Source organism: Notolepis coatsorum (assembly GCF_963971535.1).
Source record: "Notolepis coatsorum genome assembly, chromosome: 1".
Taxonomy (NCBI): Eukaryota; Metazoa; Chordata; class Actinopteri; order Aulopiformes; family Paralepididae; genus Notolepis; species Notolepis coatsorum.
This window is the reverse complement of record NC_140165.1, coordinates 21,875,492-21,947,580: the sequence shown is the minus strand read 5'-3', so window position 1 is coordinate 21,947,580 and position 72,089 is coordinate 21,875,492. Positions and strand designations below refer to the sequence as shown.

Genomic DNA, 72,089 nt, shown 5'->3' with positions numbered 1-72,089 from the left:
CGACTTCCCCTGGGGAACCGGCTTTCTTAACGGCTCCCACACCATTTCGGGGCAAAGTATGGCTGCCATCGGGCTATCAAGACGAGGCACCCCGTCCTTTAGCCCCTGGACCAAACCCACCACCCGCGTGACTGGCACGTAGACGGGGGTAAGGCCAACGATGCAGGATATTACCTGTCCCTGTGCCACGTAAGCCTCCATTGCTGGGAAGAATGGGCAGACAACACCCGTCTCTCGCACAGGACGACGTTGCTAGAGATGACCTATCATGTCATCAGGAACAGGTGCCGGCAGTGGCTGCGCCTCGGGGCTGCGGCTCGGGGAACAAGGCAAGCAACTCCCCTTGCATACCTTCCTTCACGTCACTCGCGTCCCTCGCGTACGGGAGGCTGCACCGGCCGCCAATGTCCGACGCGGCAGATAGCTGGGCATCTCGTCTCGGGGGTGGAGGTGCTAACCCAGTCCCAGAGTACAAGGAACCCCAAGGAGACGTAGCAACCCCTGCCACTGACATAGGAGATGGCGCGACCCAGGTCAGTCACCGTCGGTTTTGCGCCGCAAAGATTGTGCTTACTTTTAGTTATTATGTTTATTTTTTAGGGCTGACCTTCGAAGCTTTTTTTGGCAATCGAAGCTTCGGGGCCGAATATATACTAATTATTATTATTTTTTTTTTATCTTATGTTGTGGGACTTGTACAGCACTTTGGTAAACGTTGTTGTTTTTAAATGTGATCTATAAATAAAGTGGATTGGATTAATTAATTAAGTAGCCCCTTTCGTGACTGTGACGCAGCCAACAAGGTTTCACTCGGCTGCGCTGCCTGGGTGCAGTGGGGCTGCTCTTACAGCCAACAACATGACATTACATAATTATGTTGCAACCTTCGTCTATCAAGCAAACAATTATATTATATTTAATTCATAATTTATAATTATATCAGACAATGCACCTACAAAAGCAGATGATTACAATTAAATTAGCCAACTTGGTAACACATTAGTCATAGCAGCATAGGCATACAGATGAATCTTTTCAGAATCAGGTCCCTTCTGCCACTCCTATGTCACTCCAATGTCACTTTAGAACTAGCACTAGGTGTTAATTTTCTGCAGTAAACAAAGCCAGGGTACTTAACTTAAGTGCTTCCCCAGGGAGGGGGTCGGGGGCTACTGCCCTCAGACCACCAAGAAAATTTGTATATGGGCAGTCTGACTTGGGCTACTGTACCATATATTAGTGTTGCAATGCATGATAAATAAACAGTGAAAAAAGCTAAGAAATTGGATGGGGCTGGGACATTTGGGACGAATAAAAATGTAAGATGAAAATCTCCCCAGCCTGTGGCAGGCAGTGGAGGTGTGAAATCCAGAACAATAGGAGTCACAAAGTGGAGTGGTGGAGTAGTGGTAGAGTAGCAGTAAATGCTGGACTTCTAAGGGCTTCTACGCTAACCTTTTTCCCAAGGAGCACATGTGCTCCTAAATGAAAAGATTTAGGAGCACACAAAGAAATTTAGGAGCACCCAAAAATATTTAGGAGCACAGTGAAAATATTTCAAGTAACAATAAATGTATATTTGTACTGTGCGTGCATGTGTGTAAATTAGCTCTTGCTACAACCCTGCATGTTTACATTTTGTATTTTGTACTTGATGTACATGTGCTGTCCCTATCAAATAAACTATCAAATCAAACTACTGCTACAAAAGGTTCAGCTTTAGCTTTTGCCCCTTTTATGCATACAATGCCTATGTTTTGGCTGTGTTTCTCTTCTAGAAAAATAATCCTTTCAGGGTTGCCTATTGAAATACTGTACACCTCCAGTACAGAAACATTGTTTCTGAGTTTGCGTGTCAGGTAGACCATTGATTGACAGTCGAGTCTGCCAATTACATCACACCGCTTGCACTCCAGCCGTCCGGCACTGCAGCTGGACCCTAGCCCATCTCTGCTGTTGATAACGCTAGCCAAGTTATTATACACACAGATACACAGTGGGCCAGTGACTTTGGTGTAGGGGTGTAACAATGCATCGATCCTAAGGGGGAAATTCAACTGCATCGATTTGAAAATGTTAGAATAGATTATCGCAATATGTACACGTTATGTTATTGTCATGTCCGTTACAGCCAACACACCGACATACGCTACTGTATCAACGTTATGATTAACAAAGCAAGGCATTCGTTTTGTTGCATTAACGTTATATTACTATTGCTATCGATAAATCTAGGTGTTCTAAAATCTATTGCTATTGGTAAGAGAGATACTATATAATAAGTTAGTGTCTCGGAAAACGAGAGCCCTGATCGCAATGGCGGAGTTTCAGGAAGTAAACAAGCAAAATGAGAGCTTCCGATTGGTCATTTGCTTTATTTCCCATGAAACCAGTCACTTCACTCTACTGTGATTGGACCGTTGGCTTGAGTGCAATGTGGGACTTGTAGTTTTTTAACGATTCTCGGCGGAGAAATAAAAAGTACGACTGAAGGCTGTAATCTGCAGTCGCACACCGTGCGCCTAATTGACCTTTGAGGTTCGCACACAAATATTTTTAGGGGCATATGCGAGCAATATGGTCGCACTGTAGAGCCCTGCTTCTACTGTAGCCTTATTAATGTTTTGTGTGGCGTCGCCGTCGTGTACAACGATACTTACGTTTTTTAGGTGATTTGACAAAGTTGTTGTAGAGTTGTGATATGCCATTTTCTTCTGGCATATCTGGCACTCGGCTTTTTGTCTTTGCATATTTTAAAGTGTAACCACACGTCTGATGACTTCTTCGTCGACATGTCTGCTGCACATGTCCTTGTTGTTTTCAACACAGATAATCTCCACGTGCTTGTTGTAGAGAGGTGGAGTCGAGGTGCCGCTTACTTTCGTTTCATTGGAATGGAGGCGGGAAGGCGCCGCTTACTTTTTCGTTTCATTGGAATGGAGGCGCAAGATTTTGGAGATTTACTTTGATTTTTTTTTTATGTTCGAAGCTCGTGCCATCGAACGAAGCTTCGAAGTATTTAAGACAGCCCTATTATTTTTACTACTTTTTTTATGGAAACTACACTGGCGGGGACGTCATACGACCGCCAGTCACTTATAGACCTAAACTCCGGACTTAAAGAGGAGTTTAGAGACACTTTATGCCAAGATTGGCCATCAGAGATCAGGCGGGACAGAGACAAAGACAAAGGGGACAAAGGCGACGGCGGCAGGACAAAGAAGAAACACAGGGGTAGGAGAAGCGGAATCAGAATAAGGCTAAAAAGATCTGGTTACTGTCCGGTGATCCCATCCATTTTTCTGGCAAATGCACGTTCGCTGGAGAACAAGATGGATGATTTACGGGCGAGGGTTCGATTCCAGCGAGAGGTGAGGGACTGTAACATCATGTGCTTCACGGAGACATGGCTGAAACCAGCGACTCCGGATCACAGCGTCTCTCCTTCGGACTCCTTCACCGTCTTCCGAGCGGACCGTACAGAAGCCTCCGGGAAGAGCGTTGGCGGGGTTGTCTGTCTCCTTACGAACAATGGCTGAGTAAGCCCAAAGGAGACTAAGATACTCTCCAGTTCATGCGTCCCGGACCTGGAACATCTGGCCATTCAATGTCGCCCGTTTCATCTCCCCCGAGAATTCACCGCCATCATCATGACTGCGGTGTACATCCCTCCCCAAGCGAACACCGCCAGGGCTACAGGGGCAGCTCAACATCCACCAGATCAAGCACCCGGACGCAGCCATGATCGTAACCGGTGATTTCAACCAGGCGAATCTGAAGAAAGTGATGCCATCCTTTTTTCACCAGGGGAGGAAACACGCTGGATCATTTCTACACCCTGTTCAGAGCCGGCTATAAAGCGGTACCGGCTCCGCCATTAGCGGGGGCTACAAGCACGTCCGATCATGACTCCATTTTTCTATTTCCGGGCTACAGGCAGAGATCACGTGACGCCGTCGTGTCACGTGAGGTAAAGAGATGGTCCGACCAATCAGAGGCCACGCTTCAGGACACTCTATTGGACGTAGACTGGGGAATGTTCCAGGGAAGCGCCAGTGACGTCAGCGAGTTCACAGATACTGTTGTTAGCTTCATAGAAACCTTAGCTAATAGTATCGTCCCCACAAAAAAGGCGAGGGTGTTCCCGAACCAGAAACCGTGGGTTGACAGTACTATCAGAGCAGCTCTGAAAACTCGCACCACTGCTTACAACCTGGGCAGAGAGACAGGAAATATGGAGGAGTACAAGGCAACAGTCTATACTCTGCGCAAGGGGCATATGGCGGGGACTGCGGACGATAACTGACTACAAAGTCAGCGCCCCCTCAATGGGGAGCAACGATGCCTCTCTTGCGGACAAACTCAACTCCTTCTACGCACGGTTTGGTGCAAACAGTGGCGACGCTGATCTCGGACAACGACGAGAAAGCCTACCGGGAGGAGGTTGAGGTACTGGAACGCTGGTGCCAGGACAACAACATGCTCCTGACCATTGGTAAAACCAAGGAGCTGATCGTGAGACAGTTAAGGAAGTTCAGAGTATCGGGGAAGATACTCCAGTCCTTCTACTCCGGAGCTGTAGAGAGCATCTTGACTGGAAACATCACTGCCTGGTATGGAAACAGCATGGCACAGGACAAGAAGGCCCTACAGAGAGTGGTACGCTCAGCCGAGCGTACTACGGGTATTGCACTACCACCCCTGCAGGTCCTATATAACAAGAGGTGCAAATCCAGAGCCTGCAGAATAATGAAAGACCCTCACCACCCCAACAACAGCCTGTTCAAGCTGCTGCGGTCAGGCAAACGCCTGCAAACACCAGCAACTAGGACAGAGAGACTTCGGCTCAGCTTCTTCCCCCAGGCCATCAGAGCCTTGAACACTGAACTCTCCACACACAAGCACACATGAGCACACACACAACACACACACTGTACACACTCACACACTAGCAGCCACTTTAACATGAGCACACACACACTCATGCTGCACACGCTCACACTTATGGTCAATTTACAAAAGGAAAGGTCACTTTAAGAATAGTATAGTATAACTTGAGATTGTATAATATAGCATTGTATAGCAGTGTACATAAAGACCCAGTGCCTCATCCGTAGCTAACAGTGTATTGCACTATCACAGGACCTAGCATGTCCTACCATGCTCTGTAAAAACTCATGTACATATACCGATATGCCCTACTTTGATTACTTGTATTATTGCACAATGTCGTTCTATTGGATTCTTATTATATTATTATTATTGTATATGCACAATCGTTGCGGGCAAGTGAAGACCCCCCGCATTTCACTGTATACTTGTATGCCGTGACAAATAAAACTCTTGACTTGACTTGACACTCCCCGAGGGGGAGAGTGACACGTCTCCGCTGGGCCTTCGAACAAGAGAGCTCCCGCCCCCTCCATGTAATCCTCAGTTACCATCGGAAATGGAGAAGAGGCGAGAGAACTCTCGCTCGGCTCCAGCACAACACTAAAACCAGGCCGTTCACCCCCGCTGCTCGCCGTCTTACGACGAGAGCGAGCCGAGGTGAAGAGTCTGCGACGCTAATCCTCGGCCACCAGATCGGCCGACTGTCCCCTGGCGGGGGAACCAGGGCCGGAACCTGGCCACCTCACAGGAGATGGGGGCTCAACGGCCCCTCGGCGAGGCACCGGGCGCCGCCCAGGCGCACCTGGCTGCCATGACCGTGGAGCCAGAGACGCCCCACGACGCACGGAGGACGCCGCGATAGTGAAGCGCTGGTGGAGGGTAACGTTGTATATATATATCCAAAGGTGAGTGACCTTTGACTCTCAGGAAATAGACAGTGGTTACCTTGGTTATTAGCCAAAAGTTCTGCTTTAAATATTTAGAAAGTTATTTCAGTTAGTTATTTGCACTATTGAGCACTTTACAGTGAACAGGAGATTGTTTTTCATTTAAATGTCTGAAAGAGCTCAGGAAAAATGATATTTTCCTTGCCTTTTTTGAGTTGATATAAATGTTTCTGATTGTGTTAAATGGGCATATGATATAGTCTCATATCGATCGCAGGCACCTGAATCGTATCGTATCATACCGTTGGTGTAGAGTTGTGGGGGTAACTCAAAGATGGCTGTTCGTTTACATATATCACTCCATGCACGTGCTTTCCATGAGGTGTCTTGACTAGAGCCATATGAAATCCGCGTTCACGGAATCGCGGACGGAATCGCGGAATTAAGCAATAAAAATGGAATCAACTGCAAAACGTGGAATATTGCAGAATTTGGCCTAATCTGGACTGAAATTCCGTTTTTGGGTGGAACGTTGTGGTGCACACGCGACCGGGGAGGCGGGGACGCTACAGCGTGTTACACACAACACAGCGGTCCTCAAGCGTCTGGCTGCTTCAGTTAGAGCTGCCGCGATTACCGCATTACCGCGGTATCGCTGTTACATCACGGCCACCGCAGAGTAGGCTGAATACCGCGTCACCGCTGTTTTTTATAATAATAATAATAAATTACCCTCCTCTCGTTGGGCTTGCGGCTCTGCAGATATACCCTACTCGTCTATCGAGGTTCCAAGCGACCCTATTGGGTACCAGAAAAGTCACGTGAAACATTGCAGACCACTGATTGGTCAGAAGAGAGACGCGTCACACGTTTTTACGTCCTGAATGTCAGCTCATCACAACATGGCTAATAACGTTAGCTTTAACTCTCCGCCGGAGTGGACTAACATCGCGCCTCAGGAGTACTAAACGAGACATAATGATTTTACTGTCTGCAACGAATGTTATAATAAAAGCCCTTCGTTCTATACACTTGTCTGATTGAAAACTTTATTAACAGACCGCAGAATGGGACAACTCAGCACGCTCTAAGCAAAGAAAGGAACTGAGATATGAATAGAGTATTGCTTGCTATGGTCCGGTAAATACGCTGATGTTATTGAACGTATAACTATATAATGTCAATGCCACAAAACGAATGCCTTTATTATAAAGTAGTAACTTTATAGTAATAATAATAAGAAAGGGTCGGGGGGGTTAGGGGTAACCACCCCTGCCCGCGACACCGAGTGAACTGCGCATCCGTGTTTCACTTTCAATAACTAATGCGTGCTTGCCGAATCCCAAACAATATTCATGCTGCAAAGTCATCCTCTAAAGATAGACATTTAGACTAGAGGCAGGCTATATGCTATAAAGAGTAGACTACTACAAAAAAAAAAAAATGCATTCAAACTTTTTTTTTAAATTTTTTGTGTGCGTGCGGTAAAAACCGCGGCGGTAGGAAATATTTTGCAAATTTGTGCGGTAAGGAAATAATCAATACCGCGGCAGCTCTAGCTTCAGTGTTAACATCGTCAAGCTAAGAAATTCTGCAATAAGCCCTCAATTCAGAGCAGAGCAGTATCCTAATGACTTTTATGCCTCCGGTGATAAGGTGTTTTGCTAATTCTGTCAACGTTCCCTGGACTGGACCCGCAAAAACACTTGCGACACTATTAGGACATAACGTTAGCTGTAACGTTAGGACATGATAGCTTCTTGCTAAATCTAGTGCACCCATCTATTTGTTTAATGCAAACGATTGTCATTATACACTGCCCTTTATAATCTAAATAAACTTAAATAGCTATGAAACGTTACAGTACATAGGACTATAGATGGAAATGATAGCTTCTTGCTAAATCTGGTGCACTCATCCATTTGTTTAATGCAAACGATTGTCATTATACACTGCCTTTATAATCTAAATAAACTTAAATAGCTATGAAACGTTACAGTTAGGGGTGCACCGATATATCGGTCGGGTATCGGTATCGGCCGATAAGTGCCTTGTTGACTGCTATCGGCCTATCGGCCGATAAGCTCAAATGTGCCGATAGCAGTCGCCGATAAATACCCATCAATTTGTGTGGCGTCAAAAGGCAAAAAATAAAAAGTTCACTCGCGACCTACCTGCACAACGCCCGCCGTCCCCCACACACACACACAAGCTACTGCATCAAAGTAACTACTTATGATTAACAAGGCATTCGTTTTGTGGCATTAACGTTATATAGTTAGTGTTACACAGACAATAACATCAGCATATTATTATTACCCATAGCAGCAAGGCATTACTCCGAGTCCGTTCATTAGCTACCGGGAGATGCAAGACTAACGTTACTGGTGAAAATGTGATTTGCGTTAGAATACTCCTTTGCCAACTTGCTGTACTTTGCTTGCAGGTCTGCAGCCATTATTGCTGCATTATGAATAGCCCCAACTTTAGCCAAGGTAACGTTATGGCTAAACCTTTAACAATAGTTAACACTAGCTTTCGGTTAGCTGTTCACAGGGTTTGTACACCTTTTCCAAGGCAAAATGCAAGCACTTTTCAAGCATTTTCAAGGTGCATTTTCAAGATTTTCCAGCATCTTATGCGGCTGTGGTAAATTAAATATTTACTCAAAATGATTATTTCACTTCTTCCATCACATTAAATCAGATGTTATTGTGCTAAACAACCAAAATTATGTAGACTTGGCATCATATATAACTGATATATAGCTGAGCCGATGTGTTATGCAGTATGTCGTGTATGTCATAAATGTCATGATGAATTGAACATGGGGGACCCTGATGTAAACAAGACGAAAGTATTGCTCTGGTCTGCATCCCCTTAATAATTGTGTGTATTGAGCCGTACTGTATTGTACCTAGGGCTGGGCGATATAACGATAACGATAAATATCGCGATATATTTTAATAATCGATATCGAATATCGAAATAAAAAAAAATCGAAAAATCGTTTTTTTTTTTTTTTTTTTTTTTTTTTTAACCTGCAACAGGGCAGTTTTAAAACCAGAAACAGTGGACAGACTTGTCTTTCTTGCCTGCAACTTAAAGTAATGGCTTTGCTTGTCCAAATGACAATACTGACCAAATTCAGATTTCTTTTTCTCTTGTCCATTTATTTTGTTTGCTTTCTAATTTAAAATACATTTTGAAACCGTCTGTACACAGTAGGCTATGTGTGCTAGCAGAACTAGACTCCAGTCACGAGTCACAGTGCACATGTGCGGTGGTTTGTCCACCAAAAAAGCGCCAAAAGATCGAAAATAAACTAGCAGAGCCAGAACTGTTCAACTCCTCTGGAGCCACAGCCAGCAGAGAAGCCGGTTTACTTTAGCTTTTAAACCAGCTGCAGCCTGAGAACTGGAGTGTGAGGGGGTGTAACACTAAATATGGCGGCAATGACAAAGAATTGCTGCAAAATAAACATACAGTACATCTGTTGTTAAAAAATAAAAAAAATAATTTTTTTTTTTTTTTTTTTATACTTATAACAATTCGATAATTATCGATATCGAGAAATAAAATAAAATTATCATATCGTTATCGCGATATGATTTTTTTCCATATCGCCCAGCCCTAATTGTACCCATTCTGCAATCTGTTAATAAAGTTTTCAGGGAAGAGAAATGAGGAGCTATCCCAAATGTGGTGAGGTATGCCACTTTATTCTCCCCACAAGTAAATTGCTTTGCTATCTCACTGTCAGGAAACATGGCCCCCATGTCATTACATGAATGGTAGGAATAGTGGCTGGTTACAGCTTTTGTTGCCCAGCATATTTCAGCTTGAAGTGTTGGATTAGAGGTAACAAATGATTTAATGGTGCCTGTGGTGTTGCTGGTTGACTGGTTCTTGGATGAGCCTGGGGATGGTAGAGGGGCAACTCCACTGCAAGCTCCTCCACTGGCTGCTCTGGCTCTCACTACACTGCTGGTTGTTGATGTGGATGTAGCTGTGCTGCTTGATGCATTGCTTGTCTGCTGGAAATAATCCACTAATGCAGGACCTGGATTTAGACGTGCTTTCATCAGAATTTGATGCTTCTTCCCTAAATAAAAAGGAGCAGCATGTTATAAATAAAACAAAGTGTTTTATTAATTTAATCTCACTGGTTGCACTTAACTTTAAGAGTATTTATTGTTTAATGTTGACATCTAATCTAAATGGATCATTATGATATTATAAATGTATATTTCATTTTCATTTATAGGCTACTGCCTATGAATTTTAGACTGAGCCTAATGATGGCCTGGAATGAACCAACTACCTTAACATTATTATCCATGTAATTAACTGTAAAGGTCACGTTAGCTGTTAGATTGCATATTCCATAAATAAACATGCTAAAATTGGCCTGGCTCGTCACGTTTGATTGAAAACGTTATTAACAGATTGCAGAATGGGTACAATACACTATGGCTCAATACACACAATTGTTAAGGGGATGCAGACCAGAGAAATACTTTCGTCTTGTTTACATCAGGGTCCGCCATTTTCAATTCATCATAACATTTATGACATACACGACATACAGGTAGACAGTACGTTACTGCGTTCCAGACTACAACTGCTCCACACCAGTTCCACACCAGTCTCCGTAAATGTTCCGTTATAAAAATAAAATACCATTTCAATACACAACAAGTTTTCGTGTTTTGAAATACATGAAAGGAAATTAGCTAACGTTGATTTGCCTAACGTTACATGCTACAACACTGCGGTGAAAAACAGAGTCCGGTAAACACAAGTTTGTAATTCCATTAGTGTATTTTGCCTGTTACTTGACTATTTCGATTATTGAAGTGGTATTTTTATAACAAACATTTACGGAGACAGGTGTGGACTGTGGAGCACTTGTAGTCTCGAACTTAGTTACCTGGCGAGCCAGGCCGAGACACGTTAATAACACCCATGGCTCAGTGGCTCACCTTTCAACGTGGCTCGAACGTGCAGATTCCCCCAATCCCCATGGTAAAAATCTTCAAGTCCTTTCTGCATATTTTGCACACGGCTACTCGAGGATGTTCTCCTCTGAATTATATTTGATATCTCCGAGCCAGAGCTCATTAAAACGGCAGCCTCCCGGCATTTTGGCCACACACACACGCGCGCTGTTCTCATGGCACAGGTAAAAACACTACGGGGTGGGGCCGAGCCACATTTCATTTTGCATGAAAGGCGAACGCAAAATAGGCTCGCGAGTCGCTCCGACTTATTTTATTTCTTTGTCTAAAAACCAAACTATTCAGTCAGATAGCGATTTATTATTAAAGTATAAAATGCAATTACAATTTCAATAACTTTCCAGCACTTTATACACAATTCAAGCACATTTAAAACCTTGAAAACAGCACATTGAAATACAAGCATTTTCAAGGATTTCCAGCACCCGTACGAACCCTGTGTTCAATGCTATTAATAACACAACTCCCCGTCAACACCCTCTCTCGGGAAGATGGCATTTAAGAAAGTATCTGCTGTTAAAATGACACAAACATTCGTTTTGTGGCATTAACGTTATATAGTTAGTGTTACACGTTCAATAACAAGCATATTATTTACATATTATTTAGTCCGTTCATAGCTCGGTTCCATTCCGTTGCTCATTCCGTACCCAACTACACATTCTGCAATCTGTTAATAAAGTTTTCAACCAGACAAATGTATAGAAAGGCTTTGTTTTATTATAACATTTGTTGCAGTAAAATCATTATGTCTCATTTGGTCATGCTGTGGAGCGCCGGTCGGCGGGCCGGGCAGCTAACGTAGCTACGTTAAGTGTGTTCTGCTCTCGCAAACAGAACAATGGCGGCATGCCCGAAAGTAGAAAATGAATAAACGCTTGCCGATTGGTGGTAAGGACAGCAGGAGGTGGGTGCTAGCGGTGTGGCGTAATTGGCCGAATCGACTGTCAATCAAAATGGTTCCATTGCATTGGTTGAACGCTCTGGTTGAGAGAATAGTATCCCGCTGCAGGCCGCAAGAATGGTTCCATTGCATTGGTTGAAAGCTCTGGTTGAGAAAATAGTATCCCTCTGCAGGCCGTCAGACGATACTGGGAGAGAGATAGTGATACCATAAACATATTTCTTGATGTTTCCTTTTTTTAAGTAAGTAAAGAGGCCTACAAATACAAACATACACATACAAATATACAGTAGTTTCATTAAAAATTTAAAAAAAAATTTAAACATTTTTTTTAAAAAAATTACAAATACTTATATACAAATATACAAATATCGGTATCGGTATCGGCCGATAGTGTTAGTTGAACAATCGGTATCGGTATCGGCGGCCAATTTTCATATCGGTGCATCCCTAGTTACAGTACATAGGACTATAGATGGAAATGATAGCTTCTTGCTAAATCTGGTGCACTCATCCATTTGTTTAATGCAAACGATTGTCATTATACACTGCCCTTTATAATCTAAATTAGGCCTGCCACGATAACACATTTTGCTGGGCGATTAATTGCCCCCGAAAATATCGCGATAAGCGATATTATTGCGACCGGTTTAGAGAATTTTTTTGAGAAATTTATTTCCCAAAACTTTTATTTTGAAGCCCACCGCTCCGTCTTTTCCGGTTTAAGACTTTTATTTTGAAGCCCACCGACCGGACCGGAAGTATTGTTGTGATTATCCTAGCCGACAACTTGTCTCGTCCGGTTGTGTTTTTTAGTTTTAACGTTAGCTACTAACGTTAGATGCAGCTACTACAGGCAATCAACGATGAGGAGGAAGCGTCAAAGCAGTATATAATAGAATAGCTGTGGTGCGTAGGCACTGCAGCACGACTCGAAAACGACCCGTTATAATAAATTAATTCATGTTTAACTTGTCCCCGTCTCCAGTGCTTTGACTAGCCCCACCCGTTCATTGTAAACAATGATGCATGTAATTGTATTAACGTTATTCTGTGTTATTCTAACGTTACACTACAAATAACGCTACTTGGTTAAAAGGAGCAACACTATTGAGAAATGTAGTTAAGCTATATGTGGCGTTGCTACTGCCCCACGGAGCTCCCGTGCTGTGCTCTGTAGTAACGCCAGCGGCCAACCCACACGGAGAGAGACTGCAAGGGGCACTGGTTCCGCCTGAATGAAAACTTTATTTAACAGATTGCAGAATGGGTACAATACAGTACGGCTCAATACATACAATTGTTAAGGGGATGCAGACCTGAGAAAGACGTTTGTCTTGTTTCCATCAGGGTCCCCCATTTTCAATTCATATAGACAATCATTAAAACAAACGCGCAAATAGCAATTAATCACGCCCGTCAAAATCATTGCATTCATTTTAATTATCGCGGCAATTAATCGATTTATTGCTTATCGCGGCAGGCCTAATCTAAATAAACTTAAATAGCTATGAAACGTTACAGTACATAGGACTATAGATGGAAATGATAGCTTCTTGCTAATTCTAGTGCACCCATTCATTTGTTTAATGCAAACGATTGTCATTATACACTGTCCTTTATAAACGAAATAAACTAAAGGTGCCTAAATGATGCATTACTATATTTCATCACAATATAATAGATAGGCTAACATTGTCATTGTGATAATGTCAGTAGTAGCTAGCTGTATCTATTGTTTACACTTGAAATGTGTATTTTTATTTTGTCACAATATTAATTGAAAAATATTGTGTAAAATTGAACTGTATTTCTGAGTTACTTGCAGCACTTAAAACATTAAATGGACTGTTATATCTTATTCAATTGTGGACATTTATTCATTCCCACTTATTAGACACTATTTCTGATGGTAAAATGAGCATAAAAAGCAAAATACAGAATTCTGAAATATTAAAACGGAAAAAACGGAATTTGGGAAAAAATAAAATGGAATTTGGAAAATAATAAAACGGATTTCATATGGCTCTAGTCTTGACTTCCTAGTAGGGCTGGGCGATATGACGATATTATATAAATATCGGGTACAGTTCATTAACGATACACTTTTTAAACGTATCGTGGATATCGTGATGTTTTGCCCAAGAGGCTTGTGTCGTCAATCTGGTCCACACGTTGACACTTTTGAACAGCGCCGCCCCACACACACACTACTGCATCAAAAGTGACTACTTATGATAACAAAGGCATTCGTTTTGTGGCATTAACGTTATAATAATAATAATGCAGGACCTGTTCAGAGGTCTCTATATAGTTACACTTTCAATAACATCAGCGTATTTACATAGTGCCGACCGAGGTCGACCTAGATATAGCAAGCTCGTTCATATCTCAGCCCGTGCTGACTCAGTTGTGCCCATTCTGCGGTCTGTTAATAACGTTTTCAATCAGACAGATGTATGGAAAGGCTTTTATTATAACATCCGTTGAAGTAAAATCATTATGCCTCCAGTCGTTTAGTCCTTCTGCGGAGCTAAAAGCTAAACGTCGGCCGCGGCGAGCTGCCATTGTTATTGTCATTGAGCTCTCCAATGGCGGAAGTAAAAAATAAATACGCGCTTTCCGATTGGTGCTAAGAACAGCAGGGCGGGTGCAAGCGATGTGACGTAATTGGCAGACGCGACTGTCAATCAAAATGATTCTGTTTGCCGACTGAATGAATGAGAACGTTATTAAAAGATTGCAGCATGGGTACAAATAATACAGTACAGCTCAATACAACAACAGTCAACAGCGGACTGGAGGATGCAGACCAGAGAAAGACTTTCGTCTTGTTTACATCAGGGTCCCCCATTTTCAATTCATCATATTTCATATCTAAATCATATAATATCTCATTGCTAAATATATGCAATATATAATCTAATAATCCAATAATCTAAATCTAATATATAATATAAAAATGCTAAATGCATGGGTATTTTATTTTGTCTTTAATGTTAGCTTGCAAACTCAAATACTGTCTTGGTAAGCCTCATAATGAATTTTGGGGAAAAAAAGAAAAACATCGTGATGCGTATCGTGTATCGCCGAAAGGTCAGAAAATATCGTGATATCATATTTAGGCCATATCGCCCAGCCCTACTTCCTAGTGTGACAAAAAGCGACAAAAGCGATCTGTAATCTCAGTGTGGGCGTACAGGCCGTGGAAGGAATAGACGTGAAATGGCGCCATCTTGTGGAAAATAAATAAACATGCTCTGCTCATTTAAAGGGCCATTTATGCATCGGAGAAACATGTAAAAAAAATCAAATCAAACTGGCAAAGGCTGTGCTGTGTATTAAAAAAGTGTTACGTTTGGGCACTAGTGGTAAATATACTGCTCTAAATGTTGTACAGGGCGAATTAAAGACTAACATTGGATTATAGAAATATGCCCCAAATGAAACAGACTGGCTTAATTTCATGGCATATGCATCAACACAGCCAAAGTTATCCACAAATAACATGTACAAAAATGTACACAAATATGCTGCTAACTGGAGGGTTAAACCATTAACACACACAATTAAGTGTATGCTGGAACAGTTATGCTTGTCCCATTTTATTTTAATTACTGTTTGTTTTTACAGTTTTTTTATGAAAGAACATTTATAGAATTGTTAAGTGAATTTACTGCAAAGTTGATAATAACCAGGATTTTTCTTCTTCTTTAATTTTTTCTCTAGAGAATGCAATGAAAGATCCACAAATTGACCGTGCTGTGGGTCTTTGCAAAAAGCTTGTGGGCTCCTTCAGCCATAGTTGGAGGCGGAAGAGGGAGCTTGCTAATGCCCAAAAGGAGCTCAAACTACCTGAAAACAAGCTTAAAACTGAGTGCCCAACAAGATGGGGATCCCAACACGCTATGGTCCACAGGGTGCTTGAACAGCAAACTGCTATTGGACGTGTTCTCTCCTCTGACCGGAAGGCTAGACACCTGATTCCAACATGGCAGGACATCGCAGTCCTCGAAGCGATCAACAAGACGCTAACCCCACTGGCAGACTTCACTGATGCCCTCTCAGGAGAGCACTATATTAGCGTCTCCTCTGTGAAGCCGGTCCTCCACCTCTTTGAAACATTGATGGCAGTGCAGGAAGATGACACAGATCTTACTAAATCGATCAAGTCAAAGATCCTGCAGTACCTTGAAGAAAAGTACAGTGATCCAACCACACAGGAGCTGCGCGACATAGCCACAACTCTGGATCCAAGATTCAAACTGGACTACGTCAGCGAGGACAACAAAACCAGTGTCAAGGCCAGACTGAAGGATGAGATGACTAGTGTTACTACAGTAATTATGTAAATGTGATTTAGCTAATCCACCATAGTTTTTAACTGCTGAGATATTACTTTAGTGATCAAGTGTAGAATATTAAGATGAGCTTTTTAAATAATCTTTTCTCTTTTCAAGCAGCGTCCCCCCACAGTGCCCCCCCCCCCCCCCCCCCCCCCCTGGAGGAAAGGCAGCTTTTTTAAAGTAGCAAAGGGCAATGAGGCAGCGGCACCATCTGATGCTTCTCAGCTAGAGCAAGATGTTGACATGGAGCTACTAGACATATCTGCTCACAAGAAACACTGACAGCGAAGAGGACCCCTTAGTCTGGTGGAAGGAACACAAGGGACAATATCCAAGATTGTCTATGCAGGCCAGGAAATACCTTTGTATTACTGCAACCAGTTCCCCCTCAGAAAGGGTTTTCAGTACAGGGGGGACATTGTAACTTGCCTGCCTTCCTCCCTGAAGCCTCAACATGTCGATAGTCTAGTGTTCTTGGCCAAGAACCTTTAAGTACAGTAGTTGGTCGTCCAAAAAGAACTGGGTGCTAGGTTTTGGTATTTGTATTATTATTTATTCTAAAGCTGTAACTGAACATTCTATTTCATGTTAAAAGCATAATTGAACATTCTAAAGCCCTAAGCGCTAGAATGGACATTCTAAAGCCCTAAGTGAACATCCTATTTCACTCTGAACATTCTAAAGCCATAACCGAACATTCATTACTGCTGAAGAAATCACACCAAAGTTTATTCATAAACTTTACATTCTAGTAAAGTTCAGCAGCATTTAAGTGAATCACTTTGTGTTCTAAAATAAGAGGAAAATACTTATTTTGTATGTCAAGCATTTTGTTATAAGTTAAGATATAGGTTATGTTAAGTCAAGCACTTTGATATTATGTTGTCTGTTTATAAAGTGCAATAAATGTTTTTATTGGAAAAAAAAAACGTGAGAGAATCGTGATCTCAATTCTTAGGGAGGAAAATCGTGATTCACATTTGAGCAAGAATCGTGCAGCCCTAATTGCATGACAGAACTACAGTAACTAAGCTATTTAGATATAAGTATGCTAATATGTTGATCTGATAAATATATTACAAACAAATGACCAATAGGCTACTCTAAACAATACTTGTCAATACTTGTATTGTCAATTGTCATTCACGTATCAAAAAAGGACAAGAAAAAGAAAACACTATTCTCTATTCTCCTTTACGACCAATTCATTGACAACATCGTCAACCAACGAACATGATTCTTGTACCGGATCTCCTCTCTGGTAAACAAAAATACCCTGAAGACTCTAGCAGAACACTCATTCAAGGGTACGACTATGCTTGCACCTCATGGTACCACAGCACCTCAAAGGCACTAAAAACAAGATAAAACACATCACAAAAAAAACTGGTCAGACTACTCCTAAAACCCACCTCACCCCTGCCCATTTTGACAACCTAGGATGGCTTAGAGTAGACGACAGAGTACAGCAACTTGCAATGGGCCTGGTTTTCAAGATACACTACACCACTAAAGTACCCATGTACATGTCGAAATACTTCCCACAGGTCAGTGAATACCACGACGACAACACCAGAGGGAGATCCACAAATCATGTCCAACCCAGATTCGGCTCAAACAAGGGACTAAATCCTTTTCGCAATTATGCCACATCAATGTGGAACACCCTACCCACAGCCGTAAAAAAAATGTGAATCCCTACCCACCTTCAAAACCGCTCTCAAATAGCACCTACGGGAGGCTGCAATTCGAAACTGGCCCCCGTAATTGTCTGACAGTGAACCCCCCTCCCACACCCCCTAATGTACAGTTCCCTCCCCCTCGTATGTATATATTTACTGTTAGGATCTGTTTAACAGTACTGTATATTTGCATTATATCTTGTATGTCACAAATGTAGTAGGGGAGAACGGGGGACGTTGTCACACGCAGGGAGCGAAATTAACTTTTTGACTCACCGGCCAGTGGCGGGTAGATGGGAAGAGTCTACCCGCCAAGCATATTTCTTACCTGCCAAATTTTTTTTGATTAAAAAAATATATATATATATTTTATATAAAAAAAATATTTAAATAAAATATATATTATATAATCATACTTGTAGTTGTATTATCTGCGAGACATCGCCACCACGCAATAAGTCAAAATGCTTGCTATCTGCAAACAGCTCCACTGTCTGTGTGTATACTTGAGTAGCCTCCAGCTCCAGCAAGGATTCTCCGGCCCTGCAGCTAGACCCTATATTCAGCTAGACCCTACATTCAGCATGCAAGGATTCTCCGGCGATGCAGCTGGACCTATTTATAACGTTACCGTTCTTTTGTCAAATCACATTCAACATGCCCTCAGCTAGAATACGCATTCAATCAATGTTAAAAGACATTGATATCAGGAGCTATCTGTAGCTACTGCTAGCCCGGTAGATAACGTTAAGACAATTTAGTTTACTGGGACAGATGGATCAACGTGAGCTAGCTAAGCTAGCTAACGAGGGACCGGAGGTATTATGCACTCGAGTAGACTATTGCTGGAGCATTTGTTGATATCAGCAGCTATCAGTAGCTAGCCAGCTAGATACCGTTAGACAATGCCTCGTCATGTATTAAACTAAAAGTGAATAGTTGACTGGGTCATTGTTTAAACAGTAACGTTAGCTCTTGGAGGTCCGATATAGACTAGAGCAGATGGAAGTAAACAAGCCAAATGATAGCTTCCGATTGGTCATTTGCTTTTTTTCTCATGAAACCAGTTACGTCACTCTACTGTGATTGGACCGTTGACTTGAGTGCGATGTGGGACTTGTAGTTTTTTAACGATCTCGCGGCGGAGAAAAAAAAGACGAGCGGCTATAATCTGTACTCGCACAAGAGTATCGTTATGAAGTTATGAACTACACGTCTACACGCCACACGGCGGGCAGCCCTCTAAGTGTCATGCGCCAAAGGTAAAAACAGCCCGCCCCTGGCGGGCGGCGGGCTTTAGTTTCGGTCCCTGTTGTCACATTCATTATATTTCACCACCAGAGGGTCCGGTCTCCCATACTTTGGTATTTAAATGTTCAGAATTGGGGGCAGAATTCACCTACATTGTCATCTTTGGAGTGAAACAGCTGGATTTGAGGTGAGAGGACCTTTTGTGTTTTTCATGTCCATTTGTAAATATTCCGCTCCTCAGTATTTTTCTTCTAGGCTTTTACACAATTGGTTTATAATGAAACATTTATTTTATTACCATTCAAAAGTGTGAAGGGATAGCTATAGTTTAGATTGTTGATAGCTAGCTATTAAAACTAGTTGTTAGATGGCTGTTAGCCTTGATGCTATCAAGACATTCCAGTTGGGGTTGGTCGTCACATTGTATTTGGGGTTGGTTGTCACATGTTGTGTAGGCTATTATTGTTAGGCCGATTTATTGTGTTCTTATTTTGTTATAGGATGGCCTAAAGATGTGTTTCCTGTTTATGTTCATGTTAAGATGCATTAAGTTATGTATTTGTCAACTTGTCAATGCAATTAAACTTTCAAATTTAGTTCTGCCTTCTTGTCTTCTTTTTAAGATGTTTCCATTAAAACACATGAGACAACCAACCCCATAGTGTGTGACAACCATCCCCATGATGGGTTGATTGTCACAATGTGTCAGAGTGTATTGGTGATTAACTCTTTGTTACAATACGTTGGAAAATGAGAGGGATACACATTTCAAGCCAACATCTTAAGCTTCAATTTAATGTAGGAATGACTATTGAAAGATATTTTGATGATGAGCAATTCACACTAGAGTAAAAAGTGTGACAACTATCCCCGTTCTCTCCTACTGTATATCTGTATGTCATGTACAGTATGTCATAAATGTCATGATTAGTTTAGATTAGATGATTAGATTAGATTTGTATCTGTATGTTATGTCATCATAAATGTCATTATGAATTGAAAATGGGGGACCCTGATGTAAACAAGACGAAAGTCTTTCTCTGATCTGCATCCCCTTAACAATTGTGTGTATTGAGCCGTACTGTATTGTACCCAGGGATGCGTTCTTCATGGGACGAGGCTGAGCCAAAGTTTTGTGAGCAGAAGCGCGTGCACGCACGGATGTGCACGGCACGCGCGTGCACACAGGAATGCGCTTCACTCGCCAACTCGCTATAAGTACCCCACCTGGGCACTTTGCATATCAATAGCCCCGGTCGTCAGGTGTGTTAAAGACGTTCTCAGATACATTCACACAGAACTTGTGAATGAAATGTGTTACATTCCATTCGTAGAGGCAATTAGGCATCGTCTTTAGTCTGTACCACAGAGCCTTATAATCTATGACTGTGGTCTGTGTTTAAGCGAGGGAACATGTATGCGCAGGCGCGGGAGCGTGCGCACGCGCCGGGGAGCACGCATGCACGTGGCGTCATTCGCGTGCGTGCAGCCAATGTTGATAAGAGGAACGCAACTCTGATTGTACCCATTCCATTCTGCAATCTGTTAATAAAATGTTCAATCATCACTCAATCAAGTTGCTTGTTTCCACCTTCTGACAAACACAAGGATGACGCGAGAGACTTGGCTCATCGTGAAAAAGAGCGCGGCTATGCTAGCTAGGTGACGAATTATAACATTAGCCTATTTTCTCCAAGACTAAAATAATAAAGAATGGTGATCTTGGATCCGAACAGAATGTACACAGGGTGAATGGAATATTTAACGGAACATGTATAAAGCACAAATTACAACGTTTATAAACGTTTATCACTTTATCAGGCAGAGATTAACCAGACGCAGCTCACCTCAGTCATAATCCGGAAGTACTGCCCCGAGCCGCGCGCAACCGTGCGTAATGACGTTGTCACGGTGGGTTTGATTGATTGATTGATTGATTGATTGATTGATTGATTGATTGCACATTTTAATTACCAGATTGCAGAATGGGTACAATTACAGTAAGGGGATGCAGACCAGAGAAAGACTTTCGTCTTGTTTACATCAGGGTCCCCCATTTTCAATTAATAATGACATTTATGTTGATGGCATACACAACATACAGATATAATAATCTAATCTAATCATCTAATCGAATCATCTAATCATGACATTTATGACATACATGACATGCAGATATACAGTACTGTTACATGTGTGACATACAAGATATGCAAATATACAGTACTGTTAAACAGATCCTAACAGTAAATATATACATATGAGAGGGAGGGAACTGTACATTAGGAGGGGGTGGGTGGGTGGGAGGGGGGTTCAGACATTTACGGGGGCCAGTTTCAAATTGCAGCCTCCCGCTGTGCTCTTTGAGAGCGGTTTTGAAGGTGGCAGTGATTGAATTTTTTTTACGGCTGTGGGTAGGGCGTTCCATATTTTATAATTTTTATCTATTTTATAATTTTTATCTATTTTATAATTTTTATTTTATTTTATTTTATTTTTATTTTACTATTTTTAAACTGAATCATTTTAAACTATTTTTACTATTTGTGTTACTGAAAACTGTAAGCGGAGAGCCTATTGGGATGCTAGATCCTAATGTGAAACACTGTGATTCTACCTGTCTATCTTTTTATGCTCGCTTATGCCTGTATTTTTTACTGTTGTGAAGCACTTTGAACTGCAACCTCTGTATGAAAAGTGCTATACAAATAAAGTTATTATTATGTGGCATAATTGCGGAATGTGTTTAGTCCCTTGTTTGAGCCGGTTGGGTGCGTTCAGACACACCAAACCCCAGAACAACACTCACAGGTAGGAGATTCAAACAAAACAATGAAACCGGGGTGTTTTGGTGAAATTCACAAGTAGACCATGCATATTATTAACCTGTTACACTGGAGACATGATCCAATAGACTTTTATACTATGGGAAGTCAGACTCTTTTCAGGCTCGGCTCTAACAAAAAAAAGACAGTTACTAACATTTTAATCAAACCTTTAATGAACAATTCAACACAGAACCACAGCATATTTTCATTTAGCAAGTTCTGCACTCAGCTTTGCAGTCTCCAATATTGTTGAAATGCAGCCAGATGCTGCTTCTTTTTCTATGTTCGGTCATTTTGAATTTTTGAATTTTTTTGATCTTTTTCCCCCTCCTTTTTCCGTTTTTCTCCCATCCCAATGTTAGTCGTTATGCCAATTCCCAATCCCCTTCCTGGTCGTTGCGCACCTACCCCCTACAGTCGGTCTGGGAGAGTGGAGGCTATCACATGCTTCCTCCGACACATGTGTAGCCAATCAACCGTCAGTGCGGACTCTCACTGGGAGAGTGTAACGTGTGGAAGGATCACACTACCTCCCCCAGGTCTTTCCCTCGCTGTGCAGGCGCCCCGACGGAACTGTAGGAGTCGCTGTTTACAACGACCAGGACCCACCCTTGCTGGGTTTTCCCACCCTCTAACACTGCCAATTGTGTTAGTATGGACGGTCGGCCAACCCAGAAGCACCACAGCTGGATTCGAGCCCTGTTCGCTCATTTCTTTACTTTTTCCAGACTCTCTTATTTAAATCTGGCTCTATCTCTCTCTGTTGCTCTGTGATTTGATTTGATTTTGATTTGACATTTAAAAAAATACAAGATTCCAGAAAACATCAAGGATGCTACACAAAAAAGTCAAGACGTATTTCCATTGTGGTCCTTGGTCTCAGACAGACAAGCAATACAAAAGAAAACATGACCACAAATAACAATTTGACAAACTACATAGACAGACTGTGTGTGTGTGTGTGTGTGTGTGTGTGTGTGTGTGTGTGTGTGTGTGTGTGTTCGTGCATGCGTGCGTGTGTCCTCTTGGGTCCTATACAAGCACTGTACTGTTAAGCCCAGCATGTTTGGCCTCTGTGATAATGATTCAGAGGTGTTCTGTAACATCTCAGCCAACACCCCTGACGTTGTGGTGGTTAAGTCAAGAGTTTTATTTGTCACGGCATACAAGTATACAGTGAAATGCGGGGGGTCTTGCCCGCAACGATTGTGCATAATACAATAATAATAATATAATAAGAATCCAATAAAACGACATTGTGCAATAATACAAGTAATCAAAGTAGGGCATATCGGTATATGTACATGAGTTTTTACAGAGCATGGTAGGACATGCTAGGTCCTGTGATAGTGCAATACACTGTTAGCTACGGATGAGGCACTGGGTCTTTATGTACACTGCTATACAATGCTATATTATACAATCTCAAGTTATACTATACTATTCTTAAAGGGGAACTATCTTATAAATGGCCTTTTTCAGTGTTTAGCATTGTTTCCTAGCTATGTGGACTTATATTAATATGATCTATGTCTCTAATTCTCATATTGGCGCATTCTTCCAATTCTCCTCTCACAATATTCACCCTCACTGAACTGAGTCATCTGAAAATGTGCTGATTTGTGATGTCAGAGAGACACCGCTGCATGATAATGTTCAGGCGGCGCAGTGGTTTAGGTGCCCAGGCTCAAAACGGCTTAAGATCTTGAGGTAGAAAAATGCTGTTTTTGAGGACTTCATTAGAAATACAAAACAATGAATTAAAAAAAATAAAAAATTACAGAGGTGTTCCATAAACTCACAGGAATTGTGTAAAAGTTCCCAAATAGTGAAAGAAATAGTAAAATAGTTCCCCTTTAAAGTGACCTTTACTTTTGTAAAGTGACCATAAGTGTTAGCGTGTGCAGCATGAGTGTGTGTGTGCTCATGTTAAAGTGGCTGCTAGTGTGTGAGCGTGAACAGTGTGTGTGTTGTGTGTGTGCTCATGTGTGCTTGTGTGTGGAGTTCTCTCGCCTCTTCTCAATTTCCAATAGAACGACATTGTGCAATAATACAAGTAATCAAAGTAGGGCATATCGGTATATGTACATGAGTTTTTACAGAGCATGGTAGGACATGCTAGGTCCTGTGATAGTGCAATACACTGTTAGCTACGGATGAGGCACTGGGTCTTTATGTACACTGCTATACAATGCTATATTATACAATCTCAAGTTATACTATACTATTCTTAAAGTGACCTTTACTTTTGTAAAGTGACCATAAGTGTGAGCGTGTGCAGCATGAGTGTGTGTGTGCTCATGTTAAAGTGGCTGCTAGTGTGTGAGCGTGTGCAGCATGAGTGTGTGTGTGTGCTCATGTTAAAGTGGCTGCTAGTTCAGTTCAGTGTTCAAGGCTCTGATGGCCTGGGGGAAGAAGCTGAGCCGAAGTCTCTCTGTCCTAGTTGCTGGTGTTCGCAGGCGTTTGCCTGACCGCAGCAGCATGAACAGGCTGTTGTTGGGGTGGTGAGGGTCTTTCATTATTCTGCAGGCTCTGGATTTGCACCTCTTGCACTCCTCAGAGTGCAGTGATGCTCTGCTACATCATTGTAAAGCCAGTGACCCCTCATGAGTATGGTGTACGAATTACCTTCACTTCTTACCAGATAAAAAACATTATGTTGGGGGAGGTATATGTGCTTCATTTTTTTTTTTTTTTTATTATCTTTTTCCCCCTCCATTTTCCTCCGATTTTCTCCCATCCCAATGTTAGTCGTATGCCAATTCCCAATCCCTTCCTGGTCGCTGCGCACTTACCCCCCACAGTCAGATCATCTGGGAGAGTGGAGGCTACCACGTGCTTCCTCCGACACACGTCCAGCCAATCACCGCTTCTTTTCACCTGGCAGCGCGGATTCTCATTGAGAGGGCGTAGCGTGTGGGAGGATCACACTATCCCCCTCAGGTCCTATCCGCGCTTACATTTACATTTACATTTAGTCATTTAGCTGACGCTTTTATCCAAAGCGACTTACAAGTTCTGTACGACAAGCCATCAGGAAGGGCACAACTCTATCAGCTGAGTAACAATGTTCGTCAAAGTGTTGAGTGCTACAGTGTAGGTTAGTTTATTAGGACAAGTGCATGACAGTATGGTTAGTTAGGGTTAGATAATTTTTTATTTTTTTTAATTCAGATAATGGTTGAAGAAGTGCGTCTTTAGTCGACGGCGAAAGATTGGACGTGTTTCGGCTGTCCTAACTGGGGTGGGTAGTTCATTCCACCATTGTGGGGCAAGGACTGAGAATAGGCGACTTCTCTTTGATGACCCTCCCGGAGCTTGGATAGGAGTAGGTCTGAGGCGGCCAGAAGAAGCAGAGAGTAGGGGTCTTGAGGGTGTGTAGTTAGAGACCATTGACCGGAGGTAGGCGGGAGCAGTTCCCTTTGCCGCACGGTATGCTAGGTCGAGGGCCTTGAAGCGGATTCGTGCAGCAATGGGGAGCCAGTGCAGGTCCCTAAGAAGTGGGGTGACATGGGCCGACTTCGGTAGGTTTGAGATCAGGCGGGCCGCTGCGTTCTGAATGAGTTGAAGAGGCTTAGTGGCAGTGGCCGGGAGGCCAGCGAGCAGTGCGTTGCAGTAGTCGAGGCGGGAGATGACTGTTGATTGGACTGTTGATTGGACGCTTAGCAGGCGCCCCGACCGAACTGTAGGAGTCGCTGTTTACAACGACCCAGACCCACCCCGCCAGCTTCTCCCACCCTCTAATACAGCCAATTGTATTAGTGTGAACGGCCAGCCAAGCTGGTGACAACCCCGGAGCTGTGAGCCGGATTCGAACAGGCGAATCCAGCTCACAGCTCCGGGGCTGGTGACGAACGCATTCTCCGCTACGCCACCTAACCGCCTGGTATATGTGCTTCTTTGATCTCATTCATCTTTTATAATATCCTCTTAATGGTTTATTTGGTATATATGGTTGATCAGTAAACACAATAGGTTTGATAAGTGTTTATTTTGTGTTTCTTATTGTTTTGATAAGATAGAATAGATTGATTTATCTAGGAAGAGATACAAAGATGCGATTCGAATCCAGGTACTTTCTGTGTGGAGTTTGCATGTTCTCCTTGTGAGGGGATTGTGAGGTCCTATTCTATCGATAAAGGGAAGTGGAACATGGAACAGCCTTCCGGTCCCCTTAAGGGAATGTACCACCCTGTCCACCTTTAGGGGCGAACTCAGGAAATGGCTGTTAGACAGCCAAATATGCACTCATTAGGGATGTTAGTGATGTTGTACTGACTGAATGTCATGTTAGTGTGGTCATGTCAGTGATGTAAGTTTTTATGAATGAACGTTGTATGGTCCGTTTTGTGTTTGTTTTATGTTAGGACTACGGGTGGAAATTAGCCCTGTGCTATTCCCGGCATATTTACGTCCTTATCATGCTGTGATGTTATGCATAGTTGCATACACTCATGTAAATGATGTTCATTAATTTGCATTGTCCTTAATAAACAAATCTTAATCTTTTTGTGGGTTTCCTCCAGGTGCTCCAATTTCCTCCCACCATCAGATATACACTCCTGTCAGTGCCCCTGAGCAAGGCACTGGCAAAGATCTGGAGTGGAAGTGAACCCTGGGCATGGGGCCAACAACTGCACCCCATAAAACCATCCTGTTACTGAAACGTTGACACCAGATGTAAAGGGCCTATGAAACAAAAAAGGATTAAATCCTCCAGAGAAAGGAATTGCTTAGAAGTAAAAAGGTGGGTGCCAACACGTTTTCCCCCTCTTGTATCCGCTATCCTCTACAAATCTGATCTGATTCGGACCGCAACGGACTGTGGGGTTTTACAGTTTAGACAGATCTGGTACAGTAGCTCTGACTGTGGGGTTTTTCAGTTCAAACATACACAGCCTCCGTCAGAGGAGAGGATAAAGGCTATGTCAGGGCAGCTGACCATATCTCCTCCATCACACACAGGTGAGCACACACACATAACACACAGCTTCAAGTTGAAGAAGTTTAATTTGTCACATGTACTGAATAATACACTTGCACTTTACACTATTGATATGTAGGGGAGAACGGGGATGGTTGTCACACGGGTAGGTTGTCAACATTCATATTTCGCTACCAAAAGGCGCCATCTCCCATATTTTGGTATGGAAATGTCCAGAATTGGGATCAGAGCTCACCTACATAGTCTTCTTTGGAGAAAGACAGCTGAACAGCTCAACTAGGTGAGATGACTTTTTGTGTTTTTCATGTGGAATTGTAAATGTTCAGCTCCTCAGTATTTTTCTTCTAGGCTTTTACACAATTGGTTTATAATGAAACAATTGTTACCCTTAAAAAGTGTGAAGGGAAAGCTATAGTTTAGATTGTTGTTGGCTAACTAACACATTTTTAGATGGTTGTTAGCCTTGATACTAGCAAGACATTCCAGTTGGGGTTGGTCGTCACATTTTCTTTGGGGTTGGTGCTTTAATGAGCACAACATGGACCGTTTCTTCACCAACTTGGAGGTGATGGATGAGCTGAGGACAGACCGAGCAGAGCCCAATGCACCCCAGCCCACCTACCAAGCCTAGTACATCCCAGCCTAGACTACCTACCAAGCCTAGTACATCCCAGCCTAGACCATCTGCCAAGCCTAGTACATCCCAGCCTAGACCACCTGCCAAGCCTAGTACATCCCATCCCAGCCTACATTCCAGTGTACTCCACCCCAGCTGGAAAAGGCAACCAGCAAGAAGAAGAAACAGAAAATAAAGAGACAGGCGGAGTCTTCATCAGATGAAGATGATTGTTTTTGTTTGGTTTGTATGGAAACATTCTCCAACAGCCGTTCAAGGGAGGTATGGGAGAAGTATTGGATGTGCAACCAGTTGGCACACAAGCTCTGCTTAGTTGGAGTGCCCAGACCTTACATTTGCCATCACTGTAACTCAGATAGTGAATGAGTGTAGCCTAGTTGTGTAGGCTACTGTCCTGATGAAGGCTGAATAGCCGAAACGTTGACGACAATAAAAGCAGAGAAAAAGTGAGTGCGGGAATTGTAAATTTTTTCATCTGATGGCTATTATTGTTAGGCCTGTTTATTTTGTTCTTATTTTGTTATATAGGATGGCCTAAAGAGGTATTTCCTGTTTATGTTCATGTTAAGATGCATTAAGTTATGTATTTGTCAACTTGTCAATGCAATTCAACTTTCAAATTTAGTTCTTCCTTCTTGCCTTCTTTTTAAGATGTTTCCCATTAAAACACATAGTGACAACCAACCCCATAGTGTGTGACAGCCATCCCTGTGATGGAGTTGGTTGTCACAATGTGTCAGAGTGTCTTTGAAAGGTAATTTCCTCTTTGTTACAATGTTGGAAAATGAGAGGGATACACATTTCTGTTAAGAGTGCGCTTACTCGGCATGGTGAACCCAGGTAGCAGAGTGAATACGAAGAGATGACGTGGTGACGATAACAGTGTTTACTCACAGAACAGGATACACGACTGACAAACACAGGTAACATTAACAATGAACCAGCAAGTCTCTGCTGGTCCAGTCACTTGATATACAAACACTAATTAGAGACAAAAGGTAATTACAAACAGGACACAGGTGTGGTAGACAAAACTAACAGAACACAGAGCACAGAACATAGAGCACAAGGGGAAAACAATAACAAAAGAACAAACTGAGACCAACAGACTAAAACACCTTTACAAAACACAGACAGGGGAACACAAATCTAACACAATGGAAACAACAATGACAACATAGACAATGAACATAACAAATATAAATGGCAGATGATAATGTTAATTAGGTGTGTGAGCTGATGCCAGATCTGCCACATCTGGCTCAGCCCACCGGTTGCCAATGTTGTGTTGTGAAGGGTATTGATGGGGGGTTGTGAATGTCTGAGTCCTGGACCAACCGAACCGGGCGGAGGGTTGCCGGCTGGTCCCACAGGACCGGGGGAAGTGTTACACATTTCAAGCCAACATCTTAAGCTTCAATTTAATGTAGGAATGACTATTGAAAGATGTGTTGATGATGAGCAATTCACATTAGAGTAAAAAGTGTGACAACCATCCCCGTTCTCCCTTACCAGCTACACAAGGCCCCAAAGAGAACAGTAAAAACTATATTTAAACATTCTGAAACATTAAAAAATATTTTTCAATCTGAAAAGGTGAGAGGGAAACTTGAAACAAGTCACCTACCTGACATACCATACCACTAATGCTTACTTTGAACTTAGTGTTATCGAACAACTTATTTTGATGGCATTCGTCCAGAGGCCAAAATTCACCAGGTAGAATGGTCCATGGAGGCCTGCGTGGGGACCACCAGGTTGTTGTTTAGGGCATAGAGGATGGCAGGGACTGCATAAGGGGCCACAAGGGCCCGGAACAGGGGCCATGCAGGGTGGAGAGGCCTCCAGTCAGGAGGAGGGGGGCATGGGAGCCATAGATGAGGACCATAAGACCCAGGAGGACTGCCCACTGGACCTGGGTCAGTTTCCACCTTCACTCTATCGTCCTTGACATGCCTGGAGAGATAACAGATGTTGTATGATGAAGAGATAATGAGAATACCAACCTGGATTAAGATCAGCTTGGTGTAGTCTTGCAGTTAAAAGGATATTACTCACATCTTAAAGATTATGTTGGAATATTCTTTTTTATTTTTTTTTATGGCTGATTCTGTCATCAAATGCCTCCCGCTCACTAATATGAAAAGTTTATTATTATAAAAATTATATTAAAGTTAGACAATGCAATGGTCTGGTAATTCTACACTGTGCCACTATACATAGTTAGGTCTAATAGTGATATGACCAGGCCAACACATACTGTGACAAAGAAAATGAAAACTAACAACATCTAAAACAGAAAATGTTTCAGATATAGATTCACGTATTAGTATTGAAATATCTGAACAGAGGCTCGTTTCATTCTCCTGTAAGCTATTAACTTGAGACACATTGACCCCACAAAATTAGTTTTCACTATGCTATATGATCATCGAGTTATGTTTCTAATTTTGGACTAAAATAGAGGAATGTTGCTCGAGCTTATAAAACGCAGTTGTGTGCACTAAGCACCGGCATTGTGCAGAAAAAAGGCTGCCTGCCGAAACCGGACTGCACCCCACGTGACAGTTCACGTGAACGCGCACAAATATTGTTTTGGTCGGCTATGGGGGAAATGTTGGTCTGTCAGTCACTGAGTAGTTATAACGTATTATTGTTATTGTACTACTGTTTCATATTTATGTACAGTTTCTACTTATATACAGGTATTTATATACAGGTAAGGTAAACAAAGTGGATGAGTTCGGAGAGCTATAAGGGGAGATGTTGGCGTTGACAATATTGACGGAAACGATATACAGTAGCCTACATCGACATCGTTGCAAATGGGGGCATGCCCTCAATGATCTTCGAGTATAAAGAAAGCACCAGTGACGCAGAAGCAGGGATGGACTATGGGACAAAAAAATCAGCCCTGGCATTTTTGGCCCAGACCGGCCCAGTCGGACACCACCCACCAGTACACCATCCTTGCGGTTCCCTTAAATATGCCTACCTACTGTACTATTCCCCCAAACCACTACAAAGCTGGGTAGTAAGTAGGGATGGGTACCGAATACGGTACTTTTAAGGGTATGGACTGAATCACGTCGATACTACCGAGTACCGATTCACATGAGATCCACATTTTGGTAATGCAATTTTTATTTATTTTTATAAGTCAGATGACGTCAACGTTTCGTTTACAGCTAAACGAAACCTATGAAGTGTGCTGCACATTCACATCAACGTTCACACGCACAATACATGCTTACCTAGGATTTAACTTGATTCAACAACAACAAAGCAGTCGGGGCAATGGCAAGCCGAAAACGGTTGCACGTGTGGTTAAACTTTACAAAGCTAGATGCTGACAGCGCTCGCTTTTTGGCCCAGACCGGCCCAGTTGGACAAATAACTAATTAAAATGGTTGGACCTGCGAGATTTGTACTTTGTAATTTGTACTTCTTCTTTCCTTGCATTTTAAATGTAAGGAGTAAAAAGTATGTTTTTTTTCTCTGAAATGTAATTGAGTAAAAGTACAAGTATACAAACCTAATAATACTAGAGTAAAGTACAAATTCCCCAAAACAGTACTTAAGTATTGTAACAAAGTACAATTACTCAAGTACTTTACACCTCTGTATATATATATATATATATATTAACAAATTGTTCTAAATAAATAATAATGATAATAAATAATTTGAAGTTTGGACACATCTTCTACAACTGAGGTAGGTAGTTACAATTTGAAGAGACTAAAGTACCGAAAAAGGTACCGCTGGGTACCGGTATCGGTTCAAATGTGAACAGTACCCAACCCTAGTAGTAAGTGCCATGGACAAGTGGACCAGTGTACTCACTCGCTCTTGGCTCAATCTTTGGGTGGTGATGTAAAAAACACCTGCATCATAGCAGGCTCAGGATGGGCAATTAAGCATTACATCACGCGCAGGAGTGGTTTGTGACCAATAAACCATGCCTAGGGGTGGTCGTTAGGCCCGAGGCGCAGCCGAGGGTCGTTAGACCCCCCTAGGCATGGTTTATTGGTCACAAATCACGACTGCAAGTGATGTAAAGCTTTTATACAACTGCCAGATTCATCCAACCTTATTTCTATACAATAAACACACATTAATCGAAGATTTATTGAAAAAACCATCCGCCAGAAAAAGTAGTTCCCACAACTACAAAAAAGACAAGTTGCCTCCATGTGGAAGCAGCTTGAAGTGCATCCAACCAAACTAACACATCCAACTGTGTATTATTGGAATGATTGAGAGAAGTTGCCTCATGTGGAAGCAGCTTGAAGTGCATCCAACCAACTAACACATCCAACTGTGTATTATTGGAATGATTGATTGAAAATTTTATTACCAGATGCAAAATGGGTACAATACAGTACGGCTCAATACACACAATTGTTAAGGGAATGCAGACCTACTTTCCATAGAACTTCATTCTTAGATGCTTCTATATAAAGTAGGTAAAACAAATTAAAAAGTCTTCTTTGCCCTATAGGAAAAAAACGTTTTCTTCGCCCTATTCTTTTATTTATTTTTTTAAACCTACTGTAGAGGGCCTAAACTTAACCAGTTGAAAACCAAGCGTACAGTAATAAAATTAGCAATCAATCAATCAATCAACTCAATAGGCCATGCTCACTTAGAACAGCGCAGCACCCAGCTCTCTGACTATCCCCCGCGTTGCAGGCAGAGTGTGTGTGTGTGTGTGCGTGTGTGTGCGTGCGTGTGTGTGTGTGTGTGTGTGTGTGTGTGTGTGTGTGTATGTGTGTGGGGGGGGGGGGGGGGTGTGGCGGTGGGTGGAGACTAGAGCGAGCGCTGACAGTCGAAAGGAAAAAGAAATTGAAAAAAAAATCGCAAATTAATCCATCAATCAATCCGCGATTTTTCTTTTGTTACAGAATGATTCAAGACCCATCAATTACATCATCCAACATTGTTTAAACGACTAAGACATTCGCTGTGACAGAATCGCTTGATATTTAGTCGTTTAGTCGCCATTAACATATCCATTTGTAAAGATTATTGGCCACCTTCTTGTGATCCGGCGGAGTGATGTGATGTGGGTCGGTTGTGGGCGGGTCCTGGGCCAGCAGCGTGGATTGTTGCCAATAAAGACGTGTTAATGGCCAATCAGAATCGAGAAATTTGCATGCCGTTGTATAAAGTAGTGTACAGCCTGTTCCTCCCTGTCTCTCTCCTCCACAACCTGGCTTGACTAGACATAAGGAGAGAGAGATGATTAGAATTAACTGGTACATTCAGGTCCAGAATGGTTGGAATTCCCTGACAAAGATGTGCAAAAAGCTGTAGAATTTAAACAATACCATACTGGTAATGAGCAAATAGTTGTTTATTCAATTAATGCATGGAGCTGTTCCATCTTATTTCATTTGATACTAACTACTCAGTTCATACAGATTTCAAGTATCCAAATATCAATGATGAATATTGCATAAGGTTTACACAGTTAATAGATCACCTTTTTGTTTTATATTCATGTTCGGAGAGGATAGTTATTTGTATGTGATTTATATGGCAATTAAATCAATGGTGTGCTTGTTTGTTTGGGGAGTTTGACCTACAGTACAGTTAATGTGCCTACCACGTGAAGGTGCATGCTCAATGGACAGCACAAAAACTATTTGTGTAGGACAGGTGGAGACTAGATAGTAATAAGTTATAACAGTAAGTAATCCATACCATATATATCCTAATAGTTACCTTACCACCATACTTGGCTGAAAATAAACGTTGCTGCCTGTTGTGAATGTGTTTTTCCCTGTAGGCTAATACATAAGTAGGCATACATTTTTGCAGTTGAGCAAAAAAGAGCAGTTGAGTAGGCTATGTGCTGTGCTTTTATGTTTTAAATTTTTTATGTCTTCCATCGAGGACCACCTTGGAAATAAGTGTTTTAATGAATGCTTTTAGGTGATATCCTCAGGAATACAAATTGGTCATGATAATTGTTTTTTTTGTGTTTGTAATTTCCAAATAAGAATCTAATAAAAAAAAAAATTAACCGCAGTTTTTGCAGTTGAACTATGCCTTTTCGTGCATCTTTATCAAGGGAACCCTTATCCTAATGTTTTTTAAACAATATTATGATGATACGATATGGACCTAGGTCAAGTCACTCACAGCAACATGGGCTTAGCTTAGGCCAACGCGATGCTGACAAAATAACGTTAGCTAGTTAACGATAGGTTATGTATATAACCTAGTTATATGAGTACTGGCTGAGCGTCCCGCTCTTAAGCCTATCGAGATATACCTCATCTCATGTACCTATTGTACTCCATCACGAATAAAAACCAGTACACCCACACCTGCCGGGTCCCGCCTCTATGGAGGCGTAGCCTATAAGACAGTAGGCATGGTCACCAATACACTCTTCCTCGCCAAAATCTCGTTCCCAGTAAAAAATCCCTCAAGGGGACTCAGGGCCGCTTAAGAGCGGGACACTCAGCCAGTACTCATATAACTAGGTTATATACATAACCTATCGTTATATATCGCACTTGGCTTATCGCGTCCCGCTCTTAAGCCTATCGAGATATGGGGTTAGAGCGGACGCGAGGCCCGACCAATGTACCCCCTGAGGACCCGTAAGCCCACATCAAGGGGTTCGGGGAGTCCTGTCACCCCATCCTTCCTAACGAAGGGGGGGCGCAGTCAACTCCACCGGAGTGCGAGCAAGGAGGAACTAGAACCCCTTGAACACACAGCACAGGCGGAACCACGTGTGACCTAACACACTGTGGCCCATACCCACACACTCCTGCTACCCTACCAACGGACGGGAAGCAGGAAAGGCCACAGACCCCAGAACCGCCTGGGAGACAGAACCCCCGGTCATGTCCATGAGGTAAAACCTTACAAAGGGGCCCGGGGAGGATCATGAAGCTGCAGCACAGATGTCCTCCACGAGGCCCCACCCAGCAGAGCGGCAGAGGCAGCCACCCCACGAGTGGAGTGCGCCCTGACGCCCCCAGGGGGATCCAGCCCGGCCAACGTGTAGCAGAGGGCAATGCCCTCGCACAACCAATGGGACAGGCGTTGTTCGATAGTGCCTTACCGGCCTGAGAACCACAGTGACAGACAAAAAGCTGATCGGTGACCCCGAGGTCCTGAGTACGGCTGAGGTCATTCCCAAAGCACGGACCGGACATGACAGGTGAAGGCCCGCATCTAACTCACTAGCGTGAGGAGGCGGATGAAACGCCTGAACCACAATATCCCTGGAGCGGAAGAACTCCGGATATTTACAGGCACGAAGGCAGGATTAGGCCGCAGAGTGGCACCGCAATCGGAACGAAAGACAGGCACTCTGGTCGTACCGAGAGAGCACAAAGCACACCCACGCGTTCAGCGGAGGTGACGGCCAGCAGGAACGCAGTCTTGAACGACAGCTGTTCCAACGGCGCTTGCTCAAGAGGCTCAAACGGGGCCAAGGACAACCGATCGAGGACCAATTGAAGATCCCAACTCGGAGCCAAAGAGCGGTGCACCGGCTTAACGCGTCGAGCGCCAAGCAGGAAACGCTTCACAAGAGGGTGGCTGAACAAGACATCCCCCTCAAATCCCTCATGATAGGAGGATATAGCTGCTGCATATACCCTCACCGTCGAAGCCGACAGTCTATCAAGGAGAGACTGGAGGTAACTAAGGACAGCATCCAGAGGGCAGGAGACCTTTTAGGGTCCCGGCCCCCCGCCTTACACCACACTTGGAACATACGCCATCTGCCCGCGTAAAGCGCGACAGTGGAGGGAGCATGCGCATTCCGGATGGTATCAACCACAGAAGGGTCCATCCTCTCCAGACTACCAGTAGCCGGATCAGGACCGGGAACCACACAGCTGCACCCCGGTCCGGCGCCATCAGGATCAAGAACCTGCGCTCCTCAACGTACCCGTCCCAACAACTGACCTAACAGATGTATGGGGAAGAATCCCAGGCGGCACGGCATCGGTCCCAGACCTGCCTGGCTATGTCCGGACGTAATCCCCACCCGTCAGGATGAGGACCGCCCCGCGACAGTACACCTGTACCCACATTCACCCTGCTGGGGATGTGGGGAGCCCTCAGGCCGCGCAGATGGAGGACGCCCATAGCCAGCTGCCCGCCGCCTGGTGCAGACGGGGGGAGCGTACTCCTCCCTGTCTGTCGATATACGACACTGACGTCGTATTGTCCGTCCTGATCAACACCGTTTGAGGACCAGAAGGACCGCTTTCAATACCAACACATTGAACATAGTGCAGACCGGGCAGCATGGTTTGCAAGCTGCCCCCTACTGCGTTGGCCCGACGCGTCACCAGCGAGGGAGGCATCGGTGAAAAACGTGACGTGAGACAGCGCCGTAACCGGCCTAGGACGGAACCTCCCGAGCGTGTTGACAACACGCTCTGAGAGGGATGCCCATAGCCCTCCAACTGTTGACTGGGAAGAGGAGTACTCTACTTCCAGTCTACAGCAAACCCCAGGCTGGTAGGGACCTGCCTGGTACGAGACCTGACGATCCACCTTGACCGCGAAAAACCAGAACGTCGTCAGGGCAGAATACACTCCGTAACCCCTGACGACGCAGAGGCCCCAGTGCGGCCTCCACGCACTTGGTGAAGATGCGGGGAGCCAGAGAAAACCGAACGGCAGCCTCTGGTACTCATACGCTAACCCTGCAAAGGAAGCGTAGGTAAGCCCTAGGATGGAAGATCGGAGATGCGCATACGCATCCTACAGGTCTATGGAGGAGAACCAGACCCCCACCTGACAGTGTTCAACAGGTAGGAGACGATCCAAAAAATGCTGAACCTTCCCATGGGACAGGTCCAGCCGGGGTCTGACACCCCCCCCCTCCCGATTTCTCAGGCACCAGAGAACACCGGGAGGAGAACGCCACGACGATGGCTTGCTTCGTCCACAGAGATTGGATCTCGTTGACCAGAGCTGTCACTGCTGGAGACCCTGACAATAGGGTCTGTACCAAACACGAAAACGGGTGGGGTTGTGTAAACACAAGTCCCCGCCTCAGCGTTCTCTCCATCCACCTCGACATATGGTACTGCCATAGTCATATGTGATGACACTCCCAACGCACCCGCCGCCATGTGGCGCAGGTCCGCCAGGAACTGTAGATAGTTGGCCCGGTCCCACCCGCTGTGCGTAGCCAACCCTGGACCCGTGCGAGCAGAGCGTTCCGTGTCGGGACATCTGACCCTGACACTACCCACGAGGCAATCGCACCCAAGGGGGGACCCCGACAGAAAGGGCCGGTTTGATACGGGGGGCTTTCTAGGTGAAAAAAGCCTCCCCACTGAACACCCCTCCAGAACGTGCTGAGGAGTTGTTCTGCAGCCGGACATGCAAGGTGTGAGGACCCCATGGGTTCATACACACCGTAGCCCTGCAGTGATATTACTACCACCCAAATCACGCGTGCCTGCGAGACCACTGCCAATCTTTCAGGAGTGGGAGGCACCAACATGATACCTGGCCTGGCGAAGGCAAGGCCGGGGAAGCCCGCACTGTGTGCCTCAAAAGGTTTCGAGCCCCCCTGCTGACAACACTTATAGTTGACAGACGTAACACCAGGCTCAACCAACACAGCTTATGGTGTGGGAGCCGCTTGACAGCACAACATTCTCACGGACAGACCCAGGCTCAGCCATCAACTGGGTGTCAGCCGCTGTCCCCATGAGAAGCGAAAAGTGGGGCCGCTCGGAAACAATCAGAGCCCACTTTTTCCGCTGGTGTTGGGGGAGGGAGTGATCGGAGAGCGGGCTGCTCGCGGCAGGACAGTGACGGCTTGTTGTTCAAGCCGAGCCCATCCAACATGGCCGATCCCTCGGCCGCCAAGGCTGTCGGCCTTGTGGACACCTGTCGATTCAACGCCCAGGATACCTCTGGCAGGGGGAAAACATGGCCGCCTGTCGAGGGCCTCGTCATCGCCACTGACGAGGCCGTGCTATCTCTTCTTCTGGCTGCGCGGTGTGAGGCGGTGTGGGGCCTAGGACAATACCGCCCGCGCTCCAGCAGAAGACCAAAATCCCCTGCGGAGAGGGGAACCCTGAGCGGTTATAGCTTGCGGCTAGGTCAAAGCTAATAACGTCAACAACCTCGCGCGATGTGTCGACGTCGGCTGGCCCTCAAGGCCCCGCCACCAGACACCATTTTTTTGATAGAAAAAACAGCAATTCGAACACAGTTCTAATCGCTGCCAATTCCATACCGTGGCGGTACAGGCTTTAGCAGCCCACCAGCCACTCGCCAGGCCGACCCACCCATGGCGTCGGCCGGGCGGGGCACTGTTTCAATATGTCAAAAGCAAAGGACTGATGTTAACACGGAGTACCATTGGTGGTTGCAAACAGCAACCTCCACTGTGGTGTGCACCATGAAGGGGTTAAATGAATAAAAGAACTAAACCACAAAATACTGTAGAATGAGCAAGCCCATATACACAACGTTAAGGGGAGGCAGACCAGAGCGAACCAGTCCCGCATTCATTCAAAATATTCACAACAGCACACCAGCCCTAGCTTAGCCCATTTACCAAAAAAGGTAAACAAAGCCCCCCCTGCACTACTCCCCCAGTAGACACCGATTGACCGTCAGCATGAAATGGTTGAGAGGAGAGAAAGCTGTAGCAAAGACAGACCTTCTCATAGCAGAGCGACAGAACAAAACAGTAGCCCACTACACTACTATAGCATATAGCGTTCAACGCTACTATGGACAGAAAACAGTCAGCTGAGCCACAACACAGGCTGCCGTTAAGTCCCATCCTGCAGTAGTATAGCTCTACTGCTACCCGCCGAGCTTCAAGCATCGGCTCCCAGGTGGGGACACCGTTCAACAACCCCGCCGGGACACAGGGGTAACGCTACCTGGCTAGGCTACCTAGCCACGGCCTACCCTGTTGTCAACCTATTTACCCGTAAAAAAGGTAAATAGGACTCAGCAAAACGCCCATATCAGCTACCGACTGACCTTCATTGACGGGCAAGAGGAGGGAAAGCGACAACATCCCACGGCGGAGACATTAGAACAGCGTAGCAGTAGTGTTAGCATGTAGCATTAGCATTAGGTGTTTAACAGCACGCTTCCAGGATCGTTTGGAACCCGTTCACTGCAGTGAGACGTTCACCAAACCATCCCGCCCCTGGCGCCGACACACAACATGGTTGTGTAACAAAACAACCCAGCATTACTTACATTAACACCTGTGCCTAATGACACAGGGCCTACCTTTGTACAAGCCGGCCCGATAGCCAACCTTCTACGCTGCTCCTGGATCTGCTGTCACCAGACGAGGAACATCAGAATAGGCCCGACGTGTCGCTGAAACATGCCCCGAAGATGCCAGGGGTAAGCAAACCTCCGGTAAGCTTTCAACATTACGCAATTTCTCTAATCTTTTCATAACTAGTTAACATAAGGTGCACTGCATCCGTTATGATGGGAACGAAAATAGAGGAAGAGTGTATTGGTGACCATGCCTACTGTCTTATAGGCTACACCTCCATAGAGGCGGGACCCGGCAGGTGTGGGTGTACTGGTTTTTATTCGTGATGGAGTACAATTCTCCACTTGCACAATCTGAATGTAGCCATTTCCGGCTGACTTCCGGTTGCCAATAGCACTTCCTGTCCCATCCAAATACATTGGTTTTAGCTACTTTTCTCCCCTTATTTAAACAACTTTGTCGCCACAGAGAGGCAATGAAACGTTTGTATTATTATAGTATAGAATGTATTTAATAAGCAAACGTTTGTCAGCAGGGTATAGGTAAGCTATTCCGGCCAGTTTATCAACTTCCTGTCATTTAGAAATATGATTTTATAGTGAAAATCATTACCAAAACGTCCGGAAAAACCTAACGGGAGCATTATAGACGGTCATACAAATGTACAAATGCTATAAGGTGGCAAGAAATGCACTATAAACAATACTTTGCGGCGTCGTTTCTTGCGCTAGCCTCTTGTTAGCCAGCATTAGCCTTAATAGCTTTGCATAAAGTATTGTTTATAGTGCATTTCTTGCCACCTTATAGCATTTGTACATTTGTATGACCGTCTATAATGCTCCCGTTAGGTTTTTCCGGACGTTTTGGTAATGATTTTCACTATAAAATCATATTTCTAAATGACAGGAAGTTGATAAACTGTCCGGAATAGCTTTGAGCTAACGGATCTTTGCCGATGCATTCCATTCTAAATGTAACGTTAGTTGTTCAAAACATTACCCGTCTATATAATTTGTTCCTCAACGTTATATAGACGGGTCATGTTTTGTAAACTAACGTTATGTTTAGAATGGAATGAATACATGGGTCGGGAAAGATAGTTAGCTCAAAGCTAATCCGGCCTGTTTAACCACTAGCTTCGGTTAGCTAATGCTGGCTGAGCAAGGAAACTAACAGTAAACGTTTTTACATGAAATACAGCCCAAAAACCCTGCTGACAAACGTTTGCTTATTAAATACATTCTATACTATAATAATACAAACGTTTCATTGCCTCTCTGTGACGACAAAGTTGTTTAAATAAGGGGAGAAAAGTAGCTAAAACCAATGTATTTGGATGGGACAGGAAGTGCTATTGGCAACCGGAAGTCAGCCGGAAATGGCTACATTCAGATTGTGCAAGTGGAGAATTGGTACATGAGATGAGGTATATCTCGATAGGCTTAAGAGCGGGACGCGATAAGCCAAGTACGATATATAACTGCATTAGCTACAAAAACAATGCTTATGCTGCACTATTTCTGTATGATAGGGTGGGTTGGCCTTCTCTTGCAGAAAGGCGCAACAAACACTGGTATTTTTTTCTTTTTAAAGCCCTTATTGGTAAACAACCTGTTTATATCTCCTCACTGTTAGATTGGAATAGTGGAACCTATTCAACTCGATCGAATGACTGGATGGTTCTTAGGGTTCCTCAAATTTGTTCTGAGCTAGGGAAGTCAGCCTTTTCCTTTGATTCCTCTAACTCATGGAATGTCCTTCAACTCTGGCTGAAATTGGAGGTTCTCCCTTCCCTTGGAATGTTTAAACGTATGATTTCAGACCAACTGTTTTAGTTGATCTTTTTTTATTTCAATTATTTGATTTTTTACTCTGGTGTTTAAATTTCTGTGCATATTGTTTTTATTATGTACTGTACAATCGTCGTTTCTGTAAACGAGGGAAACCTCAGATGCTTATGATTTTAAATAAAGGTTGAAATGAAAAATGAAATGAAATTTGACATTGACTGACTGAGAGACCACCAGCAGTATAGTGACGGTCTCTCTTTATGATAGCGAATATGTTATCATTCATATTATTATCGACATTAATTGAATTAATCATCATGGCATGGCACACACACACCACCTGAGGCTGTTGCTGCACTACTGTTTCAAGTTTCTTTAATAGTTGTCATACAGAAGTACAGAATACTTTTATACAAAATGCTTCTTACTGTTCTTACTGTGTGGATGACGACGTTGAAGCTGCAGAAAACGTTTGTTATTTTAGTACATTTGGCAGCATCCGCCTCACAATTTCTCTGCACCCCCCTTACACTTCTTCTGTTTATCCATTTCTTCTCGCTCTGACCGGCATCTGTTCTTCTGACACGAGAAACAGGTGAGAAAGAGAGGGGGGGGGCTTAGTAAGAGATGTGATTGGGCCAGCTCAATGGGCCGCTGTTCCAGCCTAGTGGGGAGGGCTTAGTAAGAGATGTGATTGAGCCAGCTTAATGGGCCGCTGTCCCAGTTTTTTACGGCCTAAAGATGCGTCTGCCCACCGGGAAAATGCCCGGTATGCCAGATTACCAGTCCAGCCCTGCGCAGAAGTCCCTTATGATCATTACATCCATTAAAACAGTGGCAACATTCAGTGATATATGTGGGTTATCATCCCATATTTCATACCTTCTCAACAAAAGTAGGCCTATTGCCTATACAAAACGAGGAATTTTATTGAAAAAAACCTTACAGATGTGTTCCATAGACTCACAGGAATTGTGTAAAATTGCCCAAATAGTAAACAATAGGGGACCTTTAAAAGCAGAATACATAAAAATGACAGCGGAAAACTACACAATGTTTCCATTATCCAGTAATTACCAGAATGGGCCAAATTGGCCATGGTAGCATCATGCTCGATCCCCATCTCTAGTGTGTCTGTAGCGGAGCTGTGTGCGTGGACAGCTGGGTGCTGTCCGTGGTGCTGAACTGGACAGTGGACGGTCTATTCATTTATTTAACTTGACTCAACAACACAGGCAACAGTCCGAGTCCTCCCTCACCAACATTATGGCTGAGCTAGTCTTACACTCCCGACTTCGGGGACGAGTTATGCACATGAGTCTAGACTGAACTTATTCTATTTGGAATAGAATGTAGCCTAATTTTCAATAAAAGCAAAGAGGGTCTGGCTCTGGTGATAGCTACCTCATAATCACTCTGAGCCCCGCAGTGGAGTAACATACAGGGGAGGACACAGATAGGCATGTTTTCATATTGTCACTGCATCGGCAGGGAAACGGCGACCGTTTAACAGTTAAAAACAAGCTTCTCAACGTCCATATCTTGGACTATGCAACCAGCACGGAATGCTTATACAATTTAAAGCAAACCGTTGACAATTTGGACTTGAGTAATTTTCGGGTCATCACTTCAGCTCAAGGGAGAGCTGTGCTGCTGCTGTTTCAAGGGCAGCTTTTCACGGCAGTGTACTCATTTGAGTATGCGGTCCAGCTTGACAACCACCCTAGCTGTTCCCATCGCAGCCCCAGCGGTGTTAGAGGCAGAACTAGCATAACGCGCTGTTTGGGCGTAGAGAGAGCGTACGTCAGTGGCCAATCAGATCGCAGAACCCGAACGCGGAACTGCAAGTTTGTTGGTAAAAGACTACACGCGTTTGTATCCCGTCTTCATGTGTTTGTATCCTGATCAGGTGTTCCCCAGTTTGATGTGTGATGTCTGGTTATAGTCCCGTGTCTTGGTCTTGTAGTTCTTTGTCGTTTCCCTCCCAGGTGTATCCATTTGTAATCAGCCTAGGTGTTTCTTGTTCTCGTCATCCCCTTGTGCATAATGTGTTCTGTTCTCCCCTGTGTGTGGTGGCTGATCCTGTCTGTACAGTCCTGTCCATTGTTTGCTATTATTTAGATGTTATCCCTTCACCTTTAAAACCATGGTAATTATAATTAAACATCTTTTTGTTACTTTGGCTACCGTTTCATATTATGTTTCATTGACAAGACAACGAGCACCTTATAGTAGTCAATGGTAACGTAATAACCAGATATCATCGTTATCACACTTTGCATGCTGATAATGGCTCTAGTACTAGAAGACAAAGGCGATTTTAATGTGATTTGATTGGTGTGTTATAACGTTAGTCATGCCCGAGAAGGAAAACCCGGACCGGACTTCTTAGATCGACGCACAGCCCCAGCCAGAAGGATTCCAATGATGTGCAATACCGGCCGCAAGGCGTTAGGCAGCGGTATTGGCCTTTTGCAAGCTCAGACCCATTCCCAATGATAACATCAGACTGGATGGAGGAAAAATGTATGGATATAGCGAATAAAAGAAATAATGATTAAAACCCGACTTTTCTCGTGATTGGCGCTCAACCACCGGCGAGATAACCCAACTTTTTCCGTCATTGGCGCAGAATGAGTTAATGTGATTTGATTGGTCTTGAACAGTGAACTTCTGTATAAAGCACGCCCAAGGCTGAGGCAGACAGAGCCTTTGGGAATCCCTACCTACCAGGCTTAAGACCAACCCCAATGAATTAAGCTTGAATCTTATTGGCTAATAATATGGTAAGGGACGCGAGAAAAAGACAACCAGGCCTGGCCTCAAAGCCTCCAATGTCAATCAAAATAATGCTGGCAGCAGACTGCTGGCAGTAGTGTACCTGGGCCCAGTGGGCTGCCTCAGTGTTAGAGAGAGTGGGCGCAGTTTCGCTCGTTCGGTTAATTTATTGTAAACTCTAAAAACAATAATATAGTTTTTTTTTCTTTTTACTGTTCATATTTTTGGGGAAGCTTGGCTTCCATGAATATTCACCACTGCATATCTACCAGATTAATGTATTGGATCTAGGCGGAGCTAAATGCTAATGTTGCTACAGTAACTCTAACAGTGGAGAGTTAGCATTTAGCTCCCGCTAAATCCAATACATTAATCTGTTAGATATGGGGCAGGAAATGAGACATATAACTCAATTAGTATTCACGTGGCATCTGTTAGACCCATGTTTGATATTCTGTAAAATTGTGAACGTTTTCTGTTAATCTGGTAAACTGTTGGTTGTATTGGATTGGATTTAGGTGGAGCTAAATGCTAATGTAGCTAACTCTAATGCCTCTTTTCCACTGCATGGTAGACTCGACTCGACTCTACTCGCTTTTGGTACCTGGTACTCCCCCCCCCCGTCAGTGTAGCTGATAGCGAGGGCGCCGTGACAGACAGACAATAGAGGATTTCGAAGCTAGCTATGAAAATACCTTCACAGTGAATTCTGCGTAATTTATTGATGAAACAAAACCAACAGCAACACAATTTACCACCAAGAGCAAAGAGTTTAGTCTCACAAAAAGATTGCACATTTGTTTAGCTTATGTGCTAATGTGACTGGTATTTTCCATTATAACCGTTAGCATTGCAGCTAGTGTACATTAGCTAATAAGGCACTGGTATCATAGAATAGAATAGAAATACTTTAATCATCCCGATTTGTAGTGTCAAATTTCCCTCGGGATGATAGTATTTCTATTCCATTCTATTTAGGTTATAATGGGAAATTCCAGTCACATTAGCACCTAAGCTAACAAAATTTGCGACCTTTTTGTGAGACTAAACTCTTTGTTCTTGGTGGTAAATTGTGTTGATGTTCGGTTTGTTTCATCAATAAATGAGGCAGAATACACAGTGAATGTATTTGTTTGTTGTTTTTGCACTTTGTTCTTGCTGCAAACAAATAATGAATGCTAATGTTTAGTAGTCGCAAGGCTATTTAAAGATGGCCGGTTTGTGTTTTGTGCAGGACGTCCCCCGCGTAGCGCAATGATAACGTAGTGACGATTCTCTCTTCTGACCAATCAGTGGTCTGCAGTGTTTCACGTCACATTCTAGTATCGCTTCTCTACTCGCTTGGAACCTCGACAAAGCAGGTACTAAAAAAAGTACCCGGTACCAGGCACCATACGCAAAATCTTGGCAATGGAAAACCGAAAAGGCAGAGTAGAGTCGAGTAGGTACCATGCAGTGGAAAAGAGGCATAACAGTACACTTTTTTACATGAAATACAGCCCAAAAACTCTACCGGCCTGGCCGTGTGGCAATAAAAGGAACAAGGAACTTGAATTCAAAAAGAAAAAAGTGACGATAAAGTTGTTTAATTGATGGGAGAAAAGTTGCTAAACTCAATGCATTGTGATGGGACCGGACGAAATCTACCGGGCAATAGACATAACCGGATATGACGCCCCCACATTGTGCAAGTGGAGAATATGACTAGTGATGCCACTATCACACTAACTCTAATCAGTAACTGATGAGCTGCTCTGCCCCCTAGTGGCATCTCACAGGAAATACTTTGTGTAAAGAGCTTTGCATCTATGACTTGTTTAACCTCTTCCACCCGTGCAGTCCGGCACCGGACCGCAAATGACATCACGTCATAAATCATTCTCTCTAGACTGTCTGACATAATTATCATATTTTTGTTCAAAGGTATTCAAGAGTAAACATCCTAACCATGTCACAACAGCAGTCAGTGTATATTTTCAGCAATACGTTTGTTTACTAATAGGTTAAAGTGTTATTAGTGAGATTTTAGTTTTTGAAATGTGTTGTATTTATTGCGGATATCCGCCATTTTGAATTAGCAGCCGTCGCTGAATGATGACGATTGTAGTCATTATGAGAAGAGGACATCCAGAGCTCTCAAAGAGCATTGGAATTTCGAAGAACCACACTACCCAACGGATTCTAGCTGCCTTCAAGAAAATGACTTGTGTATAATTTTTTTTATTTCTCTGGATTATATACCACAAAACTGAACGTTATTGGCATTTATTGGAGCGCAGTTAGTTTGTCTCCCCTATTGTGAACATTTAGCAACCATCTGTGTTGAAATCAGTTTAAAAATGGCGGAGCTGTCGCAAGAATAAAAACCCTACTGTACATACATTCTCTGTTCTTCATGCACGCCTGGTGATACTGTCACCAGAACCCCAATGGAAAGTACCCCAGTCTACAGCTAGGAGGTGCAAGCGCACGGGTGTACTTTCCCAAAGAGCTCAGCTGATCAACCCATACCAGATTTCCCCAAGACCACAAGCAAGACAAGGAGAGAATGTTTGAGATACAATAGGTAACACTTTATTACAAAATATGATATATAGCACATGAATTCATAAGTTTATTTAAATAGCAATTTACTAGACTAACTAAAATACCATGCCCTTAGGCCTAGGGTAGTTAAGAACGGAGACGCTCCCTGCACTATAGGTCAACCCTCCCCAGCTGTTATTCCCACCCACCTACTTGCCCTGCCCCTAAAACACTACACACGTGAGGGAAGGTGCTGCACTGCACACAGGTCTGGACGCGTGTAGCCGTTCCGCAACAGTAAGTTACTTCCGGGGTAGGCCTGATTGGCCCCGAAAGCACGTGACAGGCGCGGCCACGCCCCCGCGGCCGCCTCAGGACGCGCAACGAGGCTGCTGCTTTCCGCCTTCAACGCCGCCCGCCGCAGAGGAGGAAGAGGCAGGCGTAATAAAATAGTATAGAGACATATAAGGCTTGTTCAAGATGGGATAGGCGGACGCAGATCTGCGCAGGTTTGACTACTGCCTCGCCAAGCGCGTTGCATGACGGTTAGAATGTTGTCCGATTTGCTCTGAAAATCTGGCGAGGCGAGGCGCGGAACTCCCGCGGGAGCGAGCCACAAGCAGCCTTTAGAGCGAGGCGCCACAGTACCTCTCAGCCGGCTGCTCCCGGCTGGGAAGCGACTTGCTACGGTCGCGCAAAGCGCCTATTGGCTCAGAAAAGTTGTCAGTCACCAGCCATGTGACAGCCAGGGAGTTATGAGACGTTTGATTGATTGAAAACTTTATTATGTTATGCGTTATCATCATATCATCATGAATGAATGAATGAATGAATGAATGAAAACTTTATTAACAGATTGCAGAATGGGTACAGTACAGTACAGCTCAATACATACAATTGTTAAGGGGATGCAGACCAGAGAAAGACTTTCGTCTTGTTTACATCAGGGTCCCCCATTTTCAATTCATCGTAAAAATGATCATGATAAACTTCAAGCTGTCAGACACACACACACACACATGCGTCGTCTGTTTTGCCTCAATACTGTATATATAATTCTGTTTTGCCTCAATATACACAGTATACATATATATATTGATGCAAAACAGAATTATTCAGCAGTGTGTTGTGTGTGCGTGCGGCCAGGAGCGCGCAACAAGATGGTATATATTATGGTATATATGAATAGTATATTCCACTATAGCAGTATATGGTGTGCTGTACATTTGAATCTGATCTAATTTTGCACACGGCCATCGCATTATAATGAGCTGGACAGGTGTGTAATGTGTGTGTGGTGACGTGAAAGCGTATCTGCCGCACGAGACTAGGCGAGGGGCTCTCGTGAAATCGGCAGTGTCCGCCCTCTTAACTCCTCCCCCGGCTTCACTCGGCTACTCTCGTCTACTAGTCGAGGCAAACCGAAATCCATCTTGAACAAGCCTATGTACAGCGTCGCGATCGCAGTCATCAGTCATAATAACATTTGAAAGGCATACATTGTTGTATGAAATAAAATAGTATAGAGACATATGTACAGCGTCGCGATCATCAGTCATAATAACATTTGAAAGGCATACATTGTTGTATGAAATAAAATAGTATAGAGACATATGTACAGCGTCGCGATCGCAGTCATCAGTCATAATAACATTTGAAAGGCATACATTGTTGTATGAAATAAAATAGTATAGAGACATATTGTACAGCGTCGCGATCATCAGTCATAATAACATTTGAAAGGCATACATTGTTGTATGAAATAAAATAGTATAGAGACATATTGTACAGCGTCGCGATCATCAGTCATAATAACATTTGAAAGGCATACATTGTTGTATGAAATAAAATAGTATAGAGACATATGTACAGCGTCGCGATCGCAGTCATCAGTCATAATAACATTTGAAAGGCATACATTGTTGTATGAAATAAAATAGTATAGAGACATATGTACAGCGTCGCGATCATCAGTACTGTCAGTACATCAGTACATTTGATTGATTGATTGAAAAGTTTATTAACAGATTGCAGAATGGGTACAGTACAGTACATCTCAATACATACAATTGTTAAGGGGATGCAGACCAGAGAAAGACTTTCGTCTTGTTTCCACCAGGGTCCCCCATTTTCAATTCATCATAACATATATGACATACATGACATACAGATAGACAGTACTGCTACATCTATACATTTATGACATATCAGATTTGCAAATACAGTACTGTTTGTGATACAAAAGTGTCCAGAAAAGGAGTGTATATACATTTGGCGTAGAAACTGTACATTGGAGGAGGTTGGTGGGGTGGGGTTGGGTGGGTTGGGTGAGGGCTGTATTTACATTGGAGGTGGGGGGGGGGGGGGGGGGGGGGGTTGGGTAGGGGACACACACACATTTTACACTGTACATTGGAATGTTGACAAAGCCTTACTTGGTCATTTACTGTACAACTAGGTTAGGACATTTGTAGGGGCCAGTTTCGAATTGCAGTCTCACGTAGGTGTTTTTTGAGAGTGTTTTTGAAGGTGGGTAGTGATTCACATTCCTTTACAGCTTTAGGCAGGGCGTTCCACATTGATGTGGCATAATTGCGAAACGTGTTTAGTCCCTTGTTTGAGCCGAATCTGGGTTTTACATGATTTGTGGAGCTCCCTCTGGTGTTGTGATCGTGGTATTCACTGACCTTTGGGAAGTATTTTGACATGTACATGGGTACCTTGGTCGCGTAGTGTATCTTGTAGACCAGGCCCATTGCAAGTTGCTGTACTCTGTCGTCTACTCTAAGCCACATTAACAGTACTGTATTTGCAAATCTGATATGTCATAAATGTATAGATGTAGCAGTACTGTCTATCTGTATGTCATGTATGTCATATATGTTATGATGAATTGAAAATGGGGGACCCTGATGTAAACAAGACGAAAGTCTTTCTCTGGTCTGCATCCCCTTAACAATTGTATGTATTGAGCCGTACTGTACTGTACCCATTCTGCAATCTGTTAATCAAGTTTTCAATCAATCAATCAATAATAACATTTGAAAGGCATACATTGTTGTATGAAATAAAATAGTATAGAGACATATGTACATAAATGTATAGATGTAGCAGTACTGACTATCTGTATGTCATGTATGTCATATATGTCCTGATGAATTGAAAATGGGGGACCCTGATGTAAACAAGACGAAAGTCTTTCTCTGGTCTGCATCCCCTTAACAATTGTGTGTATTGAGCTGTACTGTATTGTACCCATTCTGCAATCTGTTAATAAAGTTGTCAATCAATCAATCAATACAGCGTCGCGATCATCAGTCATCAGTCATAATAACATTTGAAAGGCATACATTGTTGTATGAAATAAAATAGTATAGAGACATATGTACAGCGTTGCGATCGCAGTCATCAGTCATAATAATCGCGCCGCAGTCGACAGTCATGCAATCATTTATCATAGAGACATATGTACAGCGTCGCGATCACAGTCATCAGTCATAATAATCGCGCCGCAGTCGGCAGTCATGCAATCATTTATCATTTAACATTTGAAAGGCATACATTGTTGAAGGCAAGATCTACGCATTGAAGCGCTGAGAGAAAAAGACAGCCAAGATTGTACTTTAAACTAAATTACTTTTATTTGCCTGTATTCTAATTACATGCGCTGCTTTGGTCCAACATTAAAACGTCAAAGTAGAACTATTATGTACTTTCTCATATTATTAACATTGACAAACATATTTACAATTAGCATTTTATAAAGTAGAACTGTAATGTGTACTTTCTCAGACAGTGCTAAGTGCAGTCAATGCTAAGTGCAGTCAGTGCTAAGTGCAGCATCATTTTCACATCAAAACAAATGTAGAACTGTAATGTGGACTTTCTCAGACAGTGCTAAGTGCAGTCAGTGCTAAGTGCAGTCAGTGCTAAGTGCAGCATCATTTTCACATCAAAACAAACGTAGAACTGTAATGTGGACTCTCGGGGTAAGATAAAAAAAAAAAAACTTTGACCGTTACACTATTAGCTTCAATGTTTTTTTGCCCCACTAGTGTTCAAAGCCACCGACGCGCTCAGGCTGTGTTGCTTTGCAGGTCGCCCAGCTTGAACGCGTCTCCTTGAGCCAGCTGGCAACTTCCTGCGCGCCACTGCAGTTGGCTGACAGCCAATGATCGGGCCTTGCCGCCGCGCAGCCCGGCGTAATGTGAAAGCCCTCGTTGACAGGCTCCCGGACTTGCCGAATGTGCGTAAGGCTGACGACATTGCGGAAGGGTTCCTCTTCAGCAGCTGATACTGTTTTGACCAGGCCTTGCAGTCAGCAGTGAAGAGGGGGTCCTGACTGCGTCGCCGCATATCTGACAACGACTCCTCGAAATCACAGTCGTCATCATCTGAATGTGTGACAATAAGAAGGGAATAGGTTTATTTTGAATGTCACAGGGTTTGAACAACTTCAAGATGTACATCCTTCATATTATTATATCCTATTTAACACTTGTGGCTGGAGTAGGGAATACACGCGCATATCAACAACTACAGTATCTCACATCTTATGGTGTGTGTGTGTGTGTGTGTGTGTGTGTGTGTGTGTGTGTGTGTGTGTGTGTGTGTGTGTGTGTGTGTGTGTAGGCGTGTGTGAGAGAAAGTGACACAAACAGACGCGTTCATAACTGACCGGTTTCTTGCAGCTCATCTGTCGCCGTACCGCTTGGCCCAGGGGTGGCGTCTGTTTGATCTGTCGCCGTACCGCTTGGCCCAGGGGTGGCGTCTGTTTGATCTGTCGCCGTACCGCTTGGCCCAGGGGTGGCGTCTGTTGACACAAAGACACGCGCATATCAACAACTACAGTATGTCACATCTTATGGTGTGTGTGTGTGTGTGTGTGTGTGTGTGTGTGTGTGTGTGTGTGTGTGTGTGTGTGTGTGTGTGTGTGTGTGTGTGTGTGTGTGTGTGTGTGTGTGTGCGCGCGTGCGTGCATGCATGCTGCAAGGGTGGTATTACTTACCCTGGAATGACTGGCATGCTGGCTGAGCAAGTCTCAGGGGCTGAGCAAGTCTCAGGGGCTGAGCAAGTCTCAGGGGCTGAGCAAGTCTCAGGGGCTGAGCAAGTCTCAGGGGTTGAAGGAAGCCCAAGGGGACGGTTGCTATAGTATACAGAATATAAGAATAAGCGGCATTGCGTTCAGTGTAGGAAAGGTCTATTATGGTTTATTGTAGGGATGTGCGATATTATCGGCCTACCGATATTATCGGCCGATATCGGCATTAAAATGTGATATCGGAAAATATCGGTATCGTTTTTTTTTACATTTCTATAACCTTTATTTACCCAGGCAAGCGCGTAAGAACAATTTCTGATTTTATTTATTGTCAAAAGTATGCATTAATTCCACAACAAGAGATATGTAATGTTAATTACCTGAAATTATTCCATTTTTGGGGGGGGGGGGGGGACCCTGCATATATCGGTATCGGTTGATATCGGTTGATATCGGTATCGGAAATTAAGAGTTTGACAATATCGGTATATCGGTATCGGTAAAAAAGCCAATATCGAGCATCCCTAGTTTATTGTGAAAAGAAAGGTATTAGCTTTACCTCCTGCTGATGTTAATTTGAGCAGTACGACCTTCATCTCCGGAGTTGTCGGGAGAAAAGTGTTGGACATATCCACAGGGTAAAACTTGGCCACTGCTGCCAGATGTTTACAGGGGGCCCCAGTTTGTCCTGCCGGGCATGAGCACAGCTCCATCTCCGCGTCCACGATGTACGCCCCCGTCACCGAGCCCTTCACCTCGTACCTGTTGCCCTCAAGCTATACAAATCATGCGTCATACAAGGGACATTACACAATGGCTAAATCTGCACGCTAAATCTGCACTGGTTACTGTAGTCATCTCTAAAAGTATGCATTTGATATAGTACCTGCTGGATCTGAGATTCAGTGATGTTGGTAACCTGCGGAAGGAATCTCCTCCTCTGATATGTCCGCAAGCGTCCGAGGGCAACATCCACAATGCGGGCCTCATAGTAGACCTCCAGCTGTTTGGTCAGGATGTCAAACAGTTGGCCTGGATTGAAGGTTTTTGTCCTCTGGAGGATCCCGTCTTTGAGGACGCGCATCGCTGCTTCAGCGTAATTATTGGTGTTATTTCCCCGGGTGAGGAGACCGTGGCTGCCCCTGTAGCTTAGTGCCCAACACTCCCTGCGACTGTACAGGCGCTCAATGTACTGCAGGTACTTTTCATACCTGCAATTGATCAAATAAGGAAACAAACACAGAAAATGCACATACATCGATGTAATGACAGCAGGCTCATGAAGAGGTAGACACATGAAGTATGCAAATGCAAGCCTCCTGACTTTCTTGCACCGAATTTGCAAGACTGCTGTGTGATTGTGGGATGTGATTGTGGGAATGTCTAAGCACTAACCTGACAGCAACAGGGTGCTCTCTCGCTGCAGAGTACAGCCTGTCCACCTCTGCTGTCTCCTTTGAGTAGAGCATCCCTTTAACCAGAGTGAACAGAGTTGGCCTGTCTCTGCACTCCACCAGACTCGCCTTGCTCCACAGCCATCGCCATACTGCTTGTAGCACATGGAAAATGCACAGGAGGCAAGTGGCTTGTGGGAATGCCCTCCCTAAAGCTCCCCTCTCTGCCGCGCAGTCGTCCGTCATGAAGATCTGTGGCCCAGCTTCTCCCCTGCCAGCAAAGGCCCTCTCTCCAATCAAATTCTTCAGCAGCTGTAGCCCTTCAAAAATAGTCTCCTCATCCTCAGACTGGCAGAAAAGGATCCCCAATGGTAGAGCTCCGGCAGGGCTGTGGGTCAGCAACAAAAAAACTCTGATGTTCTCCCTGTCCATGTTGCCGGAGGAATCTATGAAGCAGAGTTCGCCACTGTGCTTCAGCTGACAGACCGACAAACACAGATGGACAGACGGACAGACAGACGGACACAGAGGCAGGCATAGTTAGTGTTAGTTAGTGTGTTGTTTAGAATAGAATAGAGCAGAATAGAATAGAATAGAATAGAATAGAATAGAATAGAATAGAATAGAATAGATCTTTATTGTCATTGTTACAGTTGTTACAACGAAATTTAAAATGCAACCCTAGGTGCCCTAGGTGCTAGTAAAAAAATAAAAACAGTCCTAAACACAGTATTAAATATAAAAACAGGGGTGGGGCATAAATAACATTAATATAAACAGGGGGGTGTAAAAGATAATTGTTAATGTTAATGTTGTGTGTGCGTGTGCGTGGGGGGGCAAGAGCAGCCGTGCGTAGCCCCCCCCGCTCTCTCCAGATGGGACAGGGTAGAGTGGAGAGTCGTGGCGATGGCGTCCTCCGTGGACCTGTTGGCTCTGTAGGCGAACTGGTAGGCGATTTAGTTAGTTGCCACCTCAGCACCACTGAATGGAACACCATGACAAAATCACAGTATACAGATACAAATAGCCAAAATACCTGGTGGTGCACTCGCTTCATGAGGGGAGAGGCCACTGCGACCAATGGGCCCCCGCGAGAAGAGGTTCCCATTACAGCACAGCTGTCCTGGCACGCGGCGTTGTACGCGTCCACCTGATTCCCGAGGGCTTCCAACATACTTGCACCACGCTGGGTGCCATATTTGTCCTTGGTCAACGCTCCGGACAATCTGGCAAAGAACACTAATTTAGTAACTGCATACAATTCCAATTAAATGAACATCTACGCGGTTATGAATATTTTGGCAGTACTGTATAACTGAACGTCTACCTTTGCACATAGGCCAGGTCTGGGCAGATCTCTCTGTTGGCTGCAGCATAGACGTAGTCGTCTCCGTGTTCAATTGCCAGATTCTGCTTTAGCACAAACAAAGCAGAAGGAGGCGTGTGGCCTAACTCTAATAACCCGGTCAACACGTCTATGGCCTTTTGTCCAACATCTCTATAGCGCATGGCATCTGAGACATGGAGATTGTGATTGTGCCTATTCACAATGCGAACTTCCAATGGGAAATGAGCGATATGTGGGTCTTTGCTCCTGTGAAACAAAATCAACTTAACAATTTAAAACTAGGCCCCAACTGTTATGTCCATAAAAATAATTGAATTATAAGTATTGTATAGTTCAAACTCACAGGCTTCTTCTATTTTTCATTTTAACTTCCATGGTAGCTTGGCAGCCGGTGTTTTTAAATGTCACGTGCCGCGTCTTATGCTGGCACCGGTAACGTTTCTGCAACATTTTGATTGAATGCAGTATGGGTTAGCAGTATGGCCTGCGTGTATGGCCTAGCAGTATGGGTGAAAGACAGAAATGGTAGTAACAAATGACAGTAAGACGTTTTGACAACGCAATTCTTACGTGGAATAGGACCCTGCCCTCCGGCAATGGTCGGGTAGCCTCCACTCGCCATGTCACCCCAGATGACGCGTTCACCAATGCCGCCCACTCCTTGGCCTGTTCCACAGTGTGGACATCCGCGCGTACTGTAGAGACGAAACCAGTGTGGTCTCCTAATGGGCGTACCTCGCCTTCATACTTGCACACATGAAGTGGAAACTTGTCAGGCAGCCAACCCTGCGTACAGGAGAGATGCAATTAGCCTACTGGTAATTTGCGACTAGGAATGATCATAATCATAATCCACGACAGCGATTACCTTTAACTGTGGGTAGTCCTCTATATTCGTCTCTTGTGCTCTCGCTGGGTGGTCACAAACCCCACCACGGCGTCTAAAGTCCAAATGAACGCAAACATTTTACTTTTTCACCCACTGGTAGATGAAAAAAATCCACCGGCCAAGTATATTTTTACCGGACAAATAATAGTACATTTTATTTGTCACAAATATCTGCAGAATGGGTACAATACAGTACGGCGTAATACACACAATTGTTAAGGGGATGCAGACCAGAGAAAGACTTTTGTCTTGTTTACATCAGGGTCCCCCATTTTCAATTCATAGTGACATTTATGACGCTGATGGCATGGGGACATACATGACATACGCGTATTTAGTACTGTTACATTTGTGACATATACGATATGCAAATATACAGTAGTTACCCATAGATCCTGACAAAGTATATTATATATACGCATGATGGGGGCGGGGGCGGGTGGGAGAGAAATATACATATGGTTACAATTAGCCTTCTGAAATCTAGTCACCAAATGAAGTACCTGGCATAGCAGTGATCCACGTGATCCGCCATCGCATGTGCGTCCTTCCTTGCAACGAGGGAATGAATGAATGAATGAATGAATGAATGAAAACTTTATTTAACAGATTGCAGAATGGGGCACAATACAGTACGGCACAATACACACAATTGTTAAGGGGATGCAGACCTGCCTAAGGCGTTTGTCTTGTTTACATCAGGGTCCCCCATTTTCAATTCATATAGACATTTATGACATACACAACATATGCGACATTTGCAGCATAGGGGCGTATGCGTATTTAGTACTGATACGTGTGTGACATAAACGGTATTCAAATATACAGTACTGTTACCCCTAGATCCTGACAGAGTATATACATTAGGAGGGGGTGGGTGGGAGAGAAATATACATACGGCGTGCGTGGAATATATACATGTATATTGGAATATATGTATATATGGATATATGGAGGTGGTGGGGGAATTGCAGCCTCCCGCCTGTGCTCTTTAAGAGCGGTGCTGAATGTGGGTAGAGATTCACATTCCTTTACAGTCAAGTAGTAGTCTGACCAGTGCGTTTTGTGATGTTTGTAATCTTGTTTTAAGGGCCTTGCCTGATGCGCGCGTACCATGAGGGCGTAATGAGATTTACATCAGTCAGCTAGCTGATAGGCGCACTTAAGCACTTGTGACAAAGTGAATCTTGCTTGATGTGATAACTTAAGCACTTGTGACAAAGTGAATCTTGCTTGATGTGATAACTTAAGCACTTGTGACAAAGTGAATCTTGCTTGATGTGATAACTTAAGCACTTGTGACAAAGTGAATCTTGCTTGATGTGAAATAAAATACAGCACTTACTTCAATATAGATGGGAAAAGTGAGTGAAGCTCGCGCTTTCTTGACTCAAGTTATAACTTAAGCATTACTTCAACGTTGAAAAGTGATTAATATTAGATGGCTGCAGCGTGGATGACTGCCTGCACATGGGAAAAGTGAGTGAAGCTCGCGCTTTCTTGACTCAAGTTATAACTTAAGCATTACTTCAACGTTGAAAAGTGATTAATATTAGATGGCTGCAGCGTGGATGACTGCCTGCACATGGGAAAAGTGAGTGAAGCTCGCGCTTTCTTGACTCAAGTTATAACTTAAGCATTACTTCAACGTTGAAAAGTGATTAATATTAGATGGCTGCAGCGTGGATGACTGCCTGCACGCGGGAAAAGTGAGTGAAGCTCGCGCTTTCTTGACTCAAGTTATAACTTAAGCATTACTTCAACGTTGAAAAGTGATTAATATTAGATGGCTGCAGCGTGGATGACTGCCTGCACATGGGAAAAGTGAGTGAAGCTCGCGCTTTCTTGACTCAAGTTATAACTTAAGCATTACTTCAACGTTGAAAAGTGATTAATATTAGATGGCTGCAGCGTGGATGACTGCCTGCACATGGGAAAAGTGAGCCGACTGCGGCGCGATTATTATTATGATATTACAATGTGAAAGGCGCCGTGAATCTTGCTTGATGTGAAATAAAATACAGCACTTACTTTACTTCAAAATACAGCACTTACTTTACTTCAACTGCCGACTGCGGCGCGATTATTATTATGTTTTGCGGCGAACTCCTGCTTCTTATGTTTTGCGGCGAACTCCTGCTTCTTCCTCCTCTGCGGCGGGCGGCGTTGAAGGCGGAAAGCAGCAGCCTCGTTGCGCGTCCTGAGGCGGCCGCGGGGGCGTGGCCGCGCCTGTCACGTGCTTTCGGGGCCAATCAGGCCTACCCCGGAAGTAATTTACTGTTGCGGAACGGCTACACGCGGTCTGGACACTATCACACTATTCGTCCAATGTATCACCACACACTTTCTCAACTTCACGGCAAAAGCCTGGGCGTATATCACACTATTTATCCCAGGGAGGCACGGCACAGAATGATGAATAGTAATATTAAAATAATGAACACTGAATATAATATATATATAAAAGATAAGGGGGCTGTAGGGTAGTGGGGGATGTTGAACACTAAGGGTTATGCCATAGGCCAGAATGCTCCTATCCATGTCCTAGCCTATATGTTTGGGCAGTAGCAGCGTTGGGTTACAAACATACAAAAAGATAGTTAAGACCGGGGCCCGAAGGTGAGGACCGGGAGGTCTCCTTTCCCTCCCGCTCTCGCAGGCCATCACGCCTTCGGGCTAAAAAACGGTCTGTCTGCAACGGGGATTTAGTGTACTCCAAGCGAGGGCGTATCGTAATGTCCTCCCGCCTGCAAGGGAGAGCACAATCAGACAAAAGCCAAGTCCCACGGGCGTGGGTTTAGAGTCACAATGCACACTTTCAATAGTATTCTCGATACACAAGAGAGAGGCAGTTTCACAGAGGGAGAAGTGTCACAGATACTGCGTTCCAATCTTCCACAGTTTACTTAGTTACTTGAATTAATGCCGTTCTTATAATCCACAGCTCGACACAGTTAATATCATTCACGATTCCAAATCACAGTTAGTTTGTTTCTCCACTGACCGCTCTGGAACCAGTTTGCTTGTCAGGCGCACATTCTGATATGTTTGTATTCCTTTTACTCACGGCATGCAGCGTTGCAATAATGTATCTCTTGGTTGAGGCTCCACTCGTTCAACAGCAGGGTGAACACAGCAGTAGGCAGCAGGAAAGGTTTCCACTGGGGAAAAAGCACAAAGAAAGAGTTGCGTATCCCAGTATTCCAGCAGCTCAGCGTCCTCCGGTGTCGACCTCCCGACTCTCATTCTGCTGCTGTCAAGAACACATTTCCCCTTTGACCATCTCCTGGGGCTTCATGGCATTGCCCCTACACGCCCGCCAGCCAATCCGCTGCTCCCTCCAGTGGCACACGCCTGCAACGTAAGAGAGGAAACTCCCATGGGTAGATCCCACGCTCAATGAATACACACACCTGCTACCGTTCTGCACTTGCCTGATATCAATTACTCCAGCGCACATCACCACATCAGTAGGACGGCTCCTCTCCTCCCACTGGAACACCATGGACTTCATCTGACAAGGGAAGACTGGACAGCATAGCACGGCACGGCTATAGGAATGTACCATAATTACATATACTGCATATGCACTTGCCTAACACACTGCCAGGTAAGCATCAATCAATCAAATGTATTTGTATAGCACGTTTAAACATGACGCTTGTCAACCAAAGTGCTTCACATAGCTAGGCTAAGTACAAAGAAAAGTATAAAAATACCGTACTTTTCGGACTATAAGCCGCGGCTTTTCCCATTTTTCGACCCTGCGGCTTATATAACGGTGCGGCTTATATGTGGACAAAACCCGAAAATCTAAATATTGCTTTTTTTACTGCATTGAAATGTTATTTATCTGTTCCCTTATTGGCTATTTTGTAAACTTGTAAATGAGTTAATTCTTGTTATTTGTCCGACAGTATTGTGTCCCAATGGGAGTCATTCTCTGTAGAGGTGGGAGTCATTCTCTGTAGAGGTGGGAACTTAAAAGCTCAATATAAGAACGGCCATGCACCACCACCCACAGAATTGAGAAAGAGCAATCTGTCGATCCTTTCCATGTCCGGGCCGGGTGAGGTTTCCCGTGTCGAGTCAAATTAAGCCGCAGGCTCCACTCCTTACATTATGGTAATTAAACATTAAAACACATGCGGCTTATAGTCCAGTGCGGCTTATATATGTACACATCATTCAATTTAGCTGCTGCGGCTTATAGTCAGGTGTGGCTTATAGTGCGAAAAGTACGGTAAACAGAAAAATAAAATAAAATCAACGGATAGACAAAGGAAAAACAGAACAACACGTCAACAAGTACGGCAAGAGTCAAAGTGAGTCAGGGAAGGCCAGGCGATATAGGTGGGTTTTGAGTTTTGATTTAAAAGACTCGATGGAGGGGGCAGATTTGATGGACATGGGGATGCTGTTCCAGAGGTCAGGGGCTGCGACCACAAAAGCACGTCCCCCCTAGACTTGAAGTTAGACCTACGAGTGGTTAGGAGACCCTTATCAGCCGATCTGAGGGCCCTGGCGTTGGTATAGGGGGTGAGGAGGTCTGCTAGGTAAGCAGGGGCTTTACCATTTAGGGCTTTATAAACCATTAAGAGGACCTTGAAGTCTATTCTAAAGCGCACCGGGAGCCAGTGGAGGGAGGCAAGTACAGGGGTGATGTGAGCTCTCTTCCGGGTACCTGTGAGCAGATCCTCACAGGACCATCACTCTCAGGGTCCAGCCGGTCCATCAGCACACATACACACATACCACCACCCGTGACAATACTAAATCCAAATTGAACTCTCCCATTTGAAAGAGAAGATTTGGCCCAATCCCTAGATGTGAGAGTTGGCTATTATGTCATTTATAGGCCTCATATTCTATATTCTATAATATTTCAAATTGCATGGGTCCGGATGGCAGAATTCAGTACTGTATCTACAAAATCTTCTGTTTAATCATCTTCCCTTTAGTCATTTCCTTAGATTCTTTGTACACTTGATCTCAAGAAGGTACTGAACAACCTCAGTGGCAGGTTTTCATGTCTGGTCATTTTTAGCATGGTGTTATTCACTGTCAAAGATGCAAAGAAAAATAATTAATTCATATTCTCCTTTGTTTCATCACAATTTAAGCAAGCCTAGTAATAGCACAATATTTCTGACACTGGGAATACATTCACTGAGGTCCATAGATGTCCCTAGATACCAAGAACATGCAAATGGACCTTGTAGAAGTGGAGCAAGCTTCCATTTACTTAGGTGTGTATTTTAAGCAGATTTTCAGAAAATAGGGCTCCAGGCTTAAAAAAAAGAAAGAGTCTATTGCTTTGCGTTAATTGGTAACATAATCTCCATAAATACAATTATCTTAGTATTTCACCTGTTGGACTGACCTCCATTCCCCTTACCAGCCAGCTTCCTCTGAATTTACAATAAAATACAGTGTTTACTTATGATTTTGTAATGAAAGCTTTTATTTAATATAATGATATACAGTTTAAAACATGCCATTAGGACTAGGTGCTTTTCTTTCTATTTTCTGCTGCTAAGTGCATAAAGTCAGACACTAAAAAATTAACAACCTCAGAGATAATCATGAAAGAAATCCTTAACATTAAACATATTTGAGGTGAACTTAACATGAAACATATTTGAAGTGAACTTAACATGAAACATATTTGAGGTGAATTTAACATGAAACATATTTGAGGTGAACTTAACATGAAACATATTTGAGGCCAACTTAAGATTGCCCTTATTTGCAGCAATGTCAGGTATAGAAAAGAAGAAATATTTTAACGTTAAATACATATTTAAATGATGATCTTCATACACAAGAGGAGATATTGTCTCTTTCTGCATCCTGCCCTGCTCAACCTAGGAGCCACCCTTCCTAAACCACATGCAGTATTTCCTACTGAGTCCTACTGCAAAGCTTACAGATGTCAAAGAATAGTTGGGGATGCAACCTAAAAATGAATTGTTGCATCTATATTTAGCACATATTTGATAGAATGTCAATAGAAAATGTACAACAAAACAAATAAAATTACCAGCAGCCAGAAAATGGCATTTTTGAACTTAAGCACCCCTCGAGCCCTATGGGTGTCTGGTAACAGGCAGCCATGTTGGAACAGAGACAACTATTGTTGGAAGAGAGGATTAGAGAGCCTCTATTAAAACCAAGTCTTGAGAATGTCTGAAGCTCTTCCTATGTTGGTCACAGTGGTGGGGTTTCTCTCATATATGAATGTGCTAGAGTGTCTTTAAATTGAATGATCAAATTCAATGTCTTTAACTCATTCCCCGCCAACAGTGATTATACTTGTTATTGGGCGCCATCGCTTGAACACCAACAAAGAGTATACTCGTTATTTGATATTTCTATTCATTACAGGCACACGGACTCGGGGTTAACATGGGGAATCATCCTGAGAATGCCAAAGTGCAATACCGGCCACATCCTCCCAGGTGGCAGTATCGAGCACCCTTTGAACTTTATATCTTGGCCTGTGCAATGTCTCCGGGCGCACTTTTCTGGGTCGGGCGAGTCGAGCGGTTCTCCCAATTGCATTGAAGCGCGTCAAATAATACCCCCTATCCATATGTTGTGGTGGGTTGTCGTGGACCAGATGGCGATCAAACAATTGGAATATTATTTTTGGAATATTCCCGATCACAGGTAACATAGTAGAATTAACGTATAAGGCTATAACTCAGCCTTTCGGGCTATAACTCAGCCTTTCGGGAATTACCCCAGACCACTCTGAAATTATAATTATATTCACCACGGAATAACACTAGAACGTATGCATGGACAAATGTTCTCTTTATTGTCCCCATAGCTATAATATAGAATATAGATATAGCTCTACAAACAATGTGACGCACTTCTATCTTTAAAGCGTGGCATAGCTACAATGGGACCCGGCTAATGGCTGGCGCCCAATGTGTTAAGGCTTCTCTCCTGTATGAATGTGCTGATGTCTCTTTAAGCTGCCAGATTGACTGAAGCTCTTCTCACACTGGTCACAGTGGTATGGCTTCTCTCCTGTATGAATGTGCTGATGTGTCTTTAAGCTGCCAGATTGACTGAAGCTCTTCTCACACTGGTCACAGTGGTATGGCTTCTCTCCTGTATGAATGTGCTGATGATTCTTTAAGCTGCCAGATTGACTGAAGCTCTTCTCACACTGGTCACAGTGGTAGGGCTTCTCTCCAGTATGAATGCGCTGGTTAATCTTTAAGTCTCCAGATCGACTGAAGCTCTTCTCACACAGATCACAGTGGTAGGGCTTCTCTCCAGTATGAATTTGCTGGTGAATCTTTAAGTGTCACATCCTCCCAGGTGGCAGTATCGAGCACCCTTTGAACCTTATATCTTGGCCTGTGCAACGGTCAAATGTCTCCGGGCGCACTTTTCTGGGTCGGGCGAGTCGAGCGGTTCTCCCAATTGCATTGAAGCGCGTCAAATAATACCCCCTATCCATATGTTGTGGTGGGTTGTCGTGGACCAGATGGCGATCAAACAATTGGAATATTATTTTTGGAATATTCCCGATCACAGGTAACATAGTAGAATTAACGTATAAGGCTATAACTCAGCCTTTCGGGAATTACCCCAGACCACTCTGAAATTATAATTATATTCACCATGGAATAACACTTGAACGTATGCATGGACAAATGTTCTCTTTTTTGCATCTTGGCCGGAAGAAAGTCACTGTCAAATGACTATAGTATTGTCCCCATAGCTATAATATAGAATATAGATATAGCTCTACAAACAATGTGACGCACTTCTATCTTTAAAGCGTGGCATAGCTACAATGGGACCCGGCTAATGGTTGGCGCCCAATGTGTTAAGGCTTCTCTCCTGTATGAATGTGCTGGTGTGTCTTTAAGCCTCCAGAGTTACTGAAGCTCTTCTCACACTGGTCACAGTGGTAGGGCTTCTCTCCAGTATGAATGCGCTGGTGAATCTTTAACTCTCCAGATTGACTGAAGCTCTTCTCACACTGGTCACAGTGGTAGGGCTTCTCTCCAGTATGAATGCGCTGGTGTTTCTTTAAGCCTCCAGAGTTACTGAAGCTCTTCTCACACTGGTCACAGTGGTATGGCTTCTCTCCAGTATGAATGCGCTGGTGTTTCTTTAAGCCTCCAGAGTTACTGAAGCTCTTCTCACAGTGGTATGGCTTCTCTCCAGTATGAATGCGCTGGTGAATCTTTAAGTCTCCAGATTGAGTGAAGGTGTTCTCACACTGGTCACAGTGGTATGGCTTCTCTCCAGTATGAATGCGCTGGTGAATCTTTAAGCTGCCAGACTGACTGAAGCTCTTCTCACACTGGTCACAGTGGTATGGCTTCTCTCCTGTATGAATGTGCTGGTGAATCTTTAAGTGTCCAGATCGACTGAAGCTCTTCTCACACAGATCACAGTGGTAGGGCTTCTCTCCAGTATGAATGCGCTGGTGAATCTTTAAGTGTCCAGAGCTACTGAAGCACGTTCCACATTGGTCACAGTGGTAGGGCTTCTCGGGCTTCTCTCCAGTATGAATGCGCTGGTGTCTCTTTAAATCTCCAGAGTTACTGAAGCTCTTCTCACACTGGTCACAGTGGTGAATGCGCTGGTGAATCTTTAAGTGTCCAGAGCTACTGAAGCACGTTCCACATTGGTCACAGCAGTGAGGCCTTGACTCATTCATATCTCTGCTTGTTGTTGGGGAGCAATGCAGCAATTGTACCTGGAGAAGAGAGAAGTACACCAATTAAGTCAATCGAATGACTTGTGGAATAACTTTTTTTATTTATCTGAATTTTCGGGATTATCTATCACAAAACTGAACGTTATTGGCATAAATTAGAACGCAGTTAGTTTATCTACCTTTCTGTGAACGTTGCAATCCGCGTTGCAATCTGATGAAAAGGATTTTCTGTACACATGATCTCAAGAAGGTGCTGAACGAGCTCAGTGGCAGTTGACACAATATTTCTGACACTGGGAATACATTCCCTGAGTTCCATAGATGTCCCTAGATACCAAGAACATGCTAAATGGACCTTGTAGAAGTGGAGCAGTCTTCCATTTACTTAGGTATGTATTTTTAGCCGGATTTTCTGAAAATAGGGCAAGGCCAGTGTTTCCCACAGGATTTTGTGAGACTGTGGTGGGTGAACCTTGGCCCCTGTTTTTCTTTTTAAGTTTTAAAGTTAAATGCATAAATCTGGTGCACTTTGAGAGCAAAATAAAGAGGCTAGATCTATGATGAACTTTGTGCTCAAAACACAAAATCGACTAGAGCATACATTTGAGCCAACAAAGAAATGAAGCAAAAGTGGTTACCTGTGTTGAACTGGTTTATTTTTTAGAAAATAAAAAAATATACTGGATTACTATTACGACTACTACCACTGCCAATACTAGTGATACATCCCTATTGGCAAACTTTATATTTAAAAAAGAAAAACAAATCTTTTTTGGTTCATTATAAAACTGTGGCGGGACCAATTAGACCCGCCACAGTCTAGGTAATTAATGGGAAACACTGAGGGCTTAACACTTTCTGCGCCAACAACGAGTTTACTCGTTATTGGCCGCCAGCAGTCGAGCGTCACAGGCGGCAAATAACGAGTATACTCGTTATTTGATCGTTTTTCCTTTTTTTAGATTTTAATATTCTATTCAATGTCACAGACCTGTATGTTGCCATTAGAAGGCATACTGGGACCCCGAGGGTGCAGTGCAGTACCCTGTTGGGAAGCGCACAGTGTTCACCCAGCCCTCACACAGGCTATGGAACCGTTATGTTTTCTAGCTCCTACCCCTCAGCTGTTTAATCATCTTCCCTGGTCTTGAGTGAGGGCGGAGCTAGGCGATCATGGAGTAGACGTGTTTCATGTGAGCTCCCTTCTACCGTGCGGAATATACGTTTCTCCCCATTAGTCTTTATTTTATTTGTATTTGTTTTTTGTCTGCTTGTTAAGTCGTCGAGTTTCAACTACTGTCGTCGACTTTTTTCGACTTTCTGCGATGTCGGTGGTGGAAACCAGATCCATGAGCGCTCCAGCCAGCAAACTACCACCGGGCCTGGCCGCACCATCGCCCGGTGTCGGTGAGATAAGCGAAGCTGTGCTCTCGGTCATGACCAAGCTCCATGCAGAATCTGAGACACGCTTCGCTGAAACACAAAGAAAAGTGCTGGCGGATTTTTGTGATAACCTTCATCGAGAGATATCAGAGGAAATAAGGTTGGCGGTCGTCCCGTTGATAGACAAGATGGAGTCACTGCACGTTATCTCCTCGGCTAATGCTAACGAACTAGCCGCGCTAACAACGGAGGTCTCATTACAGGGCGAGAAGATGGCGGATCTGGAGTTCTCCCTGCTGGCTAGGCAGGCTGAAGTTGCCAAACTACAGTCGGTAATTGTGGAAATACAGTCCCGGGAGAGACGCTACAACATCAGGATTGTTGGAGTACCGGAGGGCAGCGGGGAAGGCCGTCTCTCTGAGACCATGCCGGAATTGCTGCAAGAAATACTGGGGAATGATGTCCTCCCCAACCCTCCCGTATGTGAATCGGCCTACAGAGCGGGCAGGACCAGTCCGGGAGCGAACAAAGAGCCGAGGCCCATCATTGTCAAGCTGAACAGGCTTCAGCAGAGGGAACTCATCATGCGGTCGGCTCGTGCCAGAAGGGGTATTCTAAGGCTTGGCGATCACAAAGTGGCCATTTTCGAAGACTTTACGCCGGAGGTTCAAGCACAGAGAGGCGAATACAAAGTGGTCCTGTCCAGGCTATGGAAACTAGGCCTGAGGCCCACGCTATTCGCTCCCGCGAAATTATCTGTGTTGGATAAGGTCGATGGTCGGCGTTCATTTTGGTCGTTGGCTAAAGCGAAGGAATATCTCGAGGAGATTGCGACCCCCTCTGCGTGCCCCCCTGTCTTCGGAGGTCTCGTAGTGGTGACCGGAGTGCCGGATGTCCCGCGATGATGTCGGGGAGTTCGCGACCCTCTCTGCGCCACCCCCCTTCCCCCTGTCTCCGGCTGTCCCTGAGCAACGACCGGAGTGTTGAATGTCCCGTGACTAAGACGGGGAGGACGTGACCCTCTTGCGCCGCCCCCGTGCCTCAAATAGATCCGCTATCAACTCTATCTTTAATCTTTCAAAATGTTCAGTTGCTATCGCTTTTAGCTATATCTTTAATTTTTCAAAATGTACAGTTGCTATTGCATGCACTCATCTGTGTTTCACTACACACATGAGTGCATGCTTACCAACTGTCCGTCTGCAACACTACTATCACCGACATCTAAGAAGGGAGATCCCCCCTTGAATGGCCCTTCTAAGGTTTCTCTCCTCCACATTGCCTGTGGAGCTTTTTTTTCCCTATTGTTAGGTTTTAGTGAGTTTTTCCTTACCTTCGCGTGGGGTATGTCTGGGAGTGCTTGCATTCTTTCATTTATTTGCATTCATCTAAAAAATGTTTGGACCCTACGGTGTTCCTGTTCTGTTCTTGACTTATTGTTATGTTGTCTTCTTGACTTGTTTAAAGAAGACCTGTACGGCCCATGGGGACATTAACGTGTGTTGTCGGGCCCTATAAATAAATTTGATTTGATTTGATTTGATTTGGATACCCGAGACTGTAGCTTGATATCTATGTCGGGTGAGTGACTTGGCGATGTGGGCCTGAATACATTGATAGGGCCGACTATTCACAAATACTTGCTGTCATGCCCAGACATGCTAACTGTCCACTGCCCATCCAACTAGCGGGGCTTCCCAATGACTTCTGTTACTTGCTAATGCTGACCTCATGGTCGTACTTGTGTATCGCCTCTTTGGAAGCTAGCGAGCTAGCTGATCAATGTACATAACAGACTCTAACGTGCTATCCGGATTCATCACTAGCTTGCGCGCTAGCCTCGGGTTAGCTAGCGGGCTGCGTCTATCGTCTGCACCGAGGCATTCGAGACCCGTTAAGACCTTAGCGGTCTCACCGCTAAGATTGCAGGATGTGGTGTACTCCACTGTCTCTATTTCGAAATGCCGGCTGAGGTATGGACCGATCATATCTCACGTGATCCAAACGTGGCGTAATGTACAGAGGTCGTGTGGGGTTAAATGCCCATGGCACCTGGACTCTCCAATTTTTAATAACCAGCAATTACTTGTTGGGCACAAGCCGGTTAATATTCCTCAATGGCAAAGGAGGAGAGTTCATACTCTGGAGGATATTTATGATAAGAACGGCCTCCGTGCGTTTCAGGACTTAAGAGAATTTTATGATCTTCCCGGCGAGTCCTTCTTTCTTTACCTTCAACTAAGGTCAGCGCTGAGGGCGCATGGCGTGCCGTGGGCTCAAGCTTTGCACCCACACCCCTTCCTCAGGCTCATAGTGGACAGGACGACCTCCAGAGGGTTTGTCTCAGACTTTTATACGCTCTTAATTCAATCCACGTATAAAAATGTATCATTGGATACAATCTGGCGTGTGGATATCCCGGAGTTGGACCCCGAGTTTGACTGGGATGATGTTTGGGCAAATGTGGCATTATCTTCCCGCAACCCCAATCACCAGCAAATAATTTTTAATTATATTCATAGGACCTATCTTACACCTAGGAAGCTATTTGCTATGGGACTGATAACCGACTCTCGGTGCACTTTGTGCTCTCAAAAGGCCACTGGCACTTATATGCATATGTATTGGGATTGCCCACCAGTGGCCCGCTTCTGGAGGTCAATAGCGGACAAACTTTCTGATCTGTGTGGCTTAACTATCCCATTCACAGCTGTTACGCTACTCCTGAACGATATAACAACACTACCCGCGTCCGTACAACTGAAAAGGGTTGTCCTAGCGGGCGTCACAGCGGCGAAGAAGCTAATAGCAATGAGATGGAAGGAGCCGGAGAAGCTCACAGTGATTAACTGGTCCCTAACACTGTTGGATGTGATTTATCTTGAGATATCCACGGCGCGGGTGATTGGGGTAGGGCAGGCTGGGATTGACCTGTGGTTCGCAGCAGCTGAGAAGGTCAGGACCACCGTGTGCGGCTGAGCGGGGTTGGGGTGCTTGTCCGGGGGAGTCCGGCGGTCTCATGGGAGGGGGAGGAGGAAATGTCTTGTCTGTCTTGTCTTTTGTTATGTCCTGAATTTAACTGGGGATTTATTGGGGGACAGCTATTTAACTATTTCTTCACTATTTGGTCATTTATTAGATAGCCCCCCTTGAAACCTTGAAGTTTTGAAATTTTGAAATTTAAAATTTAAAAAGGTTGAACTCTATTTTCTTTTCTTTTTGTCTTTATAATTTATAAATTGTTATTCTGTATTATTATTGTTTTTGTTATTTTCCTGTGAAGTTCTGTGTATTGTGATTGTGGTTAATGTGTTGTCTTGTTTCATGTGATTAATAATAAAATAAATTGATAAAAAAAAAAAATCATCTTCCCTAGTCTTATGTCTGGTCATCTTATGTCTGGTCATTTCTAGCATGGTGTTATACACTGTCAAATATGCAAAGAAAAATCTGAATTCATATTCTCCTTTGTTTCATCACAATTTAAGCAAGCCTAGTGACACAATATTTCTGACACTGGGTATACATTCACTGAGGACCATAGATATCTCTAGATACCAAGAACATGCAAATGGCCCTGTAGAAGCGGAGCAATCTTCCATTTACTTTTTCAGAAAGTAGGGCTCCAGGCTTAAGAGGTTAACAAAGTGAAACGTCTCCGGTGTGAGACGTCGTGCCATCTACATCTGTATTCTACCATCTACTGCCACGTCTCCGGTGTGAGACGTCGTGCCATCTACATTTGTATGCTACCATCTACTGCTGTGTCTCCGGTGTGAGACGTCGTGCTATCTACATCTGTATTCTACCATCTACTGCCGCGTCTCCGGTGTGAGACGTCGTGCCATCTACTGCCGTATGGTGCCACGTACTGGTGCCATTTTCCCCGGAGAGGATTCCTGTGCGTGAGCGTTCTCTCTCTCTGTGGCTCCTCGTTTTTGTGTGAGACGTCGGGTCGCTCTCTTGTTTCCCCGAGGAGGATTTCTGTGCGCTCTCTCCCTCTCCATGGACCCTCATTTTTTTAGTTGCCCGTCGGCAGTTGCTCTGGTGAGTCTTGTACAGACTAGACTCAGTCAGACTCACCTGTCTTGTGTTGTGCTATTGGGGTCGCTTACAAACCCTAACAGTACGACCTGGCCTCGTCGACGACCCCAGCCGGCACAGACACTGTATGAGAGTCCCTGCAGCCTGCCAGGCCTCTACTACCAGCATGGCCCCAGTCTGCTAGCTTAGCCCCGGCAGCTAGCACAGCCTCTATGTTAATGTAGCCTTACAGCTAGCATAGGCCCTGTAGCTAGCCATGCCCAGGCAGCTAACCCTGTCCCTCTGCTAGCCCCACTAAAGGTGTAGATCCCCCAGTTAGCATGGCCTCTACTTTATGTGTAGCTTCCCCACAACTAGGACTGCCCCTTCAGCTAGCTTGTGCCCAGGCAGCTAGCCCTGCCTCATCTTCTAGTCCGGCTCCGATGCCTGGTCCAGCCGCTACGCCCGGTCCGGGTTCTATGCCCGGCCTCCGCGCCTGGTCTGACTCCCACACCTGGCCCAGCCGCTACGCCCGGTCCGGCCTCCACGCCTGGTCCGGCCTCCACGCCTGGTCCGGCTCCTACACCTGGTTCAGCCGCTACGCCCTGTCCGGTTTCTACACCCGGCCCTGCCTCTTCGCCTGGTCCGGCTTTCATGCCTGGCACAGCCGCTATGCCCGGTCCGGCTTCTACGCCCGGGTCCGGCTCCTACGCCTAGCCCACCCGTCCTACGCTGGATCTACTCCTGGGCAGTCACCTTTCCGTCATGACCCCTGCCCCGCTCTCTGTTTTTTAGCGTTCCCACCCCGACGGGCCGGGCTGGTCGCCAGGTGGCTCCCGTGGAGGGGGGGGGGGGACTGTTAGGGCAGGGTTAACACAACACGCTTCCCAACGGGGGGCGTGCCGAACAATTAGCGCCTATGCGCATCAACTTGAAACTTCTCACATGCACCTTTTCATCTGCCTGATGACGCCCACCTCTGGCCAGCATATAGCCCAGGTGTGGTGATCAACTCCCCCTTCCTAATTTTTTCAACGAAACGAATTGCTCACAGGCCTTTGGCAGTATTGGAAATATAGTTTTGGTTAGTTCTTTAGGTAAGAGATGTAAGGATATTCCACCGAAGTCCTTTTTTCAGGACTTCCCCGGCGCGTTCGGAAAGGGAGGCGCTTGGGGTACCGCTGCTCGTTATGGAGTTTTTCCTAGCAGACCGGCAATTCCTCGTTGAGAGACTGCCGGTATGCTATGGCGTGGCCGGTGGAAAGGCTTTCGAGCCAGGGGAAAGACTTGTTTGTCTTCCCTGGTGTGCTCCCCTCCAAATGCCTTTTTACTCCCGCATGGCGTGAGTAATAGGGTTAATTGCAGGCTGGACGTGGCAGAGCGCGTATCATGCTTGTTTGTTTATAAAAAGCAAAACAGACGGACGGTCATTCGCCCCGCCGGTCGCGTGACCGGACATTTCTACATGTAAACATCGGCGCCGACAGGACAAGCTGACGCCGCCGCTGGGCGTGTCATTTGGACGTGTTTTGTGGAGAGCCGTCCAGAGGAGCTTGGCACCTTCATCCAAGAAAAAGAGGAGCGTGACCAGCGGCAGGTGTACATCAGAAGCCCCAGGTGTGTGCGTGCTTGTGTAACCTTGAGGTGTGTGTCGTTTCTCTCTCAGGAGAAATGGACCGCCCTGTCATTTCTGATGCGTCTTCTTTAGCCTCTACCGGCTTAAGTGCTCTGTTTTTTCTTGTGACCGCTGACTGCACTTCTAAAGGAGTAGCGACGGCCTGGTTTCCCCGTGTTATGTCTCACGGCAACAGGGAATTATATGTTTAGAGTTATATATATTAGAGCTGGGCCGTTAACGGCGTTAACGTGCTGCGTTAACGCAATACTAGTATCGCGCGATAATATAATTAACGCATTAATCTAAAAAAACTAAATTACATTTTTCTTTTTTTTTTTTACCTTTATTTACCCAGGGTAGGTTCGCTGAGCACAGATGCTCTTTTTCAGGAACACCCTGCTTCACATTCACACAGTTCCATTCACACCTGGGAGCTGCCCAGTACAACCACAGTTTGACACCATTGGCCACTGAGCAACTCCATAGTTCAAGTTTGAAATGCTTCTTTCTGTTTTGCTCCTGAGAGTGTGCTAGATACTGTACTGTACTGGTAATATTATTTTTGTGTTAACTTCTGAATAAAACAACTTATTAAACACAAGTACATCTTATTGAACATTATTTTGATATTTCATTACCAATTATCATAGCAAAACAGCTTTTTCAAACAGTCTGTAATACGGGAGATGGGCTCATGGTGTAATGGGCCACCTGGCCTGAGAAACATAAGGAGGAAAGAAAAATTAAGGACTTACTTCTGGTCATTATTTGGGTAGAACACACATATTTTTAATGCCTTCGGCAGGTTTATTTTTTTATTTTTTTGAGCCATTTTAATCTAGATTAATCTAGATTAAATTCAGGATTGCAGATAGATTAATCTAGATTAAAAAAAATTATCTATGCCCACCTCTAATATATATATGTATATAAATGGTAAATTGAAAATGGGGTACACTGGGGAAATAAGGTCTTTCCCTGGTCTGCCCCCCTAACAATTGTGTGTATTGAGCCGTACTGCATTGTACCCATTCGGCAATCTGTTAATACGATTTTCAATCAATATATCATGCTGGCTCGCGCCTTGTATCACCTGTTTTGAACAAGGTGAAGCGCCGTGGGGCCATGCAGAGTGTCCACACTTCCCACTTGTGTTATGTCACGACAACAGGGAATTATGGATTTAGGCATATATATATATATATATGGTGGATTGAAAACCATTTACGTGTCTGATGTGGTGCCAGACAATGGGTATACCACGGTTAATTTTTCTCCTGGGGTTGAAAAGGTAGGTGGTAGGCATTTTTGTATGTCTTTTTATCAACAGGGTTTTTAACTGACTGTTGTATGGTAGGTTTGTCCAGTGACCCCCCACCGTCCTATTATTATTGTAATATGACTTGAACCCGCTGCCTCCTGGTGTTTAGCCCGGAGAGCTGCGAGCGGTGCCTATAGTTGGGGGGGGGGGGGTAGGACGCTGTCATGATCCGGGAGAGGACCTTGCTCCTCATCGGAACCTTTGGGGGGGTTCTGTCTCGTGGCCGGGGGCCCCGCCTCTAAAAAGGAGAGGTGCGGCCCTTGGAGCTGGAACCCCTTCTGCATCCCGCTGCCGGGCGGCTGGCGGGGTGCATGGTGGGGTAGACAGCAATTTTCCGCATGATCTACTCACTTTGTGCGTTTTTGGGTGAATGCGTCCCACTACGCATGGTCGGAGTCCTGCCCTCCGCTCCTCGTTAAGATGGGCGAGGGGACCCCACCCTGTGTTTTTCTGATGGTCGTGAAGGGGACCTCAGGGGGTGCATTTGTCGGGGCTACGCGCCCTGCTTCGCCCGTTATCCCATAGGGCGAAGCAGAAAGCGATAGCCAGTTGAAATATAACATACGGTTATTCTATAACCATAGTTATATGAGTATAGCGAGCGCTCTGCTCGTAGTGGAACTGTCCCT

The 72,089-nt window shown here is 44.3% G+C and overlaps 2 protein-coding genes across 3 annotated transcripts; both read right to left on the bottom strand.

Moving 5' to 3' along the window:
• Positions 1-49,764: 49,764 nt before the first annotated feature.
• LOC311244340 (uncharacterized protein) lies at positions 49,765-52,640 on the bottom strand. Of its 2 annotated transcripts, none has more exons than XM_084333803.1 (6): positions 52,185-52,640; positions 51,676-52,000; positions 51,349-51,565; positions 50,757-50,894; positions 50,427-50,561; positions 49,765-50,142 (listed from the first exon to the last, which is right to left on the bottom strand). In XM_084333803.1, exons 1-6 carry the CDS (start codon positions 52,613-52,615, stop codon positions 49,781-49,783), a joined length of 1,608 nt encoding a protein of 535 aa, XP_084189929.1. In that variant the 5' UTR covers positions 52,616-52,640; the 3' UTR covers positions 49,765-49,780. The 2 variants fall into 2 exon arrangements, with proteins under 2 accessions (XP_084189929.1, XP_084189930.1); XM_084333804.1 differs by having other exon boundaries at positions 50,427-50,519.
• A 515-nt stretch (positions 52,641-53,155) lies between these two features.
• On the bottom strand, positions 53,156-56,501 carry LOC311226211 (uncharacterized protein; the record flags this gene model as incomplete). Its single annotated transcript, XM_084311597.1, has 8 exons — positions 56,476-56,501; positions 54,924-54,971; positions 54,400-54,472; positions 54,102-54,317; positions 53,875-53,972; positions 53,511-53,777; positions 53,220-53,409; positions 53,156-53,164 (listed from the first exon to the last, which is right to left on the bottom strand). Exons 2-8 carry the CDS (start codon positions 54,953-54,955, stop codon positions 53,156-53,158), a joined length of 885 nt encoding a protein of 294 aa, XP_084167723.1. The 5' UTR covers positions 54,956-54,971; positions 56,476-56,501.
• Between the last annotated feature and the right edge of the window lie 15,588 nt (positions 56,502-72,089).

Excerpts from the sequence above, each read along its gene's own strand:
- LOC311244340 (XM_084333803.1), bottom strand. The coding sequence starts at position 52,615 with ATGGACAGGGAGAACATCAGAGTTTTTTTGTTGCTGACCCACAGCCCT. Across the intron at positions 51,566-51,675 it reads CTGAATCTCAGATCCAGCAG|CTTGAGGGCAACAGGTACGA; the intron begins GTACTATATCAA and ends TGATTTGTATAG. Across the intron at positions 50,562-50,756 it reads AGCATGCCAGTCATTCCAGG|ACGCCACCCCTGGGCCAAGC; the intron begins GTAAGTAATACC and ends TTGTGTCAACAG.